Below are 64,682 nucleotides of genomic sequence, written 5' to 3'. Positions count from 1 at the left end.
TTCTCTGTCAGGTTGTGTCAAACAACCATAAACAACTGCAGTGTATATCATTTCATGGTGTGGATATAAGATAAGATAAGACTTTATTGATCCCCAGGGGGAAATTCAGGAGTTACAGCAGCAGAACAAGTCAAAAAGAGATAAAAAATAAAATCAAGTAAGTTTTGACTATTGCCAGCTGATTCTGTGTTGACTGGACCGCTATTTGTAATTTGCATATGGTGCTCGAGGCACTGTGGCAATTTGACAATTTGACACAGGTTTGGAAAACCTATTGGTGACTTAGGGACAGAGGGGCGAACAGAGTTTGATCCTGTGAAATCACGGCTTTTATGCTCGCAAATCTGTATGTACACTAGTAGTGTACATGGTGCGGTTTCAATTGAGAGTTGACCAATCAGACCAATTGATCAATCAGACCAATCAAACCAGAATTTGGACAGTTGAGATCAGTCAGAGGTCGTTTTCTTTAGATGATTTGCCAACAAGCGTCACCAGCCCACCGACAGGGCGACAGCAACAGAACAGAGGTTTTTATAGTTGTTAGTGAGGCTACTTTTATCTTTACTCATTGTCATGACTAATCTATATTTCTTTCGTCCTTGACATATGTTTTGTAAGATATCATATTTTGACTCAGCTCCACTACAAATTCACAATAAATTCACAATTTACGTTCATAAAAAGTTATAGAAAGTCATAAAAGTTATGTCTTATTTAAAGAAAAAGAGTTGAACTGATTCAAACAGACAATTCGTTCTGTTAGCAAAGGCCCCTTAGCTCCGCATTAAAGGACATATCACAGCGGCTGCTTTGTATTGCACTTCTCACCTCCGTCTCACCTCACCTTCATCTCCTGGGGACCTCCACTTCTTTTGTAGTCAGTGGTCTTGGTGAGCAGTTGACTGCAACAAAGCGCACGTACTCCTCTGCTCCAGGTTCATGAGGTTCCTCTGATTCCTTCCTCCCCAGCAGGCATGGCAGGGGGTCTGCTATGTCTTCCTGCAATATGAACGTCCCTAACATCATATGGTTGGGGAATTGACACCCAACATTCATTAGGGGCTCATGGGTTTGATGATGGGCTACGGAGGGGCTCTAGGGACTTATGGTCCGTCACGAGCTCAAACTTCTTAAAACATATGTATGGATGGAGTTTCTTACAGGTCCAAACTCGTGCTAGACACTCACTCACGTTTTGTTTGTGAGTACTTCCGCTTGCAGTCTGTCGGGCTTCTGCTTAAAAAGCACATTGGCGCCATACTTTTTACTATATATACTATACTATGTTGTTCCTGTATTAGAACTGCTCCTATGCCAACCGGTCCAGCATCTGCAATTATCTTTGTGGGGCCATCTTGATAAAAGTACGTCACGGTGCCTGATAACTTGTCTTTGAGCACTTGGAAAGCTTCCTTTTGCTCCGGTCCAAAACGGGATAACGTGTCTTTCTTGGTCAGTCTCCGCAAAGACTCCAATATGTTGGCAAACTGGGGAATTAATCGGCTGCTGTAACCAGCCAAACCGACAACGCAGCGCACCCCTGATGCATTCTCAGGGTTCGGCGCCTCTGCCTCTAACTCTGCCACTGCCCTCCCCCTTTCCTCTCCGGCCCCTTGAGACCTGCGTGCAGTCGTTGATCGTGGGTCTCCTGGTCTGGTGCGTGAACAATGACGTCAGTACCTGCACGACACAGCGAGTGTTGTAATCTCCATGGATTCAGCTGTGAGCTCGAATTGGTCAATAAGTAAAGCTACTCCTAATCTAATCTAATCTCATCTAATCCTCCCAGTGTTGGAGTCCCCCTTTGACTTGCACACTTTGGCAAAGTTTTTCTTTTTTCCGTCTCTACATGTTTGTCCTCTCGCAGGGCAAGCTGCGTCACCATTCGCTTCATCCGTTTTTTCTTTTTTCTCCCCACAAAATCGTGCTGTATTTCCCTGGTATTTCCTTCCGTCCTATGAACTTGTTTCACACTCTCTCTCCCTTAAGAACCAGCGAAATCATCTTGACTACCGTGCCTCGGCACCATCTGCGGGTCCACCTGCTCACGCTGCAACGCGATGTCCAGCGCCGGTAACTTTCTCCGTGCATAATGCCGCCGTATATTTTGCTGAGCACGGCATCCCGTATCAGTTCATCCACATCAGCAGCGCACGCACACTAGTCCCCAGCCGCCCGACGGAGTCTGGCTACAAACTGCCTGACAGTTTATCCGTGTTTCTGTGCCACTTGATAGAATGCTTGGCGAGCAAACGCTGTATTCAATTGAGGCACCAAGTAAGCATTTAGTGCTCCCACTTCCGCCTCAAAGTCCGCTCGTGGTCCAGTGTCGGCCAGCGTTGAAAAAATGTCCTGTACACGAATACCTGCGTGGTGTGGAAGTAATCGCTTTTGTCGAACCGAAACGTCCGCATTATCAGACAGAATCAGACCTTTTCCGTCCGCAAACAGTTCAAACTCTATTAGCCATGTGCATGTGAACACAAACATTTCTGTACTCCTGTGTGTGTGTGTGTGTGTGTGTGTGTGTGTGTGTGTGTGTGTGTGTGTGTGTGTGTGTGTGTGTGTGTGTGTGTGTGTGTGCGCACGCACGTGGGCGTGTGTGCACGTGCGTGTGTTCCATTGTTGCGAGGTTAACATGTGAGGCTGTGTTTTTTTGGGGGTTTTTTTAACGACAGCGCTGTCGGAGGGAAAATAACAACAGAGCCCCCGGAGGAAACGTTGCGTTAGAAAACCTTAAAAGCAAATGATGGGTCACAGATCCGGAGTCATTTCTCAAACAGCGCGCATTGTTGTCAGCTGGGCCTTCAAACCCAGCAGTCCGCCACCGATTCCGGGAATCACTACGTACCCAATATAAAAGAAAAACATCGGCTTGTAGTGCTGTGAATTCACAGCTGTGACACGTGCAGTAGCTTAGGTACAATGGGCTTTCCAACGCTAATTTAAATGTAGTTTCAGGAATAACATCACTTATTTTGAAAACTATTGCACTGATCAAAATCCCACATAAACAAAAAGTTAACAGGTTTTTTACAGACCTAGTCTTGGGAAAGAATTAACCCAGGTTCCTGACACTGCAGGGCAATGTGCATCAGGCTATTTAAGTGCCTCAGTGGACAATGTGTTTATACAAGTAGAAACAAGCCTTTACAGCACTGCCTTTAAATACCTGTTGTAGCCTACTACACCGATCTTTGTCCCTGTGGTTAAAATGTGTTGACAGAGAAGGTTTTTGAAAGGTTTCATTTTAAAATAACATTAAGGTCAGCTGTGTTGTAGTGATCATTATCCATGTAAATAAACCCTTTGCGGCCTTGAGCCCCGTGTCAAGCACCACAATATAGCAGCATTTGTGTGCAGATACCTGCACTCGCACTTGTGCCTGTTTGTGTTTTGCACACATGCGCTTGTAAATGTGTGTGTGTGTGTGTGTGTGTGTGTGTTTGTATGTGTGTGTGTGTGTGTGTGTGAGTGTGTGGACATGTTCAACAAAAACACACTTTATTCACAAAGGGATTCACAGGGATGTTTCAAGTGGAGCTGCAACAAAGTGCATGGGAGATGAGGGAGAGGGTGGTGTTTGTCCCATTTGGGCGAAAATGCAAGGGCCCGAGCGGAGAGTTGCATTTCATGTAGGAATGAATGATTTAAATTCTCCAAGAAGCTTCATCCATGTGGTTTTATTTTTTATTTTTCTCCCAATCCTCTCTTGTTGTTTTGGACCAGTGCCCACAGTCTCTGTGCGTCAGATTCAGCCCATTGGACCAAACTTTGCTGCTGTAGTATTACTGAGTGTGTCTTTAAAATGAATATCATGTAGAAGTGTGGCATGGTGAGGGACGGGGACTTTCATACAAACTGACTTTATTCAAGGTCAGAGCGTCTGTGTGGAGATGTGTGTGTCTTTTATACCTTAAGTACCAACCTCAGGACAAGGGTGTGACACGTGTGCGAAAAAAATACTGAGGAACATACACATGGACTCACAATATTCTTCTCAGGCTTTTGGTCAAGCGTGAAGTCTGAGCAGTTCTGACACTTCAGGAAAGTAAAAGAAAAGTCTCCTTTTTTGAATCACTAACGTTCTTGCAATTATCTTGCAATTTACAATTTATGAAATATACTACAATATAGCTTTAATTATTTTAAGTCAGAGTCGGTCATTTGTCGGAGTACATTTTCAATTTACAAGGAATTTCACTTTATATGAGTGGGTCCATAGTTATACAGACAGACAAGTTACATAAGATCTATTAAAATATAATAAAAAAATCTAAAAGGCAAAATATATTTTTAGTATATATATGTATAAATTTTACTTCATTCATTTCATTAGTTTATTTAATGAGACAAATAATCTATTTAATAAGTCAAACAAAGCTGCAATTTAAAAAGCAAGGAGCAGAACATAGAATATATAGAATCTATTTTATTGTGTTTATTTCAATTTATTTTAATGTATTCATTTTAATTAAAAATGCATGTCAGTCAGTCAAAATATTCCACCCAAAAAATACATATACTAGTTATCTTTTTTTTTTACCCAACCTCCAACTGCACCGTCAGGAAAGAGGAAAAAACACGCTGGTCATACGGAGAGAAGAGCAGATCCAAACTGCGGTGCTGCGGAAGACCGAGTGAGAGAGACGGAGTGGGAGAAGATGTGAGGACAATGAGAGGATGTGGGAGAGGAGGGGAGAGAGATGATGATGGATGATGATGGAGAGAGAGAATCCAAATGTGCGGGCTCGCTTAGAAACCGGGCGGTGCGCAGATGCGCGCAAATGCGCGTCGGTGCGCACGCAAGCGCGCACGGAACACCGTGGGAAAGTTGGGAAGTTGAGCCGCCTATAAAGATGGATGGACGACGTTCAATTGATAAGACTTCCTGCAGGAGGAAGAATGAGGAGCTTGAATGAGGCCGGAAACTGGCAGCTGTGAATCGCAATCGGAGACTTTTGTGAATGGAATTCCAAGACGCGCAATCGTCTTCCTGCTATCCAAAGAGACGCGCACAGAACCAAAATCGCTGCTTGGACACGCACACGGAGCGGATTTCTTCACACGTGAAGTAAAAGAAAAAAAACAATCCCTGAGAATTGTTTATCCCATTAGCCCCAGATGCAGGCGTCCGTGGAAGATTTTTGCGCTCTTTTTGGTGGTGCGCTCCAAATGAAGATTTTCCGGATCAGCTTTTATACGGGCTCTAAATAGACGATTTCAGACTATTAACTTGTGTTATGTGCATTTAACACACTAAACCATCTGCATACCGGGTAACGATGGCTGGCTTGGAGACGGCGTCCGTCATAGGACTTCTCACCCCGGTGCCCTGGTGCCTAATGACTTTGACAGCTGCGTCATGCGTGTGTCCATTGGTGCGCCGGAGGGACTGACCCTCCCCAAACCCATGCGGTCCGTGGACGCCCGGCACCTGCCGCAGCTCATGTCCCTGCAGCCGGAGGACGGCGCGCACACGCTGGTGGAGGGAGGGACCGTGGGACCCCGGAACTCCTCCACGGCGCCGGGCGGAGGAGGCGGTGAGGACGCGGGGGTTCCGGAGCCCTTCCCCTGGGCCGTGACCCTGCTGGCCAGCGTGCTCATCACCACCATAGTGGTGGACGTCGTCGGGAATTCCCTGGTCATCCTCTCCGTGTTCAGGAACAAGAAGCTCAGAAAAGCAGGTAACGTGATATCTGTGCGTTGGTGTAGTGTGTAGTAGTTGTTCTGACCCCCACCCCCAGGGGTCCTTTAAGGAGGTTCCAGGGGGTCCCCGGCCTGGTCCGCGAGCCAAGAATATTAGCTATTTATCGAATGGTTATTTTGTCTTAGTTTCACTGTTTATTCTGTAACTATAGACAGGTATGGATGTTTGGATTGAATTATATCTAACGATACAATTTTCTCAGATTTAGGTCCCATAGACAACATATTATTATTTGGGCTTTCTTTTGCGTATCAAAAGTAGGGTCCTTTATATGAAAAGTGCTGAGAATCAGTGTTCTTTAGGACCTTTAACTGTGAAGTCCAACTCTAATCTGTATGGAAAGACACCAAACTGCATTCCAAAAAGTTTAATGTCCTGCTTATGTTAAATTCGTTTTTAAAGGGGGGGGGCTTTATATGCAGGAGTGATGTGAGCATTGTATGGTGTTATTATTATGTACATATTAATAATAATAATATCATATCACATTCTGCTATGAAGGGGTTGTGACACTGATTGAACTTAATATTCCAGTTGGTATCGATGAGAGTCAAATTTGCAATGTATGAATCAATCAATTTAATAATGCATTTTGGCTTCAATTTAACTGTTATTCTGCAAGAATGATTGACTCTAAGAGAGATGTTGTCCCTCCCTGTTCAAGTTTACTTTGGGCACTCACTGCACTCTTGCTTAAAAAAAAGTTCAGTTCTTATAAAACAAGATGTGTTTAGAAGTGTGTACATCAGGGAGATTCAAATGTAAATAAGGACCTGTCAAAACCGTATTAAAGACATTATCAAAAGGGGAAGGGGTATTGCAGTGGAAAAGTTACAGAACTCAGAGCAACACATTGTTCTGGCTATTGAAATAGTGGATTGAGCGTAGTTTTCTCGCTCAATGCCACTCCCAAGAGATAAGTCAGTCTGGTAGACAGTACTATTTAATCAGATGAATTGTTGGAATATTCGGCCAATGACACGCTCTACGGCCAGATATTATAAAAGCGAATGTATCTGTGTATTTAGCCAGTCTTGTCCTCTGCAGAGACAAAGTCAGATAATTTTTTATAATAAAGGATCTTAAATGAAAAGACCTCTTCTCCAGGGTGCTTTTTTCCACCACAGTATCAAGACCCACTAACCACAACCCTAAGTAATGTGTGTCAAGCAAAATGGACATCGCCACAAAAGTAAGAACTTTTCCAAGTTAGGGACATACATCTGCAGCCAGATGGTGCTTGTTTATAGGGAGTGTTTCCAGTGTGAAGGATTTAGAATTGTTAATATTGTTATAGTTGACAGAGGACTCCATGTTGCATATCCACTTTTCCTGTCTAGACCATACATTTCAAATGGCATGTAGAGCCAAATGTTTTTCTACAATTTTATCTGCCTCCAATCACCAGTCTTGATGAAGTCTAAATCACTGCACGAGTGAGCTTCATGAAAAAGGACATCATGCATCATGAAAAATGCATCATCTGACGAACTGTGGAGTAATAGGTGAAATAGGGAAATATGTCGTACGGTTATTAAGTTCATATCTCCCCCTGGTTGTAGTTTTTTTCCCAACAGCATTGTTCACTTTCTGCTCTCTGTTTATTGTGTTCCAGGTCTGATTCCCTCAAGTAATTCCTCTGATTGTTAGAGGTAGTACACAATCTGTGTAAAAGAGTTATAAGTGTTTGCAATAATAAGTGGAGAGGGCAGTTTATTGTCGAAAGGAACAATGTTATCTCTGTAATGTTTCAAGCCAAAGCAATACTGCAAACCATTATCTTCATGCCTTCCGGATTTATTGGTTAATTCGGCTAAAAAGGCTTATTCTAACCACTTAAAACACATGAAGTGCGACAGCCTAATGCTTCGTTATATCTCTTTAACTCAAAAGCTTGATTTGACAACATCACAGGTACACTAAGGGGAGTAGGAGGTTCGGGAGTATGTTGATGATAATCAGAGTAAACCGGGGGGTGGTGAGTGTGTGGTACTGTGAGGCCCCCCGGCGTCATTAGCGGTTGTCGGTTCATTTATTTCTCTCTGACCTTTCTGGCGTGAAAAACCGCCCTCGTTTTCCCCCTCGTCACAGGAAACCCTGAAGACCTTCTAGACAGGACCGTCAAGCTAAAGCATAAACTGTGCAGAGTTGAAGGGTTCATGTCGGGGAGTGAAGACGTGCAAGCTTTATTTCCCGCTCAAGGACACTTACGCCCCGATGGCTGTTTTAGGGATTCAATGTCTGTTCCATGAGTTATAAGACCATATTGAATTTACATCAACTGAATCTGACTTGAATGTAAAATAAATAAATAAATAAAGGATTACAAAGGACTTTCGGATAAAGGAAATTATAGGCAGTGATTTAAACCAATTTGTCTGACATGCAAAACCTTAAAATAACCGAGCGTCGCCTAAACCCGTGTCCCGCCACAGTCAGTGTCCGTAATCAATTTCCAAATTGGCTCATAGCCCAGTGTGACGTGGACTCTGAGCTGTCAAAAGCGAAGCCGTGCATAAATAGTCCCAGCACTTAGGAGGCCTCGAACCGCAGCACCGAGGGAAAATCCATTTGAATTCCAAATTGTTATCGGCTGTTGATTGACACGCTTCCCCGGCGCTTTCTGACTCCCTGAAGGCGTAAAACATCACATTACCAATCTTGGAGGAGCCTCCTCAGAGAGGGCTCCTTCATTGGCATCTCGATCACTTCCGCTTCTCCTAGATACCGACCATTTGTTGGCGCTTACTCTGTGCTCTTGTAACACTTGGTTCAACAAGTTAAAATCCATTTTACTCCGTCCGATCGGAATTGGGTCCGAAGGACAGTGGAAGGAAAAGGAAGCTGCTTGTGAATGAAAAGTCCAACTCTGGCCTTTTTCTATCTACGTCTCCAAATTTGCATGTGTGACGAGGTCTCTGTTTTACGGGCTTTAAAGAGCCGCTGAGCTACACCAAACCACAGCGTTTCTAAAATGAAGGCAATGTTAAATTAGGCGTTTTGGGCTGCGTATCTCACGATTCACTTAATTTCAAATTCAGATATCCACGCTCACAATACGATTCTATGTAGATATTTTGATATTTAATAATGAAAACTGCCACCAAACTTTGGGTTTCACCATCTGACGTGAATTGCAAAAATATTTACAAAAAAATGTAATGCAGAAATTAAATATTTCAAACAATTTGTGACTGGTATAAAGTTAAAGTGGAATATGACGGCATAACTTCCTCACAAGGTATTAGTGTTGGAGTATTTTTTTATCAAGCCCTATTCAACATTATATAAAATAATAATAATAATAATAATAATAATAATAATAATAATAATAATAATAATAATAATAATAATAATAATGAAAAACATTTCAATTCAAATTATTCTAATGTATTTTATTTTTATTTTAATTCTTTAAATTTTTATTTTTGACGACTGGGGAAGCATATCTCTACCTTTCTATCTTTCTATCTGTTTCTTCTGTTGGCTGTGATGTCCAAATTTGTCACGCAAAGAGAGAGCGGGAGAGGGAGAGAGACAGAGAGGGAGTGGGAGAGGGAGAGAGAGGGAGAGAGACAGAGAGGGAGTGGGAGAGGGAGACAGAGAGGGAGTGGGAGAGGGAGAGAGAGGGAGAGGACCTTGGCACGGTGTTATTTCTCTGTTTATCCGTGCACAAGATCATTTTCGAACCGCCACCTGTCTGGCAGGCGGAGTGGCGCTATAGGTAAACAAGCCGCTGCCTTCGCTGCTCAGAGCATCAGTCAGACACACCATGTTTGTTCACAGACACTCCATCGCTCTGCTGCTCCACCACTCCATCCCTCCATCTCTCCATCAACGCCATCGCCACGGCTTCTGTCCCAATATCCAGGAGCTAAAACATATCGATCAGGAAGTAGGATGCAAAACCGAAGCGAGTCATGAATTATTCACCTTTCCTTACTTTATTCTCCCCCCTCCCTTATCATCCGTTGTTTTTCCTAATTCTCACCCTTATCCTCCTCCCTTGTGTGTGCTTTCTTTTCCTCCTTCCCGACTTGTCTTCTTTTCTGTCTTCCTCCCTCTCATCCTCCTGTCTCCCCCCCTTCTTTCCACTTCCCTCTTCTGCTTCTTCTTTCCTCTCTTTACCTCTCTTCCTCTCCCCCCCTTTCCCCCTTCCTCGTCTCCTTCTGCTTTCTTTTTTCCTCTCCTCTTCTTTCCCCTTCTCTCCTCTCCTTCTCCTTACCCCTCTTTACCTCTCCTCCTTTCCTCTCTCTTCCTCCTCTTTACCTTGTTCTCTTTCACCATCCTCTCCCTTCTCCTCTGATCTCCCCTACTCTCTCCTTTCCTTCTTGCCTCCCCTTCCTCCCTCCATCTCTCCGTTCTGTCAGCGCTAAATCACCTGTTCCTTGTTGTGGTTCTGTCACATTTCATTGGGTCAGGTGTCAAATGACAATGATCTGAGGTTGAACTTCATCTCTCTTTCTGGACGCCGCCTGACATTCCTTAAAATGTATTCATTAACGCCTCAAATTCAATTGCAGAGACGTCAATGAAGGAGTGAATTGCAGTTTCTGGTAAATATGATCCTATCAGTGTGTGGTGTGGGGATGGTGCGGTTTGAGCAGCCACACCTGAACTGGGTCTAGGTAATTTAGTCCCAGGATCAGAGTGGCTGCATACCTGTTGCTCGTTGGTTGGTCTCACGAGCAACAGGTAAAACCCCCATCCCCACACACACTCAGGAGAGGAGCCCTTGTCTTGACACATGCTCCTGGGCTTATTCCATCCAGCCCACTCTCTACAATAGTGTCTGAAACTGAACTGAAAAGTGTGTCTGAAACCTGTGTCACTGTGCCGGAGGTCCCTGAAAACGTGACTTGGGTGGCGGGTGGTAGGCGAAACTGCCACACTGGTGCCTGAACAGGGACTCTCCGGCATGAGGAAGGGACACAGCAGCATCCCTCTCTCGACTGGCAGCAGCAGCACCCAGGGTGTTTGGCAGAGGACCAGCGGAGAAGCAGCCACAGCAACCACCACAGGTAACCACTGGTGGCTAGCTACTTCGCCCAGCAGCTACCGAAAGGACCATCCAGCAGCCCAGCAGCCAGGCCACCCCTTCAAGCAGCCCACGTATCAGCCAAGTCTGGCCACGCCTTCACCAGCCAGCACAGCAGCCCGAGGCCCCAAGCTCTGCTAAGGAGGAGGGGGCAACGTGTATCCGCCCTGTGGGAAGGAAGCCGGTGGATCGTGCTGTTCCCGGGGGCTGGAAGGGGACCAGTTAATTTTTTTTCGGACATTTGTTGGTTTAAGGCATGGGTCTCGATATTTTGTGGCCCCCTACTTGACATCAAAGTTTAGTGTTAGGGCGGCCGTGCGTTTTTCTCACACGCACCTTTTTGCCGAGTCGTTGCGCGAGTCGTTGCCCTGGGCGTTTTATATTTTTTTATCACTTGTGGGCTACCGTAACTCGTGACAGCTTCCGGTGGTGTTTGTTGACAAGTAAGCCAAGGCAAATTAGCAACGTTAGTCACCAAGTGACACCAAGTGGAAGGAAAATATATCCTGTCGCCCAGTGCAAGGTACAGAGGACTTAGGAAGTGGGTGGACTCAACAAGAGTGATCAGTGACCTAATAAAGACAGCAGAGTGTTGCAATAGGAAGGGAAAATAATTACATGGATAGCAAATAGCATGAGATGGGTTGCAAGAACAAAAGCCAAATGGTGGTTAGAACCTGAATATTATAAAGAAGAAGTTATAGATTATTATTACAAGAGAAATAAAGAGAAGGAAAAAGGACAGATATGTGGGATCGCAAAAGAAAACAAATTTACCAAGAACAATTTCATCAAAAGAGCAAGAAATTAAAAGATATAAAAGATGAGACAATGCACTTGATGATAAGAATTAAGACAGGTGGAGGAACATGGACATATCTGTGTGAAAAGCTCTTCTCCACCATGAACTTTAATAAGTCAAAGTACAGGTCCAAACTTACTGATGAGCATCTTCAAGCCGTACTGAGGGTCTCAACTGCTTCCTCCCGCAGGCCAAATGTGGCTCGCTGTGTAAGAGGAAGCGCTGTCAGGTCTCTGGCAGCAAGGAGTAGGTAAGAGAAGCCTATGTTCTGAAGAACCGTTCATGTTCTGAACTGTTATTAATAAAGATTGAGAAGATTGGGTCAGTTGTACTTTTATTTGGAATACTTGAAACCCTTTTTTTTGTGGAATACTTGATGCGGCCCAGCCTCACCCAGACTCTACCTCCAGCGGCCCCCAGGTAAGTTGAGTTTGAGACCCCTGGCTTAAGGTATGGGAACCCTGTTTCAGAGTCTGGTGTTTTATTTATCTTAGGTACAGTAACCCTGTGTCAGAGTCTGCATTTTGAGGGATAGTGACCCTGTGTCAGACTTTAGGAATTTCTTTTTCTTTTTTGTTCTCTGCTTGGGGGGCGGGGGTTGGCCTCAGTCAGGGATTCTCCCTGGCCTCAGTTTGGTGTCCAGGGTATGTGTGTGGGGATGGTGTGGTTTGAGCAGCAACACCTGTTCTGGGTCTAGATAATTGGGGCCTAGGATCAGAGTGGCTGCGTACCTGTTGCTCGTTGGTTGTCTCACGAGCAACAGGTAAAACCCCGATCCCCACCCACACTCAGGAGAGGAGCCCTTGTCATGACACAGGTCCATCTGCTCCTGTGCTTATTCCATCCAGCCCACTCTCTACAATATACTGTGTCTAAAACCCTGTTATTTGTGTCTCTGTGCCGGAAGGCCCTGACAACACCACTTGGGTGGCGTGTGGCAGGCCAAACTGCCATATAGTGTTATTGCAGAAAAACATCTGAGCCCTTAGCGCGGCATACAGGTTTATTCCGAAGTTGACTTTGTTTCTTGGGCTGCACAAGAGGAAATGACTCTTGGACTTTGGACAGAAGTAAAATCTGTGCTCATCACAAACCAATATAAATTAATCCGGCTGATCCTGTTTTTGGAAAAATCCTGGCAGACTAGAACACTACCTGTCAGTTACTATCAGTTAGTTTTGCAGACAGCTGGAACTTGCACAGGAGTAGAGGGTAAAACCACTAATTTCACAACAGTGTAGAGCGCTGGTTGTGGTCTTATTTTTATCTGTAGATAAGGAAAACATCTACAAAATAAGAGAATGATCCAGAGTGCGATTTTCCATTAACTGGTGACCCTGTGAAGACCAAGAACTCAAAGAATGGGAAAGTGTTCTTGCAAAGCGCCTCTTACAGTTAATTGTCTGAAACAACAAACTATCTCTGGTTTGTTCATCATTCTGTCAAAATGAATGCTGGGACATCTGGGTCCCAGTTGTTCGGAATCACCAGCTGATGCATGCTAAACATTTTGAGAGGTAATAGTAAGAACAATTCCAACTTTAGGCATTCTTGGCCATTCCTGGCTAGATGCAACCTTCAGTTCGGAACAAAACTTGGACTGTGAGAAAAGATAACCTTGAGGGAGTTCACTAAAACACAGTTACAGGCACATGCAGTTCCAAATCTGTACAGACAGTGGTCTCCATAGCAGCTGCTCCCACACAGAGAGTCTGTGGAAGTGACATTTATGGAAATCATAAGCGGCGACATAATAGAGTGAGGTGACCCCTATGTGCAGTGATTTATAGCTTAGGCTTTAAGGATGAGACAGAGTTACTTAGTTACTGGATTGTTCCTTATGAATCATCGTAAGACGTGCTCCACTAAAGCTGCCATTTATGAACAAACGAGTTACATGGTTCTATGAAGGTTGATGGTCGCAGAGCGGAATCAGCACAGCCGGGTAATAGGCTACATTCCCTTTATAACTGCATCGGCAGTAGTAGAAACAGTTTTTCATGTTTTGATATTGATGGACTCCCAGGTCCCTTTATTCTGTTATTGAAGATAATCAGTCATAATTTCCTTTCATTTATTGCACCATCATTACCTCAAGTAGCTGTTACTACTTGCTTTCCTGTGGGTAAACAACATAGACAGAGACAGAGAGAGAAAAAGCGCATTCTGACAACTCTGCAAAAAATATTTCTGAGACTCCACCGTTTCTCCAAAAAGTTTGTTTCTCGTTAATTCTCAGGAAGTTGTTTTTCTCTCTCTGTCTCTGTCCGTCGATCAGGAAAGCGAAAAGCTGATCTTCTTACATTGTATTCTAAAAAAGCTGGAAACTGTTGGCAATCCCCCTTAACCCAAATGTGCCATACATAATCTAAAATTATTTATTTTCAATATTTATATTTAAACTTGTTTATGTTTATGATGGTTTGATTTTAAAAATAAATTTGAATTGGACACTGAATATTAATAATATTGTAGTGTTGCGACTAACTAAATGGATGGAGAAGAACGGCGAGGAGACGATGATGCGTTCGATAGCTCGACCGAGGCTGGTTTTATTTCCCTGCCGTAGCAACAGCTAACCTGAGGTTGAGGTGTCCCCGGTAACAAAGTGAAACAGGGTGACTAACTCACTGGCTCTCTACTTGGGTCTTGTCTCTGCCTGACTCCCTCCCGCTCGTCTCCCTGCTTCTGTGAGACACTCTTCCACTTAACCCCATAATCCCGCCCCGGAAGAACTTCCTAGCCAATTACCTACTACGGTGAACACATCCCTCAATAAAACATTGCAAAACAACAATAGATAAGCAAGAATTTATACCCAGCATTACAATATTAATACTATTGTAGTTTTGCTTTCATGTGAGCGACACAGACTGTTGAAAACAGAAAAAAACGCTCTATCACTTACTGTAAAAAAATGCAAGTATATTTTTATTTGTAAAATTTGTATTTTTAACAGTATGTTTCTGTGATGAAGCACTCTCTCACTGACTATATTTGACAAAACAAAGGTGTACATTTATACTGTGTAGCAGACTTATATAAAGTGTATAAAATATGTGAGAAAAATGGCTAACTTTATTTGTGGAAAGTATTTTATCGTATTGTATTATGAATAGATACAGTAGTTTTCCCAGGTGCAACATGTTGCAGCCAATTACAGAGCCCTGGTCTGATTGGCCCCTTGGATTGGTGGAGGCGAGGCAGCAGCTACGTAAGCAGCCAAGGTGGCTGGCGGAAGGTGGAAGGAGAGAGACAGGACATGTGGAGAGAACATCGAGGGGTTTGTTTGTTTTATTCTTTTTTGTTGTTTTTTTTTTTTTGTAAAAAAAGCACCAAAGCGCCAATTTTCTCTTAACTTTTGGGATAACTGTAAATAAATTCCCATGTGGCTTGAAAAGCCCTCTGCTGGACATTTCTGGGCCAGATCTGACTCCGTTCCATCAACCATCTCGTACAACCTCAAACCAGTGACAGAAGATCTCCGGGCACTTTTAAACGTGACTTCGGCTTTCAAAAGCTCACTCAATAATCGAACCCTCAAGATTGCAAGCCTAACACTCTCATCCAGCAGCGTAACTCTTCGAGCCACAGAGTCTTTCGGTCTTTTAGAATCTTTGTCTCGTCATCTTTTTGTTAAATAATCCAGACGTTACTCTAAATTAAAAGACATTACGTACTGTTTGTACATGCCTCACTAAAATTCAGATAATGCGGGAAATGGCGTTTAAGAATCTTGTTCCATCTTTTTAACTTTGAGAACCTGCCCCTCTTGAGGTCTGTGCATGGGCATGTTTAGGAATTGATCTAGGAATCGTGGATTTACCTGTGTGTGTACCCCTCTTGGTTTTTATCTTTTATTCTTTGACCACAGGAATTTACACATCAATGCGGTCATCACGATGGGCACACCACTTCTGGTAGCCAAAGTAAAGTGTCGCAAAGTTTTGTTCTGCGATCTTTGACCTTTAAAGGAGAAACGGACGAGCAGAACGGAGCAAGCTATGATATTGACTGTATCAAATCACCCCAGTTAATAGAACTTTATAAAGAAAAACTGTTGGACCAAACAAAACGCGAGTCTTGAGGTAGATTGAATTATGATTCCTCATGTTTGTTTTGCTGTTACTGTTGTGTTACTGTTTAGATTTAGCATGCTTATTAACTATACACAATCTGGTTGAAAAAGAGGAGTTACACAAATGTATAACCAGAGGCATGGATGTACACACACTACACCACCACTTTTACCAGAGAAAGACAGCCAAACATGAACACAGTGCATTTTAATGTTTGGTAAACATCTAGCATATAGCATTGCGAGGCGGCTGCTGGAACAATGAGAAAAAGACCATTATTCAAAATGTCTTGTTGTGATGATACATATTCAGCATGGAGCGGCTCCAGTGGGATAATAGGATTGGATTCCCTATCGCGGACAGTGCTAGCGCCGCGCTGCATCCATCAGGGTTCACAGGGAATAGAAGTCCTGTCGACTCTGGCTGTGGGACGCTCTTCCTCTTGGGACAGATAGGGAGCGGTACCTGTAAACCTTGCGGTCTTATCATTGTAATTGCATCCACTAGTGCAGCATTTTTTATGAGAATGGAATGTTTTATGAATACTAACGTAACACAAAAGCTATAATGTAGACCAAATTAGAGACCGATGCTTATCGATTGGTGGTTATTGAGGAGGGATAAAATGAAATGGTGAATCTTGATTAAAATGCAAATAAATCACGTAAGCAAACATGCCGAGTACAGCGTAGTTCGCTTGCTGAAGCGGGCGTGCTGCTATTGTGGATTTGGGGTCCTTTGAGACTTGCATACATTATTTTTTGCTATTGTATGAGAACCAAACCGCTGTGGAATGCGTGGCTCCAGGAACACAGGCTATTCTCCATGTGGTTCAAGGACTGTGGCCTCCAGAGACAGTCAAGGTCTGCTCTCTGTACAGAAACAAATACACAGGTGTTTCACTGACAACAGAATTGTGTGGTACAATATGATAATTTTTCCTTGAGTCTCGCACACAGTGAATAATTGCGTGCAACATTAATGCAGGACAGTTGCAGAATTGTGTTGTGATGGTAGTTTTCTGCAGTGAATGCAGTAGCAGCACAAGACTGGTGAGATACTGTAAGGAATAGTAATAAAGTTTTCAATTTTCACTCTAGATGTATGACAGTTCCCTGAGGGGCAACCAGTCCATGCAAATCTCTTAAATCATGCATAAGACTTGATTCACATGTCAGAGAAAACTGTTTTACTCTATCAGCTCACTAGGAAATTACAGTTTGTACAACGTGCCCCCTGGCCAACTGCTGCCCTACTCCGTCAGGGTCTGGACAGTCTGCCCACCCCGACTCAGATACAGTAAGTAGCCAATCCCTTCTTGGTGGCTCCATTTGCCTGGCGAGATTGTGCATTTAGTGGCTTCACCAGGCTCTGTGGTTGACAGAAATAACATTGCTAATTTGTCTGAGTTTCTGTTGAGAGTGTGGATATAGGAAGGAGAGCTGGATCCATACACGAACAAGCATCAGTTCTTCAGCCTCTAATGATGGGGAATACAATTAAGTAGTGGGGATGGGCTTCCGAGAACAGTGCTGCCTGACGATCCAGAGCCCGTTAAATTGAACCTGCAGTCAATGTGATAAGGGGGTTGGGGAGACTGGGATGGTGTTTCGTTTTCTGGTTCTAAGTTGAATTTGTTTGTTGTTGAGTGTATTTTTTTGACATTTTGTTTTTGCTCTGTATTCACATCGAGGAGGAATGCACTTATTTCTTGGTTTCGTTCTCTTACTTTCTCTCTCTCTCTCTCTCTCTCGCTCTCTCTCTCTTTCCATCTATAACCCTTTTCACTCTTTCTCCCCTCACTAAAATTGTGTTTGCCATCATAATCTATTTCATCTCTTCTATTCCAGTTGTATTCTGCTCTGTTCTTGGTCTAGTTTAGTCAAATTCAATCTTCTCTCTTCCTATAGGCAATGCCTTTGTGGTGAGCCTGGCGCTGGCTGACCTGGTGGTGGCCATCTACCCCTACCCCCTGGTGCTAACCGCCATCTTCAATGATGGCTGGATCGCTGGCTACACCCACTGTCAGATCAGCGGCTTCCTGATGGGCCTCAGCGTAATCGGCTCCATCTTCAACATCACAGGCATCGCAATCAACCGCTACTGCTACATCTGCCACAGCCTCAAATATGACAAGGTGTTCTCCAGCAGCAACACCATGTGCTACGTGATTCTTGTGTGGACACTCACCATACTGGCCATTGTGCCCAACTGGTTTGTGGAGTCGCTGCAGTACGACCCGCGCGTCTACTCCTGCACCTTCGCCCAGTCTGTCAGCTCTCTGTACACCATCACCGTGGTGGTGGTTCACTTCATCCTTCCCATCTCCATAGTCACCTACTGCTATCTGCGCATCTGGATCCTGGTCATCCAGGTCAGGAGGCGGGTCAAGCCGGACTCACGGCCCAAGATCAAGCCACAAGACTTCCGCAACTTCCTAACCATGTTTGTGGTGTTTGTGCTGTTTGCCGTGTGCTGGGCGCCCCTGAATCTGATCGGGCTGGCCGTGGCACTGAACTCCAGCCTGGGCCAGGCAATCCCAGAGTGGCTGTTCACGGCCAGCTACTTCATGGCGTACTTCAACAGCTGCCTCAACGCTGTAGTGTACGGCGTGCTGAACCACAACTTCAGGAAAGAGTACAAGCGCATCGTCCTCATCCTTTTCAAATTCCACTGCTGAAGGTACAGCAGACAAGGTAACGCAACAGTGAGAAAGGAGTAAAGGAAAAAGAAAACAAGGACCAAACGTAACTGGGGTTGGCAGAGAGAATGACAGAGAGACAGAAAGAGAGAGGAGAGACAGCACTCTTACAATCCAGAATGCAGAAGAGGTTTGAGAGGAGCAGGGGCGGAGGAGGAGAAGACGTGGAGAAGCAGCCAGATAGAGGTGTTGTTACACTGGGAGTTACCAGTCTACCCCTTTGGGGAATGATCGGTCTGGCTGTTAATGCATTACAAAGAGAACAAGGGGAAGAGACAGAGAGAGAGAGAGAAAAGGAGAAAGAAAGACAATGACAGAACAAAAGAGAAGTGAGGGAGGGGATGGCAGAGAGAGAGAGCGAGAGAGAGAGAGAGAGAGAGAGAGAGAGAGAAGAGAGAGAGAGAGAGAGAGAGAGAGAGAGAGAGAGAGAGAGAGAGCCCATAGCCATAGATATTCTACTGTACACTGAGCAGCGGCCTTTGTTCTGCAACACTGACAGAGGAACAGCCCCTGTTTGCATCGGCTATTGGGTGTGTGGTGGGGGCTGAGTTTCCCTCCATCATCTACAAGTGATATGAATATTTATTTTCACACATGGACTACCCGTCCCTTATAAATTATACATTTTCCCCAACATGACTTGCTACATGTCGTGAATTGTATGTCTCTGTGTCTCCGGCATTCAGAGGCAGTGCTTTGCTCAATCTCATATCATTATCGAGTGCACACACACACACACACACACACACACACACACACACACACACACACACACACACACACACACACACACAATTACATCACCTCTGAGTGGCAGCGAATGCCTGCTAGGCCTCAGCGATCCAACACACAGCGTTAAATAAACTTACTTTATGATTCTGTGGGAGTCGCTACCCACATGTACAGATATAGGGAGGGAGCCAGAGTCATGGCGAGGATTTTATTCAAACGGGTAACAGAAAGGCTTGCTGGCAACACAGAAACATAACATAAAAGCCATGAGCAGAGTTTGTTTTTAGTAGTCATGCTCTGGACTGCCGGCATTAACACGTGCTGTGCCTCTGCCCTCCACTGAAAGACAGAACAACATATAAGAAGACTCTCCCAGCAGTAAAGCTGCGTCGCCACGGCCAAGCCAGCCCCACCCCCTGCAGAAGTGGCTTAACCACGCCCCCCTAGTCTACCACAGACTCCTATTTTTATATTAAATGAAAGACCATAGGGTGGGTATGAAAAGAAAATGTATATAATAATAATAATTATATATATATATATATATATATATATATATATATATACACTGATCAGCCACAGCATTAAAACCACCACTAATAACCACTAATATTGTGTTGGTCTCCTTTGTGTCACCAAAACAGCTCTGACCCGTCGAGGCATGGACTCTGCAATACCTCTGAAGGTGTCCTGTGGTATCTGGCACCAAGACGTTTGCACCAGATCCTTTAAGTCCTGTAGGTAGTAAGGTGGGGCCCACATGGATCGAGCTTGTTGTTCCAGCACATCAGACCGATAATTGATCATATCACATGTTCAGTTCACATGATGTATCAGAAAACAGGGTTCATCAGATCAAGTTCAAGTTCAGGCCACCTTCTTCCATTGCTCCATGGTCTAGTTCTGACGCTCATGTTCCCATTGTAGGCACTTTCGGCAGTGCATGGGCACTCTGACTGGTCTGCGGCTACACGACTCTGACTCTCACACCTTTCTATCATAGCCGGCATTAACTTTTTCAGCAATTTGTGCAACAGTAGCTCTTCTGTGGGATCGGACCAAGTGGGCTAGACTTCACTCCTCAAATACATCAATGAGCCCATGTTCAGGTTCACCAGTTGTCCTTCCTTGGACCACATTTGCTAGGTACTAACCACTGCATACGGGGAACACCCCACAAGACCTGGGGTTTTGGAGATGCTCTGACCCAGTCTTCTAGCCATCACAATTTGGCCCTTGTCAAAGTACGCTTGCCTGATTTTTCCTGCTTCCAATACATCAACTTCAAGAACTAAATGTTCACTTGCTGCCTAATATATCCGACCCCTTGACAGCTGCCATTGGAACAAGATAAGCAATGTTATTCACTTCACCTGTCAGTGTTTTTAATGTTGTGGCTGATCTGTGTATGTACTACATACGGCATGCCACCCAGTTAGGAATATGACCAGATCAATGTGCTCTCTTGGGATGACAGAAAACCTGGTGGAGATGAGTGAGTGAAAGAGACTGTCCTAATCTTCCTATTGTCAAATCATATTTCAATGAGCACACATTTCATGAGGGTTGTTGTTTGTTTGTGCATTTGAGAGCATTGTGGAGATTTGAGACTTGCCGTCAAGCTACTCAACTTTGGACTCGTTCTCAAGGTGGACTCTGGGTGAGTCCACTTTGAAATGAATTTGAACGACTCTGTTAAATTAAACCAACCAATTAAACCAAAAGCACTGTGTTGGTCTCTTCCCAAGGTCACCAATAGAAAAAAAAGCTCTGGAAACCAACAGTGTTCAAGAATGTATCTATTTTTCTTTCTCACGCTGTTTTGCACATCACCATGGAAATGGAGAATGTTATTTGTTGATGTCTGTACTGTTAATATAATTAAAGTAAAATGCCCTGACATACTGTCTTAATAAAATAATGTTCACTGTGAACCACTTCTCCACTGTATTTATTTACTGTAGTGATTACAATCCTGTTTGTTCCACCCCCCAAGTCAGTATTGTGACATTACATTGTGATCATAGTATCACATCAGAACACAGGCATATAAGATGGCCAGACAGAGACACATGCAGTCAATCTAATCATGTCTCAGACTCGGATTAACATCTATTCCATCAGATTTTTCATTGCCCTTGAGAAAGCACAATGAGTGAGTTAATTCATGTTATTCGTGTATGCATACAGTTTAGGAGCTATGACAACATATTAACAGGTTATTTACATCTGCTAGAGATTGATTGTTTATTGCCATATTTCTGTACTGTTGCACAGTTTTACACCGCTTCCATTAAACATACCAAAAGTGAGCTCCTGTCTCCGGGTACTTATTGGGAGAGTGTTTATCTTGCTGTATAGCCACGTATGGCTATATGTGGTGAGGGCACAAGAGTAAAAAGATTTACTTCACCTCAATGAATCTCCTGGCCTGGAAACCACAGAGTCACTGCTGAGAGCAAGGATGTCAGAACACCCAGGCCACACGGAACCCTCAGACAACTCAGAACCCCGAGGCTCCACGGGACTTCTAGGCCCAAGCGGACAGCCTGGCTTGGAGGAACGGGCAGAAGGCCTGGACCGCAGTGGCAGCACAACGTTGACTCCGAAAGCGGCAAGTCATCCCGCAAGTCCTTCAAGTCGGCCAACAAGTCCATTAAGTCAACCAATAAGTCCTTTAAATCGACCAGCTGGCAGGTCCAACGTCAGTGCGATCACAGTGGCCTACGCAAGAGCAGCAGTTGCACGTTCAAAGGCCATGTAGGCAAAGCATGAAATGGATATGGAATTGGAAAAGACACACGCCGAAATGGAAAGGTCCATGGAGAGAGCACCCATCGACACGGAGAGGTCCGCGGAGGTAGCACACGTTGAGGCTGCAGAGCACGCTGAGAGGGCATGCTTTGTGGCTGAAGAAAAGGCGAATGTGGCATGCATGGAGGCCACACTAAGGGCCCGTAAGAAGTAATAAGAAGCAGAAGCTGCAATTGCAGAAGTAGAAGCTCTTGGAGCCCTTGAAGAGGCATCACCTTCTTCATCACCCGAGTCACCCAGACGTCTCCTCACACCGGCACAGGGAGCTATGCAGCACACTTGGGAGTATTTCAACACTAATTTTGGGGAGCAATGTGGCAATGCTCCCAGCGCCGATTTGCCGCCCGCCTCCAAGCCCAACCATCTACCACCCTGTACCAGTGCCCAGAACCCAACAATTCAGAGGCATTCAGGATGGGCGCCCAGCCGTACCACCTCCAGGAGGCCAGCAGTACGGAGGCCCCCAGGATGTGGGCTTGGCCGTACCTCTGCCCATACCACTACCCAGAGCTCAGCAGTATGGATGGGCGCCCAGCCATGCCACCTCCCAGAGGTCGGCAGTATGGAGGCCCCCAGGACGCGGGCTTGGTCATACCGCCCCCCGGAGATAGATGACCTTCAAACAGCCGTTTATATTCCAGCCCAAGCGGACACCGACACAGCACTATCAGACCTATTTGATGTGTTGTGCGTACTTCAGAATGAACATCCCGACGCGGCTGTGGTGTTGGCTGGGGACTTTAACAGGGTAAGCCTTAAAAAAGTTCTGCCTAATTTACACCAAAACATCCCATGTGCCACCAGCGGAAATAGAACTTTGGACCACTGTTACACACCGTACAAGAACGGATACAAAACCGTCTCGCTCCCTGCTTTCAGGAAATCAGATCACTCCACGATTTCGCTGGTTCCCGTTCGTGCATGAACTGGTGGTGACGAGGGACGTAAAGTGGTTGTCGCACCAATCAGAGGTGACGCTTCAGGAATGCTCTTACTAACCTAGACTGGAACATGTTCCAATAAAGTTCCAGTGGCATCAGCGAGTTTGCGGAAGTAGCTACGAGCTTCATAGCTACGTTAGCGGACAGCATCATTCCCACAGTGAAAGTTTGGATATTCTCGAACCAGAAACCTTGGGTCGATAAATCCATCCGTGGCGCTATGAATGCTCATACGGGCCAGTCATTCATTTGGCCACAGCTGGCACTGAGGCAGGGAGCGCCAGCCTACCACACTGAATTCCCCTCGCCTCCCAGAGCCCACTCGTCCCACCCCTGAGTCTGCAACATTGGACAATTACAAAGCGGCGTCATACAACACGCAGTGAAGGACGCCAAATGGACGTACAGAGACACACTGGAGCTACAGATGTTGCAACGGAACACCAGACATTTGTGGCAGGGGCTGCGGACTATCACTAACTACAAGAGCAGCCCCTCCTCAGCCACGAGTGTGGACGCCTCCCTAGCCAATGAAGTGAATTCCTTTTATGCGCAGTTTGAGTCTGGCAACAGCACTGCTAGCTGGCCATCTAATTGGAGTTACATCACTGGGGATGAGCGCGCACTCTCAGTGCCTGAGCATGACGTCAGGAGGGCTCTGATGCGTGTGAACACCAGGAAAGCTGCGGGCCCAGATGGCGTATCTGGACATGTACTGAAGACCTGTGCTAACCAGCTAGCCCCGGTGCTCACTACAATATTCAAGATTCAAGATTCAAGATTCAAGAGGTTTGTTCGTCACATACATATACATACTTTCATACATATATGCAGTGAAATGTAATACAATCCAACACACAATAACAACACAATATGTCCTAGGAAAAATTTATTTCTAATAGACCAACTAACTGACTCCTAAAATGTAATACAGTAAGTCGAATACTTATAGAATAAATAAAAATATATAGAATAAAATTAAATACAATAAAATAATATGAAATAAAATGGAATATATAGAGGGAATATGCTTATGTATATGGAATAGGCAATTATGTATATACAGATATGTGCATTAAAGTGGCATGTGAATGAAGTGAGGTAGTGTTTGGGATAATACAGCACAGTATACAATGGTACGGCGCAGCAATACGGCATCACGAACAACCCAGAACAGTGACACAGTATGCGGTACAGTATGCTACATATAGTACAGTAAGGTAGTGGAGCCTATGTGTGTGGCTCAGTGAGGACCCCGTGCAAGTTCAGCATTGACAGTTCTTATGGCTTGCGGGAAAAAACTCAGTCTCAGTCTCTCTGTTCTCGCTGTGTGACTGCGGAGACGCTTGCCTGAACCGCAGCAGCTGGAACAGTCCGTTGTTGGGGTGATGAGGATCCTTCATGATCCTGTGGGTTCTGCTACTACACCTCCTGATGTATAAGGCCTGCAAGGGGGGGAGGGTAGTTCCAATGGTACGTTAAGCTGAACGCACCACCCTCTGCAGGGCCCGCCTGTCCTGAGCGGTACAGTTCCCAAACCAGGCAGTGATGTTGATATTCAACGCCTCCCTGGCTGAATCAGTGGTCCAATCCTGCTTTAAGAGATCCACCGTCATTCCTGTCCTGAAGATCACCTCTCCTGCCTACCTGAATGACTACCGTCCGGTGGCCCTCACCTCGTGGTCATGAAGTGTTTTGAGAGGCTGATTAAGGATTACATCTGCGCCTCCCTCCCCCGCACCTTAGACCCGCTGCAGTTTGCGTACCGGCAGAACAGATCCACGGATGACGTGGTCTCCCAGGTACTGCAGACCACGCTCACGCACCTTGATGGCTGGAAGGGGGCCTATGTTAGACTGCTGTTCATTGATTATAGTTCAGCTTTCAATACCATAGTCCCCACCAGACTTGCTGACAAGCTGCGGGAGCTAGGACTGAACTCTCCGCTGTGTGCCTGGATCCTGGACTTCCTCACAGCCAGGCTCCAGGTGCTTAGGGTGGGGAGGCACATTTCCAGCTCCCTCACTCTGAACACAGGATCACCCCAGGGCTGCGTCCTCAGCCCCCTACTGTACTCCCTGTACACACATGACTGTGTGGCCAGGTCCAGCTCCAATACCATCATCAAGTTTTCTGATGATGTCGTTGTGGACCTGATCAATGATGAGAAGGCCTACCATGAGGAGGTGGCTGACCTGTCACTCTGGTGCCAGAGCAACAGCCTCCTCCTGAACATCAGCAAAACTAGGGAGCTGATTGTGGACTTTAGGAGAGGCTTACAACTGAGGACGCATGAACTGCTGGTGATTAATGGGACTTATGTCGACAGGGTGAGCAGCTTCAAGTACTGGTGAGAAAGGCGAGGCAGCGCCTTAACCACCTCAGGCAGCTGAAGAAATTCCGGGTCTCAGTGAGGATCCTCAAGTCCTTCTACTCTGGAGCAGTGGAGAGCATCCTGACAGGCAACATCACTGCCTGGTTTGGGAACTGTACTGTTCAGGGCAAGCAGGCCCTCTAGAGGGTTGTGCGTTCAGCTGAACGTACCACTGGAATTACCCTCACCTTCAGGATATACCAAGAGGTGAAGTAGCAGAGCCCGCAGGTTAATGAAGGATCCTCACCACCCCAACAACAGACTGTTCCAGCTGCTGCGCTCGGGCAACCACCTCCGCAGTCACGCAGTGAGAACAGAGAGACTGAGACGAAGTTTCTTCCCGCAAGCCATAAAGACTGTCAACGCTGAACTCACCAGGGGTCCTCACTGAGACAGACAATCTGTCAAGAATCCTAAAAGGGAATCTTATCCAAATAATATGGATGGGAGGGATGTAAGCTATTTCTTAACTGGAGCACTTGTTCCAAAGTTAAAAAAAAAGAAGGAAGAAGATGGGAATGAGAGAGCAGGAGAGTGAGGGAATCTGTCAGTTGTCTTTGAGATTGACAGCTTTTGTGCGTCATGGTGGTCCTCGCGCATAGTAAGGCCTGCCTCAAGGATGAACAATCAGTCCCATGCACTGATTGTGCATGCACTGAATACCTACTATCTTTGGCAATACTTTTCCAAAACGAAAGATATAAAGATGGATCTTCCAAATGTGGTTTATTTCACAGAATTGTGTTACCTTGTGTATTCCTATCAAAGGATTGCGTTTGCTGTAATGTTACTGTGCGATACTCATGTGAAGTTGCAGGACTATTTTCCCTCCTGCGAATGATAATCCTGAATCTGTGAATAGCATTGATGCTTCATTATGTACCTGGTGCTTTTTGTCATAATCAATGTGAAGCATAGCCACCATAGCACGAGGGGAAACACTGATCCATCTATCCATCCATCCATCCATCTATCTATTATTCTATCTATCAATCTATCTATCTATCTATCTATCTATCTATCTATCTATCTATCTATCTATCTATCTATCTATCTATCTATCTATCTATCTATCTATCTATCTATCTATCCATCAATCTATCTATCTATCCATCCCTTCTCCACCTAAATCAATTTCTCTCTTTAACATTCTGTGACTGCCTCTTTTACTCCCATCTGTCTTTCCCATCTTTAATTCTCACGCTTCTCTTTGTCTCTTCATCGTTCACTTTATTTTTCTGTGTGGCCATATTTTAAAACCAACATGTCTGTCTCTCCCTCAGTTTCCTTTGTGGCCTCTACCTCCCTCCTCTCTGTTCCAGACACTTGTTATGGCTCTGTTTTTCTCTGTACAGGTGCACTCTGTATCTTTCAACCACTCCCTCTGTCTCTGGCTCGGTCTCGATGCTGTGACCGTCAACAACTCCCCTTTGAGTCTTCAAATTCCAATATATTTAGAGTAAAAAAAACATAGTTGTGGCAAGTACTTTTCCATGAAGAAGGAGTTTTGGTGTCGCCATTTAAGGCCTGGTGCACAAGAGTACGCAGCGGGCTTTAGGGACATTGCCATTGGAACAGGAAGAATGTTTAGGGATCGTCACATGAGGCTACTGGAACCTTTGCAGAAAAACAAGTTGCTAAGAACTCCCTGCAGGAACTAAGATGATGGGGAGTATGTCAGGAAATGGGACGGTGTCTCTCTGTGGATCCCTGATCTGATTTAATTTAGAGAAATAAAGAGTGGAACCCTCAGCGTATGGTCATGTGACATCCATCAATCAACACAAACTTAAATTATTTCTCCTCATCAGCAGAGTTTGATATGAATAATTATTCATTAACAAATGTTTTACTATTACAATATAAGACATATACAATAAGACAATATACATTTTATTAATGTGAGTGGGACCCAAATGCAGGACAGACTCAGAGATGCAGAAAAAAGGAAAAGGTTTATTTGTAAACTGGGTCTGGATTAGAGGTGGAGTAGGGGAAAAGGATCTTGTTGTAGCAGAAGGAAAGATGGGGAAAGAAGGTGCATAGCTGGCGGGTAGCATGTTGGTGAAGCAGCGACAGGCAGGCAGGCAGGATGGCAGGCAAGAGGAAAGATCCTGTGACATGGACAAGTTTAGTGTTCACTTAAAACACGACACAGACATTCAAAACTGTAGATTTGGTTTGCCTAAATGTGTACTCTAGTACCATGAAGGTGAAACAACAATCTGGCAAAGAGTGAGTAAAGAGCCGGTGTTTTAAAGCTGTAGTGGAGATGATGTGCCGATGGCCTGCAGGTGTGCGAGTGGGAGCTGGGAGAGTGGGGACAGGAAACCACGCCCACATACACACACGCAAAGACAAACAGGGGAAGACAGGAGACAAACACATAGAAACACAAAGGAAACCAATAACTGGAGGCACGGCCGGGGCCTGACAGTGCACCCCCCTCAACGAGAGCCTCCAGGCGAACCACCATGTTTGTCATTATGGAAGTCTCAGATGAGGGAGGGGTCCAAGATGAAACCAGAAATGTTGCTTCAGGAGGGACATGGTGCGGAATGTGCTCACTGGAGGACCTGGGAGTCCACAGAGTTGGGCACAAAGAGATGGTTAGTGGGACCATTAGCTGGATCTGGCTGGGTCTGCTGGGCCTCCTTGACCACTGACTCAATCTCCCAGGTGACCGCGGCTACCACACAGTATGATGGAGGGATGGTGTCTGGGATGGAGAGAGTCACTGGCGAATTGGCGAGAGACAGCATCTGGCTTGGGTTCCTGGAGCCCGGGCAGTAAGTGAGGATGAAAGCTATGCGACCAAACAACAAGGTCCCTGAGCCCCACACGAGTTGAGACATTTTGCTGATTGAATGTAGGCCAGGTTCTTGTAGTCTGTCTTCACAATAAATGGGAGTTTGGTTCCTTCAAGCCAGTGCCTCCATTCCTCCAGGGCGAGTTCAACAGCCAGCAGCTCCTGATTCCAGACATCATAATTCCGCTCGGCAGGGACAAAACAGCAGGAAAAGAAGGCACAGAGATGAAGCTTCTGGTCTTTAGTCAAGCGCTGGGAGAGAACCGCCTCTACCCCGGAGTTGGAGGGAACGACTTCCACAATTGACTGTTATGAGGGAGGGTGAATCAGGGTGAATGAGGACTTATGCAGACATTAGCCGTCTCTTTAGCTCAGAGAAAGCCATATAAGCTTTCTCTCCTTCTCCTGCTGTCTCCTGAGAAGGAGACAGCAGGAAATGTGAGTTGAGTGAGGGGTGCTGCCACTTGGCTTTAGTCCCTGATGAACCAGCAGTAGAAGTTGGGGAAGCCAAGGAACTGTTGAAGCTGCTAATTAACTAGGGCCTGCAAGATGGTAGGGGTGTTTGTTAGGCCGAACAGCATGACCAAGTACTGGAAATGGTATATGATAGGCATATTGAAGGCTGTTATCCATTCATCCCCCTCCCAGATTCCGCCTAGATGGTAGGCGTTACTGACATCCAGCTTGGAGAAGATGATGACTTCCTGGATGGGTTCAGAGGCGGAGTTGATCAATGGCGGGGGTTACTTATTTTCCACAGTGATGCCTTAAAGACCGATAATTGATACAAGGCCGAAGAGGGTTGTTTTTTTGGGAGCAGAAAATCCCTTCACCAACTAGGGACGAAGGTGGCCAGATGATTCCAGTGGTCAAGGAATCATGGATGTATTTCTCCACGGCCTCTTCTGGACAAGACAGGTTAAACAGACGGCTAGAATGCAGGGGAGCTCCGGGGACAGTTGTAGGGGCAATGAGGAGGAAGTGATACAAACTGCATACAAATCATGATAAGCAGTGGATACGGCTGATAGGTCAAGGGGTTCCGAGGTGAGGGGGGGAACAGCAGCCTCTGTAGAGGTGAAGGTGGACTGCAGGCACAAGGGGTAACAAAAGGAGCTCAACTGACAATTTTGTCGGCGGACTTATCTATGCGCAGGCTGTTAGTGGGTAGCCAAGGGTAAACAAGGACCACTGGGGCTTGGGGTGAAGAGAGAAGGTGGAACCGGATGTATTTACTTGGCTGCCGGAGAGGATGAGATGCAGAGGCTCGGTGTGGTGAAATTGGCGAGGAGCTTGCTGTTAAGAGCCGCATCTTTCAGGGAAACCATCAAACTTCACTGGTTCACTGGTGATACCGGCCTGGGCGGCAAGATTTATGTCCAGGAAGTTTTCGTCAGCTCTACTAATGATGTCCGTAGCAGGGACTGTTGGTTCCAGCAAACCGTGGCTTCCAGCTGCATTTGAAGTCGAAATTAAAGCGTTGAAAATAACAGACTGCTCTTGAGCAGCCAACTCATCCTTGACTAGTCCATTAACCCCATTTAAAAATATCCCCTGAAGCTCGTCATTGTTCAACCCAGAGTCAGCAGCCACAGTCGTAAATTCTACTGCAAATCTGGCTACACTGCGGGGACCCTGACGGAATGACAGGAGGCATTTAGTAGTGTCTTTATCCCAGATAAGATAGTCAAAAACCTCTCGTTTCTAAAACTAAATTATTTCAAAATTATATATATTATCAAAATTATTATTATTATTAAAAGAACAGTTATGGTTAGACTGACTCCCTCACTGCTGATGCCCAATCTAGAGCACTCCGTTTAAATAACTATTATATTAACAATTTTAGACATATATGTGCTGTACTGTAGGTGAGCACTGTGAGCGCACTGCATGAGAAAAGCCCTGCAGGTGCCCAAACCTCCAGCAGAACATTCGGGTAAGGGAATATGGGGGTCTAGAAACAGGGGAGCAGGCGGAGCTGGAGAGGGTGCAGGTTGGGCTGGGCATCAGGCAGTGGCAGAGAGAGATGAGCGGCGATGGTGTCAAGTTGGGCTCCCATCCATATGACATTAGATGACAGGTTCTGAAGTGACTACACCATGACACGGAGAACCTGGTCAAGAGACTTGCAGAGTGAGTCTGCGTTCACTGGGTCCATGATGGCCAGATTGTTCTGTTTTGAATGCGGGTGGGACCCAAACGCAGGACACAGACTCAGAGATGTAGGAAAAAGAAAGAGGCTTATTTGTGCACGGAGAGACAGAAGAGGCAGGTTTAGCATTTGATGAAAACATGAAGATTCAAAACTTTTGATTACACTTGCCCTAACGGGGAGTGCCACCGAGGTTAAACAACAATCTGGTGAGGAGTGAGTGAAGAAAGAAGAAGAAGAAGAAACAGTCTTTAATTGTCACACGACACTCCACAACACATGCTTGCACACACACACATGCTTGATGGTGGCCGGTGAAATGGCTCCTCTGCTTTTGACCCATCCTGGCTTGTCCTTCCTCCGGGGGCACAGCCAGGAGCAGTGGGCAGCATACGTGGACGCGCCCGGGGACCAGGTGATAAGTGTCCATCGCTGGTCAGACGATGATGGGTGCATGTTTTTGGTGGGGGTCCTTACTGACGTGAGGTGGAGGAAACCCCATGTGAACACGGGGAGAACATGCAAACTCCACACAGAAAGGCTCCTGTTTTTTGGAAGATAACCCGCCGGAGCACGGTGCCAACAGCGCCCCAGGCGGGAATCGAACCCAGGACCTTCTTGCTGTGAGGCAGCAGTGCAATGCACTGCGCCACCGTGCCACCGAAGAGCCTGTGTTTAAAAGCTGTAGCAGAGATGATGCACGATTGCCTGCAGATGTGTCAGTGGAACAGGGAGCCGGGAGAGTGGGGGCAGGAAGCCACGGCTTTGCCAACATTCTCAGAGACATACAATGGAAGACAGGAGACACAAGGGAAGAGGGAAACACATAGAAACACAAGGGATACAAATAACTGGAGGCACGACTTGGATTGCAAACTGTTGAGCTGATATTATGCCTGCATACCTGCATTTCTGTGAGGGTGTCGCAGGGCGTCTCGGATGATGCGGCCGGTGTCTTTCATTGCGTTGTACCAGACAGAGTAAAACAAGTGACTGTCGAAACGGCTCCATATCAGACAGCAGCAGTGGAGCCTTCAACACAAGCATAATGGAATTCCTTATCAAAATGATTGTATGGTCGGTTTGAATAACACGTGATGCTCCTATTGCGCCTTCATTCACCCGCTCAGCACTATTTTAATCCACCTCATCCCTCAATGCTACTCAAGCCACTGTATCAGGAGATAACAATTTTAAAAGATTTGAATGCAAATCAAATCACATCCTTTTCTAGTCACAGTGTGGTTAATAGTGCAACTGTGCGCAAAAATGACTGCTGTGGATGTAAAACAGTTTGTTATAATGCTGAATATACAAAAAAAAAAAATGTCAACAACAGCATCTTGTCTATAGCTGTCAATTTCTTGTTTCACAAGGCATCATAAGTGACAAATTAACTACAAATTAACAACAAATGAGTGCTTAATATATTTTAATTATATACCAATAACATCTTTGGCAAAACAACTTATTCTCCAATCAGCTAGAACATTGAAACCATCACTTATAACCACAAATATTGTGTAGCTCCCCCTCCTGCCGCCGAAAACAGCTCTGACCTGCCGAGGCATGGACTCCACAACCCCTCTGAAGGTGTCCTGTGGTATCTGGCACCAAGACATTAGCAGCAGATCCTTAAAGTCCTGTAAGTTACGAGATGGGGCTTCCATGGATCGGACTTGTTCCAGCACATCCCACAGATGCTCGATAAGATTGGACCCGAACACCAGCCATCCCTGTGATGTAGAGGAAAACACGATTCATTAGACCAGGTCACCTTTTTCCATTGCTCCATGGTCCAGTTCTGATGCTCACGTCCATTGTAGGTGCTTTTGGCAGTGGACAGGGGTCAGCATGGGCACCTGCTAGCCAGTCTGCAGCTACACAGCCCCATACGCAGCGAGCTGTGATGCACTGTGTGTTCTGACACCTTTCTATCACAGCAGCATTAACTTTTTCAGCAGTTTATGCCACAGTAGCTCTTCTGTGGGATCAGACCAGACGGGTTAGACTTCGCTATCCACGCACATCAATGAGCCCATGGGCGCCGATGACCCTTTCACGGGTACACCGGATGTCCTTCCCTGGACCACTTTTGGTAGATACCAACCACTGCATACACTCCACAAGACTCCTGTTTAGGAGATGCACTGACCCAGTTGTCCAGCCATCACAATTTGGCCCTTGTCAAAGTGGCTCAGGTCCTTACACTTGCCCATTTTTCCTGCTTCCAACACATCAACTTCAAGAACTGACTGTTCCCTTTCTGCCTAATATATATCCCACAACATGACAGGTGCCGTTGGAACAAGATGAACAATGTTATTCACTTCACCTGTCAGTTATTTTAATGTTGTATCTGATTGGTATAGATATTATATATATATATATATTTACACATGTATATGTATATATATCTCATTCATATATTAATAATAATATAATATATAATAATAAATATCAACCGAATATATATCACCAATATATTAATAACATTGCATTCATCCTATACATTAATTATTAATACAAAGATACACAAAACAAAATGAATCCTTTAATACATTTTAATGATATTCAATATTAGTATTCAATATTTTTCTAGGCATACTCTACTGCGCATCAAGTGAAAAAGATTGTGTCTCCAACACGTGCACAGTTAAATAATTGGAATCAATAAGCAATTACTTCGTAGTTTTTCGTAAACAAATTATATTACTCGAGTAGTTTCACTCTTTACTGGTAAGAAAATGATCTCTGCAGTAGCCCTACCTTACTCAAGGGATCAATATCACTCTATGATTGGAGTGCATGAACCGCTTCATCAGCGGTGTTCTCCATTCAATTAGAACACACACACACACACACACACACACACACACACACACACACACACACACACACACACACACACACACACACACACACACACACACACACACACGTGTCCTGTTCATTGCTCATTCATTCTCTTGCTGAACATACACTCACACAGCCCTCCCTCATAATTATTTGTTTACTTTTGTTTTGTTTTACCTGTGCTGTCAGCATGCTGGGCATACAGCACAGAGTATTTGTGCCATTGCATTCAGGACAGCGTTAGTCTGCAAGTGGAGTTCAAGTTCTCAACCTGCAATGCAACTCTTTATTAATTATTAAATCATCAAGAACTGCTGTAATAACTCTGTCCTGTGGACGACCTGTGGGATGACGAGAGCACAGCTTTTGTTTTACAGAAGCACCTCCAACCCCCCTCTTGGTTGAACTATTTGTTTGGGCCAAGCTCCTTTCCAGCAGGATCCGTTTTTGCGCTGGGCTTCTCATTTCCTCCAAAAATCACCACCGACGATGTAAATGTGCACTTTCAGGAAATAATAATAAATCACAAGGCGATAAGTCCAATTCTATGGAATGGCCGGTTGGGCAGTGCACTGTTACATAACAATGTTGCTGTTTCAAACTGGAGCCTCTTTATTTGCTGAATTACAAAAGGAAATTTGCACCAAAATGTATATTTTCTGGATTTTTAAAAACTAAGGAAATTGCAAATACACAAGGGATTAAATCAGGCATCCTCTTGTTAATGACATAAATCACAGACCTCTCCTGGTTAAACTCACCGTGTTCGGACAGAGGTAGACAACAGATATGTTCTAGTTCAGCATGAAAGTAAGTCAAATATTCAACCATTCAGATGATTTGATGATTCTACTCTATGGAGTGCAGGTAATCGGCGCATCATCTCTGCTACAGCTTTTAAACCCCGGCTCTTAACTCACTCCTCACCAGATTGTTGTTTAACCTCTGTGGTACTCTATGGGCAAAAACGACAAACAGTCCAATCAGTCATTTAATCACAAATACAAAACTCTCGTCAATATAGCGATGTAGAGCTGCTGCTTGGGAGATCAGTGTAGGAAGGCGGAAGAGGAGGGTCAAGCCTTTTAATTGCTGCAGCAACCATGGCTCCTTAATAGGACATGTTGGGTGTTGTCAGGGTTTGAAAAATGTATACTCTCGTTATGAGGCTGTAGATGGTTAACCAGGCTGTGTTTCTTCCCAGTTTAGTAATACTCCTGTGTGGGCTGCTCAAGTGGAGCCCTCGGTAGTAGCCATAGTTTCACCATCATTTAAATTAAATCACATCCCAGGGGCAGAGGCGGGTGAAATGGTCTTTCTTTTGGCAGAGTTCGTCAGAAGGAGAACGGGGACGAAAGTGACACGGATGACAACTCCGCTTTCCGCCAAACCCATTCACTTTAAACACACAGTTTTTCTAAACATAACTTAAAAAGCAACAATCCTCTCAACACCGCTCCAAATCGAACTCAAATCACATGGTTCCATCAGGGGGCACCTCGGAAGTCAAAACCCATTCAGTTCAACAATAAAGCGCTGGACCAGTCGTCTTCAGGGCGCTCCCCCAAAGCTTTCAAACTCCCCCAACTCTTTCAACTACTGAAACAGTTTTGTTTTAATCAGAAGACAAATTTAACATACACAGCAAGTCGCAACAAGTTTATATTTATTTATTTTGTTACATAATTTTTAATGACGAAATGTATTTTGATCAAACTTGGCTGGGTGGGACAAGTGTGTGTCAAGTGGTTGGGCCCACAGCTACGTGCCTGCCCCAAACTAGTGCGGCGATGAAAATTAAAGCTAAATTTGGCGATTCTGAAATAGCATATTGAACGGAACAACTAAACACCAAAATATTTTGGAGGGAAGCAGTGCGATAAATGAGGTGAGGCTAGAGCTGTCAGACAACCCAAAGGCACCACATGCTTCCACGTTTATAGTTCGCACAAAAGCAAATTTCTAGCTCATTAAGCATGCCTATGTTTCTGTACACCTCGCCAGGAGTGATAGGCAGTCAAGCCCAGGCCCCCAAACTCAAATGCGGCAAAATGAATAAAGATCACTTTAAATTAAATCAAAGAGTTGTCTGTCAGAAATAATGATAGTTTGTTTTGTGGCCAAAAAATAATTAGTCACTAAATGAACTCCTGATGGCCTTTAAAGGAGATGAAAGGCCAAAAAAAGCTTCTTACGATAGAGTTTTGCAGATGGTGGGGTGCAACTGTTCCAGCAAACATTCACATCAGACCAGGTGAAAGGGTGTAGAACATACGGCGACTGTTTCCAGGAAAACCCACGGTAAGATAAAATAAGATAACACTAACAGTCATTGTAAAAACCTCTCTGTAATATACTGTACCTGCGTCAATTTGCACCTGCTCTTTAGAGGCAGAGAGATTTCCACACAAAATCTGTAAACATACTTACGTTTATGCAGGTTTTTAATGCAAAGGAATGCGTAGTTGCCCCCGCTAATCACGCCTCCTCCCTTAAAATGAAAACAGACAACATTCCCCCCTAGCGTTGCACAGTGGTATTTTTGTTTGACGCCACGACAACCGGACGGACCGCTTTCGGTTTTCCTCAGATTGCTCCATGAAGAAATAATCAAAACCACTTTGGAAATAAAAGAGAAGAGAGAAGGTTAAGGCCATGGCATATAGGGAACAAATCTAAACATTAATGATGTCATTGTTCTATAGCTATTACACCGTGCAATCAACATTAACTTCATAATGATAAGTAAAAACAAAAACGTTTTCTATTTCCACAAATGCATAAAGGAGGGAAGTGACAGATAAGGGGTTGGATACTTCAGATGTCAAGCACACTGCACTTCCAGGTCTGTGAGCCTGTTTGACAAATTAGATCAGATTAGATACAGTATATTTGACAAATTAATTCCTAAAATATAGGCAGCTCCACAGACAGAACAGTCCCATACATCTGTCGCACAGTCCATACATGTACAACAGCCACATACAATAAAAGTAGAACAGGTCAGGTCACAAACAAACAAAGATTACTATATTACTTCAGATTTTTACTGGCCCGTCAATCATTTTTTCAGCATCGATTTGAATTGATTTGAGTTACTAATTGTCTTAAGATTCCTAGGCAAGCTGTTCCAAAGTACTGTTGCCACATACACAAATGATTCCTTACCCAGTTTACCTTTAAATCTAGGAGGAACAAAATCAGCGGTTACTACTGTTGAAGAATTCTCACTACGTGGCCGGTGTGTTGATGGTGACATGTTGATGATGGAGAGGTGTTGCAGGAGAGAAATGAGCCGATTTGCTCCGTAGCAAGATGCGGGCTACAGAATGCAATCAACCCAATAACCCCGGCACCACGTTTCCGAGCATAGTATAGAACAGACACAATTCATCTCCATAAGACTGCAACAACAGTTGTGTTGTAACATAAACCCATCTCCCTCATCCACAGTCAAAGTATTCCAGCAAACCCAACATGAGGCAGGTGCAAAAGCTTGTAAAAGCTTGTTTGTAAGCAACAAAAACTTTCTCCCGTCTAATGGCTGGGCAAGCATTGCCTTACATGATCTGGGGGGGGGGTCGAGGGGGTCTAGATCGATGCAATTTTTAAGCTTACTCAAAGCTATTTCCTTGGATCTTCCCTGACAGGCACAATATCTAAGCTTACTGAAAGCTTTTTTCCTACAATCATCCCTGATCGGTACAATATCTCCGTAAGTCCTCACCTTTAATTTGTTTGGGATCTCATGTTGTCTCTCCTGGATCGGCCGTCACTCCAGACGACTCCTTTTCCCTAAATGGAGTGACAACCTATCATTAGACATCCACCTACTAACATTTAGTAATTCAGCACTCAGAGAACTTTTATTTGAGACCAGTAATGCAAAATCATCTGCGTATAGAAACAGCTCACATGAACGTGCTGACCTATAATCATTAATGTATAAAAGGAAAAAAACAGGATACCTCCTTGAGGAACCCCATAATATATAGACCTAGGCTGAGACAATGTGCCACCAACATCTACTTGTTGTTTTCTACCATTCAGATAAGCACCAACCCATCAGACTGCAGCCTCATTAAAACCCATAGCTTTCAGCTTGGATAGCGAGGTAAGATACCATGATCAACTGTGTCAAATGCCTTCTATAGGTCCAGCATTCCATACATTCGGCCAGAAATTCTTCCTGGCCTCAGTTTGGTGTTGGGCAACCTCCCATCATCTGCTTCTCTGTGCCGGAGGGCCCTGAACAGCCACTTGTGGTGGCGGATCTGCCACAGGGACTTTGCGAGACTCCAACTGAAATTTATGGAGAAGATTAAGTTAGTTCAGGTATAAGTCAATTTTATTGTGAATTATTTTTTCAATTACCTTTGACAAAACATCCAAGATACAAACTGTAGTTTCTTTGGTGTAATTTAAATCCCTTCTTAAAAAGTGGAATAACTCTAGCAAGTTTCAAACAATTTGGAAATGTTCCTTGTTAAAAGAAATATCAGTAATATAGGTAAATCAACTTAGCAGCATCTCTTAGGAACCTAGATTGAATATTGTCCAAGTTTGTGGCTTTAGGGCAGTTCAGATTGGATAACAAGCACAGCTGCCTCGGAAACTGTCTCAAAAGAGATGATCATAGTTCATCAGGTTGAACTCCTAACTCAGAATAATAATGGCGAACATTACTCCCCCAATATTGTCCAGACTGTCCTGGAAGGTTTGCAACCAGCGTACTGGCCGTTGATGTAAAGACTTTGTTGAAACTGTCTGCAACCTCACTCACCTTGAATGAAACCTTATTACCATTATTCAAACTAATGTTGGAGCATTTGGTTTTTAGACGACTACAAGCCAAGTTAAGAGACTTCTATCACTTACTTAAATCCTTTCTATATTCAGAAATATTCTTATTGAATTAGGACTTTTTTGAACTGTTCATCAATCTGTTACCTTCATTACTTGATATTTTGTAATCTGCCCAGCTTTGCTTATCTTTGATTTTCCTGTAATTACAATATTGTTTATTCCTTGCCTTTATTGCTCCCAGACTGATCATTTATCCAGGGTTCAGTGGGTTCAGTGTTTTATTCATACAATCCTTCTTGGAGCTAGATTACAAATAGTGTCTAAAAACTCACATTTAAAATGATTCCAACCATCCTCAGCATCTGAGCTCTGTGACACAGGGGTCCAATTTAATTATCTTAGACAGTCAGCAAATGCCTGTTTATTGCAAATCTTCAGAAAGCTAATTCTTACGGAGTTATGTCCACTAAACACAGATTACACTCGTTTCCTTGTACAGAATATGATGGAATGGTCTTTGAATCTCACTCAAGCGGTACGAGAACCTACATATTCTAAGGGCCACACCCTTGACTTGAGCCCTGAAAACTTTGAGACAAAGGATATGTGTCCGATCACAAAGCAGTTTTATTCAGTGTAGTTTTATGTCAACCTTTTATCGCTCAACAATTCTGTTCCCCGCCGTGTTTTGAACTCTATATCAGTGAGCACGTTTTCTGAGCTTTTTAAGGCTGCTGCTTTGCCTTTGACTAACTTTTATCCAGATTTTAACACGGAGGAGCTCGTCTCACATTTTAATGACACGTGACTGACTGTCCTGGACTCTGTCGCCCAATACAAAGAAAAAAGGTCAAATAAAACTTTGCAGCCCTGGCTAAATGAATCCACCCAGTTCCTAAAGAGAGACTGTAGGAGAACGGAAATGGAAAAACAGTAGTTTAAACAAATCTTATGAGATCTGGAAAGAAGCCAAAGCAGATTTGTTGCAGACCATTCCAACCCCAGAATTTTATTTAAGGAAATAGACTCCATCATCTCCCCCTCCCCCTGCCGTCTTACTCAGGCCTTACCAGAGATGTGTGAGGAGTTTTTAAACTTTTTTGTGAAAAAAGCTGAGAATACAAGACAGGAAATTATGCCCCCCGACAGTTACACATGCTAGTAGGGTCATTGACAGTTATTTTAGCAATTTTGAAACTCACCATAATTTTTACTTTAAACTCCCACACGACATCAACTACGTGCAGCCTTGATATCCCCACCACATTTCTTTAAAAAAAGACATTTTTCCTTCTGCTTTTAAACATGCTGTGGTCCATCCTCTTTCAAAGAAACTAAACCTTGATCCCTCTGTTCCTAACAATTATAGGCCCTAAACTTTTATAAACTTCCATTTGTTTCAAAGTTTTTAGAGAAGGTGGTATCAACCCAGCATTTGGCTTTTATGAGTCATAACATCTTTGAGAAATACCAGTCTGGTTTTAGAGCTTTACATAGCACAGAAGCTTTACATAGTGCAGCCTTTGACAGTGTAGATCATGCAGTTTTAATTGACCATCTCAACACCTGAGTTGGCATCAAGTACACTGCACTCGGCTGGTTTCATTCCTACCTTTTAGAAAAACCTTCACGGTCTCCATAGGTAACGACTCATCCTCCACAGTTCAAATTACCTGTGGCGGACCGCAAGGTTCCATTTTAGGTCAAATTTTATCTTCAATCTATGTGCTGCCTCTTGGACTAATTATCCAAAGACAGTCTATTTTCATTGCTACGCAGACGATACATAGATATACAGTACCTTCCTCTGAGACCTGGTGACCCAAAGAGCCTCGCTGCTGCTGTACATTGTCTCAATTATATCAACTGTTGGATGGCACAGAATTTTCTTCAACTCAATAATTCAAAATCAAAAATCATACTGTTCACTCCCCCAAATTCTACCAGTCATATTGAGAGCGGCCTGGCAGTCTGTCCACAAATATTAAGTCTGTTACCAGAAACCTGGGAGTACTGTTTGACTCTGGCCTAAACTTTGGACACCAAGTTAAAAAAATTGTCCAGTCCTGCTTTCTTCAACTTAGAAGCATTTCAAGAAACCAATTCTATCACACAACAACCTGGAAAAGTAACCCACACCCTAATTTTCTCATGGCTAGACTCCTGTAATTTCCTCCTTTCTGGCATCAGCCAAAAGTCACTCTCTCGCCTCAAACTAGTTCAGAATGCAGCAGCTCATCTTCGTAACCGGTTCCAAAATACAACATCACATCACCCCAATCCTGGCTTCTCTCCATTGGCTCCCTGTTCTGTTCAGAATCGATTTTAAGATATTACTGATCACTTAAAAAGCACGTCTGGGACTGACTCCAAGCTACAGAACAGAAACTGTATGTTGACCCCATATGAGCCAGTGTGTAGCCTTAGATCCTCAGGCGGGGCCCTCCTGGCTGTTCCAAAGTCTAGACTTAAAACTAAAGGTGACTGTGCCTTTTCTGTCAGGGCCCCTTGACTTTGGAACGACCTGCCTGAGGAGATTCGGCGAGCAGTGTCAGTGACTTCTTTCAAGTCACTTCTCAAAACCCATTTTGAGAACCCATCTGCTTTTATGTGATGTCGCCCCCTTTATCTATTTTATTATTATGTTTTTTTAATATTTTCTCATTTTATTCATATTTCTTATTATCATATCGTATCTGTTTATTTGTTTTGTTGTCTCTTTATACACTGTTACAATTTAATTAATGAATTTAATTAATGTTTATTAATGTTCCTTTGCCTTTTAATTTCATGATCTGAATACTCTGCTTTATTTTTCTGTCAAAGCATTTTGTACACTATGTTTTTTAAGGTGCTATATGATTAAAAGCTTTTATTATTACTTAACCTGTAATTTAAAACCCCACTTTTAGGGATCCTTGTCCTCTCTGATACTAAAACTTTTACAACTTAACTTTTACAACTGGTGCAATCAGAAGAGACGACAGAAGTTCATGAGAAACTCATCTCCCGAAAGTTAAATTTCCAGAATGTCAGTGTTAAAAGTCTCCTGTTATCATCAGCTCTGATCATCTGAGCATCGCTTCAATACAGTTATCATTTGTCTACTCGCTGATTAAAGCCAATTTCAGATCACACGTAGACGCACACTCCACCGCCTTTTGCGATTGCAGTCCCCTCTCACAAAAACAAAATTCTTGATTTCAATTTCAGCATCCTCAATTGAGCTGTCCAGTCATGTTCGTGAAAAACATAAAAGTCCCACCGTATTGATTGTGCACAGCAGTGGAATCTCACTTGTCTTAGGAAGAATGCTGTTTAAATGTAGTAGGTGAAGGCTTCTTGAAGAGAAAAACAAATCCACGCTAAATGTTACCAGGCCATTCTCCGGATCCTTGGCCTCCACATGAATCTGTGCCACGGGCACCTGTATGACCAAAACTCACTACGCGCTCCCGACGTTCACCCAAGGCATGTCAATTTGGCCCAGTCCTGAGGCATTGATATACAGTGTATCCCCGTATAATAATAGGCAAATTGATATGATCAAAATCACCGCCAAGTCATGCTTGGCCGGGTACCAGCAGGGATACAGGAAGTTGTTTCCATACTCAAAATGCATAATTATTTTAGACAAAATGGAATGGTTGGAAGTTATTTGTAGACCCCTCTCCATACAATTCTACTGGCCAAGAAATTAGGAGTTTAAAACGTTTATAACCATACCATAAATTAAATGCCACCACCACACCAAATTTGCCAGCTGCCATCTTAGTCCAATTCTACTTCTACCATGGTGGAAGTTTCACAATGCGTGTTTCTCCACTTCTCTCCCCAGACACGGTATGTGTTCACTCCCAGGACGCGGAGCTAGACACGGGACCGAGGAACCTCAGCCCAGCAGCTCACCTGGCCCGGATCACCACTCTGCTGCTGCCCCGGTAGCAGTTCAACACCGATGTGGCAGATTCGCCTGCCACGTGCCTCCCAAGTGGCGTTTTCAGGGCCCTCCAAACAGAGAGACACAGGGGTGGAAAACACACCAGTTTGAATGTAGAAAATGGGCAAGGCGGAACAAACCCGGAGCGGATGGACAACATGTCGTGACAAGGGCTCCTCTCCTGAGTGTGTGGAAATGAGGGTTTTATCTGTTGCTCGATTACTCTAAAGCAGCAACAGGTGTACAGCCCCTCTGATCCTGGGCCCAGTCACTTTGACCCAAGACAGGTGTGGCACAGCATCCCCACATAACACCCGGTTCTCTCTGGACGGTCTGTTTGTCAACCTTTGCAGCAGTCCCCTTCTCTCAAAATGGGATCTGTGAGTTGCGCCCAAATCTTTGGGTATCTCTCCAGATAGCCTGCACTCTCCCTGTGACTGTTTTCTCCGCACCATCACTTCTGAATCCAAGTCTCAAGACTGTCCCAGAGTTCAAATCTACACATGCGATCAGCTTCAACAACGTGACACAGTAAAGACAGGACAAGACATGGCCGCAGGACAGGGCACCCAGACATGCTAGTCTCCATCTTTGGGTCCATCTTCACTCGGGTTCATTCCCAATGATTGAAAATTGAGGCTTAGGTGACAAAACAAAAACAAAAAACCGTGCTTCTGCCGTGACGAAACGTGCACAAAGAGAAGCAGCACAACTCCATGTTGCCAGATGCGTTTATATTCATGGATCTGCTTTTCAACCGGGTGTTCCATCATTCCTTTGTCATTGCCCACCGATTTCGAAGCCTTGCTTGCTTTTGCTGTCACTTCAGCAAAGCACGATTGAATGATGAAGATTTTGAAGTGCAAACACAGGGAGAGGTGTGGAAATTAAAGCAGCTTTATTTTGCCTTTGGATGATGAAGGCAGAGAAATACAAGAAAACCACTTTTCAACCAAATTGCAAGAGACAATGACTAGCTTATTGCAAAACCAAACTAATGCAGAACTCCCAACAGCAAAATATGGCTTTTTAAGACTAATATATAGTGAATGTAAATGCACCATTGCTCATTTTGAATGCATTGGCTGCTTGCTGAATACTGTGGTCTACATTAGATCCTCCAGTGCGCCCACTTGGCTTAATGGAATTCCATCTGTGGCTGACCACAAGTGCAGCACGCAGCTTTCTATAGAAAAATGAACCCCACCGGACCTTGTTTTTACACCAATCCAATCCACATCCATCTCATTTGTATCAATTAGGAAGGCAACAGGATTACTGAAATTGCTTACATTGAGAGTACGGAGAGCTGCCTGCACTTTGGGGACTCACCGACCGTTAGCTTTGAGCGCGGGCTAGCACACAACAAGCCCGGGCCTCTGGAATCCAAGGTTCTTTATTTGAATAAGATTACATTTAGTGCAGCCTTTACAAAAAAGAGACATGAGAGCTGTTGTGTTTTTCACGGCTCATACACCAACAACAAGCACATGCATATGGTTGATTATAAATTTTTACATTTTATGGAGACATTTTATGATGCTCAGATTTGAGACTTGACATGAGATTGAGTCTAATAATTATTCAAAACATTGAGGACAAGAGAAATAAATAGACTCATACAGATTTTTTTTTTTATCTTTGTCATGTTGAATTGATGGTTAAATTAAATGTATATGAAGTACATTCAGACATGTTACGGTGCTTTTGAAACAAAGGGAAAAGGGCATAAATCAGAGAAATCTCTGGAAAACAAGAAAAAATATTCTCACTAGAAACCAACAAGGGTTTGACATCAGTGTAATTATGAAATATCTGTAATTTATAAGTATTAGCAGGATTTACGCGTAGCATGTAATGATAACATGGGCTTGTAAGCATCTGAGTTCCCAAATACAAGGGCATTTTACATTTTCAACAAGGATGACTTGTTGGGAAAAGGACACACATCAGCTAAATCACTTATTTTTTAAATTATTTTAAAGCTGCTTTTAATCACGTCTGAAATAAAATGGGACTAAGTAATAACACAAAAAGGTGAAGAAAAAGCTTCTGTCAAAGGAGGCAGGAATCTTGTCACACTACTTGGGACAATTCTAACACCTTTATTACAAATTGGGTGAAGACATACAGTACTGTTACACTGTTCCTTGGTGGGGCAGGCTGTGGATTCAAGTAGTTAAATTAAAATAAAATAAACCTTTTCTCATTTCTTTCTTGAGTATTTCTAAAATGATGCTAAAATGATGCTAAAATGATCCGATTTTACTGTGGTTTCAAGAGGACCAGGGGTCTAGGCGGACCGAAATATATACACACCAGCGGTGAATAGAATCTACAGCATAGTGGCTAAATGGAGGTAAGGTGTTGAAGAGATGAAGCAGTGTTCCATCCCTATGACGATAAAGCTGTTATATACGTCCCCATTGTGATGTTAAGGAGGAGGCTGTTTATCTCTTATCAATGACACAACAAGGTCATATTTTGACAAGGTTTGTTGCTAAAATATGACCTCAAATTGTATTGTATAAGTAACTGTAGTACAGTAATTTCTGACTAAACATTTAAAAAATAAAAGTGGAATAAGGTGCAAATTGAGCCTCAACCTATAATGGCTAATTGGATCAATAGAGGTAATGAGAACAAAAAACAGCAAGAACAAAACAAAAAAAAAAGAAACAAACTCAATAAATGAAACCATATACAGTATGTTTTTCATGCATTCTTTTAAAATCAATAAAATGGATTTTAAAAATTATTTAACATCTGAAATATCAGAAAAATACATACAAACGTATGTAGATACATACATGTCGACATAAACAAAAGTTTAAGTGACAGGACAAAATCAGATTTGTTTGTGCACTAGGTGGTGTCCTTAAAGAACAATGGGTGGGGGTTCAAATGTGAAAGTTATGCTCAATAAGAAACCAGCTAATCTGTGTTCAAAGTCGCGATTTCACCAAAACAATTGATATAGTTTTGTGAGGTAGTTTGCACTTCTGATTTAAACAAGTGTAATCGTCTCAAGTCTAAAAATTCAACAACCAGGACAAAAGGCATCTTTGTATTAGCATCGTATTCGCTGGCCCCTTATATTTAAAACACTTCATTAAAGAGATAAGCTCAAACTCAATTCACCAATATTGCACAATAATAACTTGAATGATTGGTGATTAAACTGCTGATATTTACTTGAGCTTAAGGGCATCCTAGTGTTCACTCTGAGCACGGCAATTACCTTGAAAACAAAACACTGACAGCATCATGACGATAAAAACAAAAGCGAAAAGTCCGGACATATTTGGCAGAGAATTAAAACGCCAACCAAAGATAAAACACTTGTAATTGGCTGCTGTTTGGAGGCTCTGCCATCTCCTTCACTGCAGCAGGAAGGAAGTGAAGACTTGGTTCTGTTGGTGTCGGCTGCGGCCGATGATCTCCACGATGGCGATGTACGTCCCCGTGACGAAGCCGATCAGACCCACCAGGCTGATCACCGTGTTCTTGACAACCACCCATGGGGAAACACCCTCTGAGTGGAAGGTCGCCAGCTCCAGCAGTGGAGGGAAGATAAGCGCCAGGAAGCTGCTGCTAACCGAGCCCACCAGCGAGATGACAAGGTCCAGCTCTGGGATCAGGATGGCCAGGATACCTGGGGGGGGAGAGAGAGAGAGAGAGAGAGAGAGAGAGAGAGAGAGAGAGAGCATCTCTTGTTAGAGATAGCCCTGATCCAATACCCAGTATCTTTGTTGGGCCAATACCAGCAAAAAATGCGGGATTGGATATTGGAGGTGGGAAAAAAGTATGTGAAGTAAGTTGAGGACATAACATAAACAAGTGTTTCATGCTGTGAGAAATCCCCAGGTGTGCTGTGGACATTTTTTGAAATGCCACTTTAAAAACGTAATAACGGAAATCAGCGATTGTGTTGCAAGATCAAAACATCGTCATTCCCAGCAGAAAATATCTGTAATTCTCTGTGTTCATCAAGAGAAAGCTTAAGTGTCACACTCAAAGTGAGAACAATTCGTAGCAATGAAAGGTTAAAAGGGATCCTTTTTTTGAGATTCGGTTCTGGACGAGTCGCTCGGTCAAGGGTAAAGAGTCGTCCAACTTTCTGACGCCGCTTTGGTTGGTGTAGCGCACGGTGAGCGAGGGATGACTTCCTGAACGATGAGCACGAATCGGAAGAGGCTGTTTGGCTCTCAGTTGTCTCATTTAATTCGGTCCAAATGATGTATGCGCGTAAATCAGTCGCGTTCAGTGTGAATCATGGACCTTTTGAGACTCCCGACCCCAAAGTCATTTAAAAGATTTGTCCGCCACAAAAAAGTCGATCTTGTGTCGATCCCAGGTCGGTCTCGTCGTGGCATTGCCAACTATTAGTAGGCAAAATAAATAAGCACAATTCCATGTGTGTGACGTTTTGGGGCACGTTTAGTGGCAGGATAGTGATGTGCTGTGGGATTATTTGATTGGAAATGGTGACCTGGCAGAAAAGAAGTTGGGGAGACACCGTTCCAAACACATGGTGCCATGTCGTCACCATGGCGATGGCGCTAATGGGAAAGCAGGCGGGTGTGTAGGAGAACGCGCGGCAAACCGTGACCCAGAATGTCCACACACTGGGTCTGTGGTGTCTTACTGGTAGAGGCATCATTACCTATGACCGGGGCCCCTGAAAAGAACTCTTTAATATTGTCAACAAACAAACAAAAAAACAAAGTTGAGGAATGGAGCAATTGTCGTGCCCCTTTCAACTCAAATGACTGATCTAATGGTTGGGGAAACACGGATGTAAAGAAGCCACCTGGTAACAACATCATATGTTTTTGGTTTAAATTTGTTCTTCAAGTGATATTTCAGTGTCTTTGTGTGAAACTGTTTTAGCTGAATAATATTACACATATTTCTTCCTGGAGGTCATAAAGCGTTTGTCTGAGCGGTTTGAGAACGATGCTTTGAGGAGGTCACCTTAAGGGTGTGGAAGTGCATCAATACAAACAGCTCTTTTGCAGTTTGAAGTGAAGATTGATGTTGTGTGGGATGCTGAAGAGAAAGAAATATTGGATTTGTATTGGTATTGGCAGATACTCAATATTTGAGTATCGTATTATATAAAGAAGAGAGGTATTGTACAATCTCTATTGGTTGTTAGAACTACTGATAGGATGCTCGTGATTTTTAGTAATGTCAGCTGATTTTAGACGTTTTACGACCTGGCAGAGTTAACATTTTTCCCCCCAAGCAGAACAGCAATGCATTCACCACAGAAAGAGAAAGAGAAAGAGAAAGAGAATGAGACCCAGGAAGTAGAAAGGGTTATTTTTCTTATTTTTAAAGCTTCTTGGCGGCCCCGGGTCTGGAGGCAAAACAGAATCAGAGAAGGAAAGACACTGAACTGTTAAACTATAAACAATACAACAGAGGAGTAGAGAGCTGGATTAAAACTGATGCGCCTGAGAACGATGGGGCGGGTAGGAGCTGAAGAGCTGGATGAGGTGTGTTTGTGTGTGTGTGTGTGTGTGTGTGTGTGTGTGTGTGTGTGTGTGTGTGTGTGTGTGTGTGTGTGTGTGTGTGTGTGTGTGCGTGTTGGTGGATACGTGCTGCGAGGATAATCAGGCTGTTGCTGCAGACACACCGCCACGCTGTGACAGTCGCAGGGGAACCTAGTCATCTTCATCTGTTGCCGTGGAGATGGGCAACAGATGAAGATAGCTGTCCCAATGCCACTGTGCACTGGTACGCAGACTTTTGTGTTCGTTGTCCAGGGGGATTCATTTCAAAAAGCGTCAACTCATGTACTACGCGGACGAACCGCAAAAAGCCGGTGTGCGCACACCAACAAACACACACCAGCAAACACACACCAGCCAACACACACCAGCAAACACACACCAGCAAACACACACCAGCCAACACACACCAGCCAACACACACCAGCCAACACACACCAGCAAACACACACCAGCCAACACACACCAGCCAACACACACCAGCAAACACACACCAGCAAACACACACCAGCCAACACACACCAGCAAACACACACCAGCAAACACACACCAGCCAACACACACTAGCCAACACACACCAGCCAACACACACCAGCAAACACACACCAGCCAACACACACCAGCCAACACACACCAGCAAACACACACCAGCCAACACACACCAGCAAACACACACCAGCCAACACACACCAGCCAACACACACCAGCCAACACACACCAGGCAACACACACCAGCAAACACACACCAGCAAACACACACCAGCAAACACACTAGCCAACACGCACCAGTAAACACACACCAGCCAACACACACCAGCCAACACACACCAGCCAACACACACCAGCCAACACACTAGCCAACACACACCAGCAAACACACACCAGCAAACACACACCAGCCAACACACACTAGCCAACACACACCAGCCAACACACACCAGCAAACACACACCAGCCAACACACACCAGCCAACACACACCAGCAAACACACACCAGCAAACACACACCAGCCAACACACACCAGCAAACACACACCAGCAAACACACACCAGCCAACACACACTAGCCAACACACACCAGCCAACACACACCAGCAAACACACACCAGCCAACACACACCAGCCAACACACACCAGCAAACACACACCAGCCAACACACACCAGCAAACACACACCAGCCAACACACACCAGCCAACACACACCAGCCAACACACACCAGGCAACACACACCAGCAAACACACACCAGCAAACACACACCAGCAAACACACTAGCCAACACGCACCAGCAAACACACACCAGCCAACACACACCAGCCAACACACACCAGCCAACACACACCAGCCAACACACTAGCCAACACACACCAGCAAACACACACCAGCCAACACACACCAGCCAACACACACCAGCAAACACACACCAGCAAACACACACCAGCCAACACACACCAGCCAACACACACTAGCCAACACACACCAGCCAACACACACCAGCAAACACACACCAGCCAACACACACCAGCAAACACACACCAGCCAACACACACCAGCAAACACACACCAGCCAACACACACCAGCAAACACACACCAGCCAACATACACCAGCAAACACACACCAGCCAACACACACCAGCAAACACACACCAGCCAACACACACTAGCCAACACACACCAGCAAACACACACCAGCCAACACACACCAGCCAACACACACCAGCAAACACACACCAGCAAACACACACCAGCCAACACACACCAGCCAACACACACTAGCCAACACACACCAGCCAACACACACCAGCAAACACACACCAGCCAACACACACCAGCAAACACACACCAGCCAACACACACCAGCAAACACACACCAGCCAACACACACCAGCAAACACACACCAGCCAACATACACCAGCAAACACACACCAGCCAACACACACCAGCAAACACACACCAGCCAACACACACCAGCCAACACACACCAGCCAACACACACCAGCCAACACACACCAGCAAACACACACCAGCCAACACACACCAGTAAACACACACCAGCCAACACACACCAGCCAACACACACAAGCTAACACACACCACCCAACACACACCAGCCAACACACACCAGCAAACACACACAAGCTAACACACACAAGCTAACACACACCAGCCAACACACACCAGCCAACACACACTAGCCAACACACACCAGCCAACACACACCAGCAAACACACACCAGCCAACACACACCAGCAAACACACACCAGCCAACACACACCAGCAAACACACACCAGCCAACACACACCAGCAAACACACACCAGCCAACATACACCAGCAAACACACACCAGCCAACACACACCAGCAAACACACACCAGCCAACACACACTAGCCAACACACACCAGCAAACACACACCAGCCAACACACACCAGCCAACACACACCAGCAAACACACACCAGCAAACACACACCAGCCAACACACACCAGCCAACACACACTAGCCAACACACACCAGCCAACACACACCAGCAAACACACACCAGCCAACACACACCAGCAAACACACACCAGCCAACACACACCAGCAAACACACACCAGCCAACACACACCAGCAAACACACACCAGCCAACATACACCAGCAAACACACACCAGCCAACACACACCAGCAAACACACACCAGCCAACACACACCAGCCAACACACACCAGCAAACACACACCAGCAAACACACACCAGCCAACACACACTAGCCAACACACACCAGCAAACACACACCAGCCAACACACACCAGCCAACACACACCAGCAAACACACACCAGCCAACACACACCAGCCAACACACACCAGCAAACACACACCAGCCAACACACACCAGCAAACACACACCAGCCAACACACACCAGCCAACACACACCAGCAAACACACACCAGCCAACACACACCAGCAAATACACACCAGCCAACACACACCAGCCAACACACACCAGCCAACACACACCAGCAAACACACACCAGCCAACACACACCAGCAAACATACACCAGCAAACACACACCAGCCAACACACACCAGCAAACACACACCAGTAAACACACACCAGCCAACACACACCAGCCAACACACACAAGCTAACACACACCACCCAACACACACCAGCCAACACACACCAGCAAACACACACAAGCTAACACACACAAGCTAACACACACCAGCCAACACACACCAGCCAACACACATCAGCAAACACACACCAGCCAACACACACCAGCAAACACACACCAGCCAACACACACCAGCAAACACACACCAGCCAACACACACCAGCCAACACACACCAGCAAACACACACCAGCCAACACACACCAGCAAACACACACCAGCCAACACACACCAGCAAACACACACCAGCCAACACACACCAGCAAACACACACCAGCAAACACACACCAGCCAACACACACTAGCCAACACACACCAGCCAACACACACCAGCAAACACACACCAGCCAACACACACCAGCAAACACACACCAGCCAACACACACCAGCAAACACACACCAGCCAACACACACCAGCCAACACACACCAGCCAACACACACCAGCCAACACACACCAGCAAACACACACCAGCCAACACACACCAGCAAACATACACCAGCAAACACACACCAGCCAACACACACCAGCAAACACACACCAGTAAACACACACCAGCCAACACACACCAGCCAACACACACAAGCTAACACACACCACCCAACACACACCAGCCAACACACACCAGCAAACACACACCAGCCAACACACACCAGCAAACACACACAAGCTAACACACACAAGCTAACACACACCAGCCAACACACACCAGCCAACACACATCAGCAAACACACACCAGCCAACACACACCAGCAAACACACACCAGCCAACACACACCAGCAAACACACACCAGCCAACACACACCAGCCAACACACACCAGCAAACACACACCAGCCAACACACACCAGCAAACACACACCAGCCAACACACACCAGCAAACACACACCAGCCAACACACACCAGCAAACACACACCAGCAAACACACACCAGCCAACACACACCAGCCAACACACACCAGCCAACACACACCAGCAAACACACACCAGCCAACACACACCAGCAAACACACACCAGCCAACACACACCAGCAAACACACACCAGCCAACACACACCAGCCAACACACACCAGCCAACACACACCAGCAAACACACACCAGCCAACACACACCAGCAAACACACACCAGCCAACACACACCAGCAAACACACACCAGCCAACACACACCAGCAAACACACACCAGCCAACACACACCAGCAAACACACACCAGCCAACACACACCAGCAAACACACATCAACAAACACACACCAGCCAACACACACCAGCAAACATACACCAGCCAACACACACCAGCCAACACACACAAGCTAACACACACCAGCCAACACACACCAGCCAACACACACCAGCCAACACACACCAGCCAACACACACAAGCTAACACACACCAGCCAACACACACCAGCCAACACACATCAGCAAACACACACCAGCCAACACACACCAGCCAACACACATCAGCAAACACACACCAGCCAACACACACCAGCAAACACACACCAGCCAACACACACCAGCCAACACACACCAGCAAACACACACCAGCCAACACACACCAGCAAACACACACCAGCCAACACACACCAGCAAACACACACCAGCCAACACACACCAGCCAACACACACCAGCAAACACACACCAGCCAACACACACTAGCCAACACACACCAGCCAACACACACCAGCAAACACACACCAGCCAACACACACCAGCAAACACACACCAGCCAACACACACCAGCAAACACACACCAGCCAACACACACCAGCCAACACACACCAGCAAACACACACCAGCAAACACACACCAGCCAACACACACCAGCAAACACACACCAGCCAACACACACCAGCAAACACACACCAGCCAACACACACCAGCAAACACACACCAGCCAACACACACCAGCAAACACACACCAGCCAACACACACCAGCAAACACACATCAACAAACACACCAGCCAACACACACCAGCAAACATACACCAGCCAACACACACCAGCCAACACACACAAGCTAACACACACCAGCCAACACACACCAGCCAACACACACCAGCAAACACACACCAGCCAACACACACCAGCCAACACACACAAGCTAACACACACCAGCCAACACACACCAGCCAACACACATCAGCCAACACACACCAGCCAACACACATCAACAAACACACACCAGCCAACACACACCAGCAAACACACATCAACAAACACAGAGATGAACGCCAACTCACAGCGTCTCACTCTGTCATTTGCTATCTTCTCTGTGGTGGAAAGGAAAGGACGAGACGGCTGCCGCCATTCTCCCTGTTTGTCTGACACCCATTACCAGAGGCTCATAAAAGGCTCTTTGAACCATAATCAATCGCTTGGGTCGGCGTGTTCACAAAGTCTGTCAAATTAACCTACAGGGCGACGGCAAGGTCGGGCTTTCATGTGACAAGACCAGGGAAAGCAGCTCGCTGCCGTAACACTCCCAGGAGAAAACCTGTCACTTCTCTTAAAAGCCCTCACAGTACAAGGGCACGCTTCAAACCAAATTTGAAACCTTCCCCTAAATCAAACAAGGCAAGCATGGCTGCGAGGAGCCAGGTGAAGGAGCTCGAGAGGGCCCAGAGACTCCACAGAAAAAAAGAAGATGAGGAAAATACAACTACAAAGCAGGGGCTAAAAGGCTGATTGTGGCCCCCTGAGAGAGAGAGGCAGAATGTAGAGCATCAGCCAACTTCAAAAGGGCTCAAGATGGGAGTGCCCGGAGCACCGTGGTGAGCCGGGCCAGCCTCCCACCCCACATAAACAAAGAGAAACACGTCCTGTTGGCCCTGTCACAGGGTAAAATAAAAACACTGAAACAAAAATACCCACACCCAAAAACTGAAACAATGGCAAATATTTCAAAGATGGAAATACTAATGTTGAGCACCTTTGGAGAGACTAGGTGAATGGGTAACCTTGACATTTGTTTGCACAGCTGCATTTTGCTTTGTGTAGATAGACAATGGAATCCAATAAAGGCCCAAGTAAGAAACACCTTAAATATATAGAAGTAAATAGGAAAGACACTTTGACTGCTCAGATAAATTGTATCCATGCCCATTGTATGCATGTATACAGGTATACTGGTGACTGTACTGCCAAAGCACTTTGTCTCTAACCCCCCATTCAAAGATCACTCCTGGAAAACACACTTTCGCAAGGAGGGACATTATGCGATGGCTCTTTCAAATACGCTGATTTGTGTCTTGTTTTCCCCCCTGTGATGGTGTTCTCTGGGGCAGACACCGTTGGCTGCAAAGATAACTCTTCATCTTTGAGCCCTGTCCTCCCATAGTCATCCCATATCTCCTCTATGAGCAGATCAGTCTGAATCACCCCACCTCTGCTCTCTCCGCTTTGCCCTCCAGCTCCATCATCCTACCCGACCCACCTCACCTGCCTCCGTCTGTTAAATGTTAAATCGGGACTACGCTATTCTCTATGTTCCGAAACTGAAAGACGTCTTTTTCACACCAATCGCCTCATGCCTTTGCTTTTAGTAGGACATATGAGGTGGCTTTCAAAGAAAACAAAAACAAAAGAAAACACTATCACTTCTTATCATCAGATGTATTGTTGGAATTAATCACTTCAACTTCACACTGGTAACAATTTGGCCTTCTAGTAGCCACTGGCGTAGTGTTAAAGGAAAACTAACAAACCATTTTAGTCAGACCTGACTGACTCATAGCTGTATATTGTGTTTTAAGTGATCCGGTATGGAGATAGATGAATTGCTGCATCTGAATGCCACACAGAGGGCTGCAATACGTACATTCTTCTGGACTGTGGGCTGAAGCTGGAAGCCGGCTGAGTTCTCTCAATACCAGATAACTTCAAAAGATTCTGATGCCATTCTCCTTCATAGATGAGAAAGCCTGGGACCGAGGTCAAGTGTTGGCGTTGGGTATAAGAACGCCAGGAGTGAGTACTCAGTACTTGCACGTGGTATCGGTGAGTACAAATTGATTGCATCAAGAAGCCATTTTTCACTGTTGCATTGAGGTATCTTTTGAAACACTCAGTTGTCAGGACTTTACAGGCATGTAGACTACAAATGAAAATGGCATAGGGATAGACTATATATATATATATATATGTGTGTGTGTGTGTGTGTGTGTGTGTGTGTGTGGTAATGTATGGCTGTGCGGGTGTTTATGTGTGGCCTTGAGGGCAAAAATATTGTTATCGTTCCGTTGTAAAGACGATGATGGAGGAAAGTGATTGCACCAAATTATACAGGGGAGTGTGTGATAAATTATAAGTAAGACATTTTGATGATTGTTTACTGCCCTGTTTCATGAATAAATCCATATATATCTCCCCGAAAAAAACAATTTCAAAATAATTGGCGTTCCGCCTCAAGCGGTGGAAAAGAGAGAGGGGAAGGTGTAAAATTTCCTGGATGAGAGGGCGAATTGGCACAATGCACAAGCTGTTTTGGCCAGAAATACAGAATTACCTGCCTCAATTAATTTTCACCAGAAATTAGAAGAACGTTGGGCCCTGCATACATACACAGTATACTGTGTATACATATGAATGCAGAGTTATGCACAAAGGGTGTAGGGAGTGAAGAACAGTAAGTCGGAAGGGTTAGGAGTAGGAGGAGGGAGGTGGAGGTTGACCTTCCTGTCCCAGCAGGGGCTTCCCGCTGAAGACAGACCTCTATGAGGTCTAACCCTCTATGAGCGTCATGCAGCAGCCCCACTCTGGGCACGCCTCATTTAGCTCTGCTGACACACCATGTGGCTCACCTGCACTGCAGACATTAAAAAAAAAGATGATTTCTCTCTGCCAGAAATGACTCAGCCATATTTTTGAGTCCTCTCTGGTTGTAGTTGTAACCAATGCAGCTGTCGTCCCTCCAACCTCAAGCCATTTGTTTTCTCCCATTGTTTATTTTCTTCTGCCTTTCACACCAATGTAGAAAAAAAGCCACTTCTTTGGTAAAAGCCAGGGCTTGGGCATAAGCAGGTTGTCCATAGCCTGGTTGTCCATGGGCAGCTTGTCCATATGCTGGTTGTCCATAACGTGGCAGTCCATGACCTGGTAGTCCATAGGCCGGTTGCTAAGCATGCCTAGCAAAATTGAATACGTGAGATTTTATGTGTGACGTTTCAGTACCCCAGACATGCCACTGATGCAAAAGGCCAGTGACAACCTGCAGTTCAAAGAAATGGAACAAAAACATATAAAATCCAAGAAGACGCAGGGGAAAACTAGTGTCAGATCTGTATATATATACACTGTATATACACTGGTTGCACCGTTGAGTGGGTTTCCCAATATTTGTCTTTTCCTCTGTCGGAACTGTGAAAGTCCAAACCGGCAGAGAAGCATAGATGTTTGCAGACATCACGATGGGGAGAGGGAGAGAAAATGACGGAGTAGCAGAAGCAGACGAGTCAGACCAGCATCTCCTCCCAGAAGACAAAGAAAAGCGTGTGTGCGCGATTGTTTTTATGCGTGTGTGTCAGAGTTTCTGTCATGCATATCTAAATCTCTCCAGTCATAATGTCCGGTGAAATTAATTCGCTCGCAGCACAATTTGAATTAGTGTTGGGCGATAGAAACGATAATGATAGTTATCACAATATTTATTTCCCCGTCTAAATAAAATAGGCTCGATAATTCCGATAAGGTTTTCCAGATTTGCAGATTTGTTCATTTATAGAAGCGGCAAGTGGCAGCGGAAAGCCAATCGATTTGGAGGATCTAAAGCTGACCTTTCACCTCGAGCCAATTTGGTTTGACGATATAGAAAGAAGCCCGCCGCTCCCTTGTGGGTAGCTCCCTGCAGCGTGACAGCGTCCAAAATGAGCGACTCGGGGGAGAAAGATGACACTGTATCTGATATATGATATCTGATATCTATATGGTATCCTTAACAACAGGGCCACATCCATCCATAATTTGACTTTATTTTTGGGGATATTTAAATTCCTACCCGAAGCAGAAGGTAAATATCCATTGTGTAAAATATGTCAACGAGATGTGCAACACAACAAACTTTATTTCTTTTGATTCAGGCCGACTTGCCATGTTTATTTTCTTTTTGATTTGATGTAAATTTTATAGAACTGACATTTTAGTGATTCAAGCAGCTGCACTTGGCTTACATGTCATTTTTCATTTATTTTCAAGTAGTTTTTATTCTATTTTATTTTATCTGAGAATATGTCGGCCGAAAGCTCAAGGAAATTCATTGTGTTTACGTGTTGCCCCAATGAACGTAGGCCAGCATAATATTAATAAATTAATTGTTTGAGTCTATTGACGGGACTTTTTGGAATATAATGTATAAGCAAAAATAGCCTATTTTTCAATAAAAAATATTATAAATCGAAATGTCTTGATGAATACCCTAACCCTATCAATTGATTTTAGGCTAAATAAATATAGATAATATTTGACCGGAATTTTTCCCATTGTCCAGGACATTGAAATCTTCTGGGCATCGATTTTTTTCAAACGGAAACTCTGGTGCGTGTGTGTCCTGGGTCCCTGGGCTTCTTCTTCACACCACAACACAGTAGGGTGGGTGGATGGGTCAGTGGGAGTCTCACGCCAATTCCTCTCCGGTTCCCATCAACAGTGTAGCAACACACGCCAACTGCTCAGAGCTCTCCCTGGATAGTTATCGTACCGATACTTATTGTACAGATACCTGTCCATGCCTTCACCTGAACTTGATTGACATCTTTCACCGCCCCGGCTCTGTCCTCCAAACTGAACTGGAGAGGAAAAGCGTACCTTCCAACAGCACACACTCATTCGTACTTGGTATTGATAAACCGCCCTCTTCTCTCTCCTGGAAAGCATGTACAGGCAATATGGATGATATGGATAATCAGTTTGTGTGTGTAGAATAAGGGGAGTGTGGGAGACTCCGCCCACTGGCAGGAGTTTAGGGAGGGACACGGAGTTTTTCTGGCACTGGGGCGCCGACGTGGCATGAGTTTTTAGGAAAGAAAGGAAGAACACAAGGCTCACTGGCCAAAATGACAAATAATAATAATAATAGCAATCAGTCAGGGCGCAGGAGGAACAGCGGCGTCACTAGCGCCAGGCCGGCTGACGAGCCCCGTATGCCGATCCCCCCTCCGCAAGAAAGGCAGACACTAAGAAAGCTTCCTGCCCCTGATCGGACCAATCAGCGCCGCTTGTGTGCTAATTCGGCTGATTCGGGACAGCTGTGAGGATGCTGGAAGTCAAGCCACTGCTTAACCACGCCTCTTGGTCTGCCACAGGGATTGAAATACCTAATCAACAGTAATGGAGTGTGATGGTGTCAAGTTATTGTCATGCAGGTCATCTGGCTTCCTGGAACAAAAACTGATAAATATCTGCCTTGGTCCTCAGAACAGCTCAGAGCCGAGAAACTCAGTGGTACGGACTCGGTAAGACCGAGCCGGCATAATAAGGGATACTGATGAAAAGCAGTATCTACATACTGGTAATATCAGTGAAAATACACCATTTGCCTGATGGATGACAAGATAAAATGAAAAAGCCTGAATACGCCTGCATGCAATTATCGGGCCGCATTCATCAACAAATGTGGAAATTTTCTCTGCACAAGGTTTAAAAACAACCCAATTAACCCATTGTTAATTGGGTTGTGATGGTTTATCATTCATAAAAAGTAGGTCCTCATTCGGAATGTTAATAATTAACCGTTTCACCATTAACCGTCATTAAGAATTTTGACCAATTAATAATATTGGTTAAAAAAGAAAATCTAATAAATAATTTAAAAAAAGTAATAAAAAATAAAATGTTTCTTGCATGGTAAAGAAAAAATAGGCTATACAATATACTTCATAAATAAAACTCAAGTGTGTGACGATTAATGCAACACCGTGGTCATGTGACGTCCATGCAGGGCTGATCTCATTACCGTCATCACTTTAAATTATAAAATATAATAATAAATAGTAATAAAACAACATAATTTGCCGGTGAAAGTTACAGGAGAATATGCATGTATAAATATGTATAAATCATTGTCATCATTGACTGTCTTCCATCCTATATTCAAGGACTTCTGGAAAAGCTAAATGTTTCAGTTGCTTCACTCGTCACTGGGAGGGACAGTCCATTAAACATATGGGGGATTTGTTTTCTGTTTTTCTGATTATTATTAATCATTTATATCGCTGTACCCGACTCCGAGTGGGGGGGGGGGGGGGGTGCAAGCAGGAACGGGGCACAAGTTTCTCCGTGCCCTGTCCCCGTTCCTCCAAATAAAACAACTAAAAACAGTAAAAACACACTTCTTTTTTTTCTAAATTAGCAGGGCCGTAGTGAGACCAGCTACGTATTACGGATTAAGAATACATTAGTACATTTGTACAGAAGAGTACATTAGAGGGACAGCTCAGGTTGGACAGTTTGGTGGAAAGGTGAGAGAGGCCAGATTGAGATGGTTTGGACACGTGTGTAGGAGAGATGAGAGTTACATTGGGAGAAGGATGCCCTAGGATGGAGCTGCCAGGCCAGAGGAAAAGAGGAAGGCCAAAGAGAAGGTTTAGGGAGGTGGTGAGGGAGGACATGCAGGCGGTTGGTGTAAGGGAGGAAGATGCGCAGAAGAAAAGGTGTTGGAGGCAGATGATCCCCTGTGGCCACCCCTAACGGGAGCAGCCCAAAGAAGAAGAAGAAGCATCCCTAGTCCCCATAAAAAAAGTTAGAAAGATACAGATTTAGGTCATCATCATTGTTAGAGACAACGGAATAGTGTAACCCAGCAACTGTCTACACAATACCACTGAAGAATGACAAACAATAATATCAAATTATCATTCATTTAGCATCTCTCTCCTCTGAAACCACCCAACAGAGACTAACAGTCCATCGATCCGCTGTTCCCTGTGGCTGTAGGGACTGGGGACCAGGGGGCTGGTCAACTGCGCAACACTTGATTGAACAGGACACAAACGTGATGAATTCACAAGATCTTTATGATCAGGAATTGAATATTTGGCCTGAGGACAGAAGGACTCATGACAAATGGCATATAGCATTTATATGTAAAAGACCCGCAATTCCAAAATGAAACTCATCCAATATAGGGTTTTGCACAGAGCACATATCACTCAACACATGGGGGCGGCCCATCGTGCTGGGGCTGGTTAGAAGTTCCGTCTGGTCATGTGACCTGGGCAGAGACCTGTGCCTGGCTGGGTGTGCTCGGTGTGGGCTCCCCGTGTGGTCTTCTTCAGTTGGGGGCGGACTCTCATCGTGGCACCTGGCTGCTCGAGTACCTGTTCTCTAGCGCTCTCCGTACGCAGGGCACTTGTTGCTGGGGGGCCAGGCTGTGGGGGAGGGGGCCATCTGCCGCTCTCTGTTCTGTGGTCCCCATACGCGGTGGCCGAGGGCTGGTCATGGGCCTGAAGGGGGTGCAGAGTGGCCCGGCATGGTGGAGGTGCATAGCGGGCCGCTCCGTGCTAGTTGTTGGTCGCTGTGGGTTGGGTTCCTCCAGGTATGGGGCACACCGCAATTTTAACTGCAACTGCCAACAACACACATTGAGCACTGGGCTTTTCCCGGGTGGTGGTCCACTGGTGGGTCGGTGTGGGGGTGTGGTTGGCCGGGGGGCAACCAGCTGGGTCCCCTGCCGGCTGGGTTTGAGTCCTGGTGGTTTGCGCCTGGTGCCAGCTTGCATGTTGCGATCGGCGAGGCGGGTGCCTTCGGGGCCCCTAGGAGGCTGCCTATTGTTGAGGGTGTGGGTTGGGGTGCGAGAGCCGGCTGTTGGCCTTTGCTCCTTCTCTGCGCCGGGTATCTGGCAGCCTGTGGCACAGGTAGCCACGTAGCCCGAGCACGAAAGGCTACGTGGATGGGTGCTTGGGCCTTGCGGCTGGATGGGAAGTCTGGCCGGTTGTGGAGGTGTGGGCCTCACCCTTGCACTGGGTGCTGGTGTGATCGGGGGCGGTCGGTTTGGGCGGGGTCTTGGTCTGTTGGCAAGGGGCCTGGCTTCAGGCCTGCAGTCTGTGCCTGCTGCCTGCCTGGGGTGGGTTGTATGTGTGCGTCTCAGGGGTGCAGGGTCTCCTCGCGCACTCTGGGACTGGGTTATGCTCAGGCTGTGGGTGGGCGTTGCTCCGCGGGCTTAGGGCTGGGGGCTGGGGGCTGTGGCTGCAGGGCAGGGTGCTCGGGCTTTCCTTCAAATTGGGGTGTCTATACGGCTGTGGGACTCAGGGGTGGCTTTGGGGCCTTTTCAGCTGCTTGGAGGTGCCAAGATATTATACCAACCTCGTACTCCGGACAAGTCCCGTACTCACCAGTGGACACTTAACAAGCATCTGCTTTAAACACATCCCTGAACACACTCCTGGTTACATCCCTCACCTTTCCTCCCTCATTTACTGCCATAACTATGACAGCAAGGGGCCACTTGCTGAATTGCTGTTCCAGTTTTCCTGGACTGAATTTATTCAGTTTTTTCTATACATATTGTCATCTGACGTATCTACAGTATGTTTGTGGTTTTCCATGTACATGTTGTTGTTTGGTTCTGTGTTTATTTGTCTCAGCCGTGGTGATTCTGAAAAAATATATATATTCAAATGGTATCCTCATATACTAGCAGAAAGGTATAGACCAGGGGGCGTGGGCCTACTTGGCCCCTAGATGACACCTTACAGCACTTATTAATGCTCAAATGTAGAGCATCCTTGAACCTCATCACAAAGCTCAACATCTATGATAATAAAAAAACAAGTAAATTATGTGGACAAAATTATATCAATGCAACAGCTTTTCCACCTTCATGTACCTGATACCCCCCCCCCCCCCCCCCCACACACACACACACACACACACACACACACACACACACACACACACACACACACACACACACACACACACACTTGTGTAGTCACTCCGACGCCTTTGCTCTCCACTCTGTGCCAATTAAACCAGAGAGGCTTCGTTGCAAATGACCCGCGGACATAAACGGGTCTATGCATTTATTCCCTTTTATTAGCTGATCAATATGCTTGTGCAGGAGCCTGTAAAGCGCAGTAGAATGGCATTTACATAATTTTCTAGTGGTTCCAGAGCTGAGAAAGTCAGACAGTAACAAATGTTGCGCGTCCTGTAGTTTGCTAGAGCATGGCATGGCATAAACACTGCTTAGAGTACAGGGCTACGTCTTTCTGCAGCTTGACTGGGAGAGGATGGCCAGTGTTTCTCCTATAATTGTACAATATTCTTTTAAGGCTAAAAATAACGGCATGGTCCCCAGAAAGAAAAAACACAATTTATTTTTTTTTTTTTATAATGGCCTATTTATTGATAGTATTCTAAAACGTAACTGTTTTAGTTTTTACTGTGTCCAATATTGCCTATTCAAAACGTTCAAAGTAAAATAAAAAAAATAATGGTACTGATTTCCAAATGGGGTGTCCGGGGCGGTGACATAGCACCTGCACCTTCATGTCCCCATCCTATGAAAATAAGAATCTATTTGTTGAGCATGAATGAGTTAAGTGAATGAGCCGTTTTTATTTGCCTAGGGAGCGGGTATGCTTCATGGAGGCCGCCATATTACACCATCATGTTTCTTCTACAGTAGCCCAGAATGGACAATCCAAACCCTGGCTCTAGAGAGGACCTTTCACGTTTTTCACAAGTATCTCCCACCGCTTCAACCATGTTGCACTGCCATGGGGAGGAGTATTCAGTTGGTTGCAATCTGCAACCTCACCACTAGATGCCACTAAGTTCTACACACTACACCTTTAAATGACTGCACTCACCGTTCCAGTTTGCAGTGTCAATTGTGAGCGTGATTTATCCACCATGAACAGGGTACCGGGCTACAACTCGTACAACTCGTGATTGCTTTCGATAGCAATCTATCCTTGAACTTAAGAATTTACTAAATAAAGGCAAATCTTCACTTTTGGGAGGTGAGAACAGACCTCAGGAGCAGGCAGCAACAATAGCGCTTGGGGGCCTGCATGAAGATTTCAATAAATGGGCCTCCCATGGGAGAATGTCCATATCCAAAAGGCATGGTGAAATTTTTCTCCAAGCCAAGGAAGATAAAGTGCAGCAATGAATCATGCACATTGTGTTCATGTGCTAATGTTTTGCGAAAGGTCCTTAGTTAAACAGCTTATTTTCATGCGGTTAATGCAAGTGATTAAATCCTCCTCTCCTTGTGATCACTTTGTTTTCAGTCTTTAATATACCGAGCAAACAAAAGCAAATGTAATTGCAGACTGTCTGCTCCTCAAGCCGACCGCGCCTATAATATGCCATCGTGGTGTGGGGATGGGGTGGTTTGAGCAGCCACACCTGACCTGGACCTAGGTAATTGGGATCAGAGTGGCTGCATACCTGTTGCTCGTTGGTTGGTCTAAAGAGCAACAGGTAAAAGCCCCATCCCCACACACACTCAGGAGAGGAGCCCTCATCAGGACATGTTTCTATCTGCTCCTGGCTAACTCCAACCAGCCCTCTCTCTACCATATACTGGTGTCTACAACCCATCTTCTGTGTCCCTGTGCTGGAGGCCCCTGAACACGGCATGTGGGTGGCACATGGTAGGCGAAACTGCCACAGCCATCTTGTGCGCCGCGTCTATTTAAGGCTTTTTCAGTGCATACCAGTGGCCCTGAAAAAAAATCTAGGGGAAAGGGCAGAAGCCCTTCCAGGGTCGGGTATTTATCTCCTATGTTGTTCAGTGGCTGCACTGTTCAACCGCATCTCCACTACCTGGAGCTAGCTTTTGGTAATGACTAGTTTGCAAATTATGTCAACTTCAGTGATGGAGGCCTTGGATTTGATGGAGTATTTAGCATCATTTTTTAGTTCTGTTCAGTATATTATTGTGCAGAGAGGGAAACCAAGGGCGAACAGTGTTTCTGAATCGCCTCATCTGCCCACACTGCCAGCAAAGCCCGTATTTCTTCATCCATTGCAAATTCATTTTTCTTTAAGGTGGCTTATTTAAAGTCAGTCCACAATGTTATCGCTAATGACCGGTTAATTAATGAGAGAAACCAAAAATAAACATTAAGCAAAGTAAAATGTTTTCCACTGTGTTCACATCAACCTGGCACATGACTCTAGAATAAAAATAAAAATCAAAGTTTGGGGCTCTGTAAACGCACAGCATCTCCAAAAAAGAGCTGTCTCACAATTACTGTCATGAAAATGTTAGTATTCAGAATGGAATTCAGTATCGGCAAGTACCTGAGAGCCAGTACCCATTTCTCCCACTAGTTCCACTATACTTTAGTCTGCCGCACATGAAAGCATCCATCCATGAGCCAACGCCGGGAGAGCTGTCAGGAATGAGGGATCTGTTCTCACGGGAACGATCAAAGGATTTGTCTTCAACGTGGGTTTGAGTTAACATGCTTACTGAGGAGTTGAGTGGAAGAAAAACCAAGGTCTCAATGCAAACTACGTGACCCTAACAAGCCTCGTCTTTCAACATGACAATGAGCGAATGTAAGTCATATGATCTCAAAAGTTTAAACCTCAGTATTAAACCTCAACCAGTGGTGTGATTGGTGCTGTACCCCACTTATTAAGCAAAAACAGAGAATGGAACCTCTAAGCTCTAATTTGGTTTGAAAGGAGCGGGCCTGAGTAAAGGCCTGCCCTCTAGTGGACAGAATTTGCCCCTGGAGCTCAGAGCGACAGAATCCGAGCTCCTTAATGAATGGAAATCAATAGGAGCGCTATTGCGTGTTATAAATAGCCTGGTGGGAACTGTTTACTGCTGCGGCTGGAAACACGGCCGGGGCTTCGTGCGGCGGGTTAATCACATATCACGGCAGAAAAGCTTTTTCATCCCCACTCACACCAGACGTCATCTCCTACTCCGGGCTCAGGACGCCAGGGAGCGGGAAAAAAAAACGTTACACACACCACAAACACCTGCACGCGCGCGCGCACCCACAAACACACCCACACACCCACACACACACACACACACACACACACACACGCAATTTGATGCATGCCCCGAGGAGCGAGCGCACATACAAACACACAAATTGCACCACATTCGACAGCGCACATACGCACACTTATCGTGATAGCCGGTTGAATGTCATAGACCGAAGTTGGAGATTTAATTTCCACAAAATAATTTTCGAGACAATGGCTCGGAGGGAGGGCACGGTTATCTAGCGGCCTTGCGGCGAACACACACACACACACACA

At 45.1% G+C, this 64,682-nt stretch overlaps 2 protein-coding genes across 2 annotated transcripts in view; one reads left to right on the top strand and one right to left on the bottom strand.

The window, feature by feature from the left end:
- Positions 1-5,368: 5,368 nt before the first annotated feature.
- On the top strand, positions 5,369-18,312 carry mtnr1al (melatonin receptor type 1A like; the record flags this gene model as incomplete). Its single annotated transcript, XM_080008245.1, has 2 exons — positions 5,369-5,690; positions 17,543-18,312. 2 exons carry the CDS (start codon positions 5,369-5,371, stop codon positions 18,310-18,312), a joined length of 1,092 nt encoding a protein of 363 aa, XP_079864371.1.
- A 25,537-nt stretch (positions 18,313-43,849) lies between these two features.
- Positions 43,850-64,682, bottom strand: part of slc36a1 (solute carrier family 36 member 1) — a 34,241-nt gene continuing 13,408 nt past the window's right edge. Inside the window, exon 12 of the mRNA XM_080007797.1 lies at positions 43,850-45,415. Coding sequence (XP_079863923.1) covers positions 45,141-45,415 — 275 coding nt within the window. The 3' untranslated portion in view covers positions 43,850-45,140. The remainder of the gene's footprint in view (positions 45,416-64,682) is intronic.

This window comes from Zeus faber (assembly GCF_960531495.2).
Source record: "Zeus faber genome assembly, chromosome: 10".
Taxonomy (NCBI): domain Eukaryota; kingdom Metazoa; phylum Chordata; class Actinopteri; order Zeiformes; family Zeidae; genus Zeus; species Zeus faber.
Note: the sequence above shows the minus strand (reverse complement) of the source record. Positions and strands in the feature narration are given on the sequence as shown.